This window comes from Platalea leucorodia, assembly GCF_965183815.1.
Source record: "Platalea leucorodia genome assembly, chromosome: 11".
Lineage (NCBI taxonomy): Eukaryota > Metazoa > Chordata > Aves > Pelecaniformes > Threskiornithidae > Platalea > Platalea leucorodia.
Window position 1 is genome coordinate 8637794 of NC_138833.1, and position 70506 is coordinate 8708299.

Genomic DNA, 70506 nt, shown 5'->3' on the forward strand with positions numbered 1-70506 from the left:
AGTGCAAGACCCAGCACTGAGCCTTGTTGAACCTCATACAATTGGCCTCAACCCATTGATCCAGCCTGTCCAGATCACTCTGAAGAGCCTTCCTACTCTCAAGCAGATCAACACTCCTGCCCAATTTGGTGTCATCTGCAAACTTACTGAGGGTGCGCCAGATGCCCTCGTCCAGATCATTGATAAAGATATTAAACAGAACCGGCCCCAGTACTCAGCCCTGGGGAACATCACTTGTGACCAGCCACCAACTGAATTTAACTCCATTCACCACAATTCCTTGGGCCCAGCCATTCAGCCAGTTTTTTACCAGGTGAAGAGGACACCCATCCAAGCCATCCATGAACAGCCAGTTTCTCCAGGAGAATGCTGTGGGAAATGGTATCAAAGGCTTTACTAAAATCCAGGTAGACACATCCACAGGCTTTCCCTCATCCACTAAGCGGGTCATCTTGTAATAGAAGGAGATCAGGTTAGTCAAGCAGGACCTACCTTTCATAAACCCATGCTGACTGGGCCCGATCTCTTGGCTGTCCCGTACGTGACGCGTGATGGCACTCAGGGTGATCTGCTCCATAACCTTCCCCGGCACCGAGGTCAGGCTGACAGGCCTGTAGTTCCCTGCATTGTCCTTCTGGCCCTTCTTGTAGACGGGCATCACATTTGCTAACCTCCACTCAACTGGGACCTCCCCGGTTCGCCAGGACTGCTGATAGATGATGGAAAGTGGCTTGGTGAGCACTTCCCCCAGCTCTCTCTCAGTGCCCTTGGGTGGATCCCATCTGGCCCCATAGACTTGTGTGTGTTGATGTGGAGTAGCAGGTAGCTAACCATTTCCCCCTGGATTATGGGGGCTTCATTCTGCTCCCCATCCCTGCCTTCCAGCTCAGGGGGCTGGGTACCCCGAGAACAGCTGATCTGACTATTAAAGAGTGAGGCAAAGAAGGCATTAAGTACCTCAGCCTTTTCCTCGTCCTTTGTCACTGTGTTTCCTCCCCGCATCCAATAAAGGAGGGAGATTCTCCTTACCCCTCCCCTTGTTGCTAACGTATTTGTAGAAACATTTTTTGTTGTCTTTTAGGGCAGTAGACAGATTAAGTTCCAGCTGGGCTTTGGCCCTTCTAATTTTGTCCCTGCATAACCTCACAACACCCTCGTAGTCCTCCTGAGTTGTCTGCCCCTTCTTCCAAAGGTTGTAAACTCTCCTTCTTTTTCCTGAGTTCAAGCCAAAGCTCTCTGTTCAGCCAGGCTGGTCTTCTCCCCCGCCGGATCGTCTTTCAGCACATGGAGACAGCCTGCTCCTGCGCCTTTAAGATTTCCTTCTTGAAGAATATCCAGCCTTCCTGGACTCCTTTGCCCTTCAGGACTGCCTCCCAAGGGATTCTGCCAACCACGCTCCTAAACAGGCCAAAGGCTGCCCTCCGGAACTCCAAGGTAGCAGTTCTGCTGACCCCCCTCCTTACTTCTCCAAGAATCAAAAACTCTTTATCATTTCGTGATCGCTATGCCCAAGACGGCCTCCAACCATCACATCACCCACCAGGCCTTCTCTGTTCACAAACAAGAGGTCCAGCAGGGTGCCTTCCCTAGTTGGCTCACTCACCAGCTGTCTCAGGAAGTTATCTTCCACACACTCCAGGAACCTCCTAGACGGCTTCCTCTCTGCTGTACTGTATTTCCAGCTGACATCTTGTAAGCTGAAGTCCCCCAGGAGAATGAGGGCTAGCAATCATGAGGCTTCTCCCAGCTGCTTACAGACGCAATCTTTGCAGCAATCTCAGATGGAAACACCACACAGCTGCACATGAGAGTTCTTAAGCATTCTGTCACTAGAGCTGTGACTGCTCAGATCCCACTCCCCACAGATTTCATTCTTTGACAGAACCACACCAAATGCCAAAGCGTAATCACACTCACGTTATCAACTGGCTGGGAGAATTTCTATGATAGAAAAACAGAGTTGGGTTGCTGTGCAGCGTTTGGCGTGCATGTAACCAAATGTGTAAAGCATGACAACAGGACACACCATCTCTACAGAGGCTGACTATTGAAGTGCACAAGTAGGGGAAGTCAAGTTCACAAAGATTACACCCACCTCACCATGGGCACTCAAAAATCCTGCCTGAGGAGGACAAAGGAACCATCATGGCAACACCAATGGCTGTGGAAGCTACCAGAGATGCCCATCACTACGCAGGGACAGCAGATTGAAGCACCACCCTCCCACAACACCTTTCCCAAAACAGGAGCTGTTCATCAGACACTATTCAGCAGACCGCATTTCACCCCCTCTTACCAACATATTGCCTACATCAGGCAGGCAGCAGCACAAGGGAAGTTCCCTGGTGGGAGATATTCATAACCTCAGGAGACATTGTGAACATTTCAATACCACACACTCTCTCAACATCCAGAAGGCCTGCAACTCCAGACACCTTGGGAGCCTGGGAAGGATCCTGCAAAAGAACACTCTCTGCCCATCCTGCCTCATGCTTTCCTCTAGGCATCCTCCATGCCACATTCTGGGACATGTGTTCTCAAGTCAAGCACATCATCTCCCATTCTTCTTTTCTTACGACATGGCCCATGATCTACCCAAGGATTTCCATTTCCCGCAGACAAGTCTTCCTACTGCTCAAGGTCACCCTTCACATCAGGACATGGCCAGGCCCTACTCAGTGCCACTGCCACGTTCACCTCCAGGAACATGCCACTTTTTCCTTTCAGTCCAGCTTTTGTGGATCCTTCCATCAATGAACACACCATAGAAAAGCATACAGATGGTATCGCATACACGGTGTCCAGCAGGCTCTCCACAGCTTACCCTTCATGTCTTGCAACGCTTCATCAATCTCAGATGGAAATCTTACACACCTGGGAGAAATACTATTTCCAAAGATGATCATAGAATCATAGAATCACTTATGCTGGAAAAGCCTCTTGAGACCATCGAGTCCAACCATTATCCTAACACTGCTAAGTCCAGCACTGAACCATGTCCCTAAGCACCACATCTTCTAAATACCTCCTGAGATAGTGACTCAACCACTTCCCCAGGCAGCCAATGCTTGACAACCCTTTGGTGAATAATTTTTTCCTAATATCCAATCTAAACCTCCCCTGGTGCAACTTGAGGCCATTTCCTCTTGTCCTATCCCCTGCTACTTGGGAAAAGAGACCAACACCCACCTCGTTACAACCTCCTTTCAGGTAGTTGTAGGGCTCTCCCCTCAGCCTCCCTTCCTCCAGACCAAACAACCCCAGTTCTCTCATCTGCTCCTTGTAAGTTTTGTTCTCCAGGCCCTTCACCAGCTTCATTGCCCTTCTCTGAGTCTTTCTGAATCTCATACAATTGCCCTCAGCCCATTGATCCAGCCTGTCTCGATCTGTCTGCAGAGCCTTCCTACTCTCAAGTGGATCAACACTCCTGCCCAACTTGGTGTCATCTGCAAACTTACTGAGGGTGCACGAGATGCCCTCGTCCAGATCGTTATTAAAGATATTAAGCAGAACTGGCCCCAGTACTCAGCCCTGGGGAACACCACTTGTGACTGGCCACCAACTGGATTTAACTCCATTCACCACAACTCCTTGGGCCCAGCCATCCAGCCAATTTTTTACCCAGCGAAGACTGCACCCGTCCAAGCCACGAGCAGCCAGTTTCTCCAGGAGAATGCTGTGGGAAACGGTGTCAAAGGCCTTGCTAAAGTCCAGGTAGACAACATCCACAGCCTCTCCCTCATCCACTACGTCCGTCACCTTGTCATAGAAGGAGATCAGGTTAGTCAAGCAGAACCTGCCTTTCACAAACACATGATGTTGGGACAGCTCTAATTGCAATGGGCATTGATTTCACGCTGTGAGAGAGCAACCCAAATGCTGACGAGCACAGCACTGTAATGGATGATATCTAATGTGTAGGGCAATTTGGGGTTGTTTGGTTCGGGGTTTTTTTGGTCGAAAAGAAGGTTTACACGGATTCTTTAAGGATGAGGCTGCTGATCCAAGTATTGAAAAAACACCAACACATGCCAGTGTACATCGTAACACTTCACTGCCCAGGAATGCAGTCCACAACCTGGAGGAAAAGAGGAGCAGGAAAAGAAAATTCCCATTTCTAACACCTGCCTTGGGTCACACTCCTCTCTCTGAACGTTTTATACTCTTAACTACAGTAACAACATACTTGGGAAACAAACAAACAGGAAACGTCTGTATTGCCTTCCCTACTTTCATAATGACTCTGTTGGGAGAACCAAAATGGAGAAATTACACCATGGGGAGAGAGACCCCTGAAGACCCAGTTGTCACCTTCCCTCATGTCTCTTCCAGAGGAGAATCAAAGAGGAGGAGGACAGCATTTTGGACAAGAAACCACATCTGATATAACCACCATCAGCAACAGAAATGGCAGTAAATAGCGCCTGGGGGACTGCCACCACCACAGCCTGCACGTCTCACAGTTGTGCAAGCAACCTCAAGTGGAAATGCTATACACCAGCAAGCAAGAGCATCTGCAAAGCTGGTGATGTCGCACCTCTCATCGCAACCGGCATTGATTTTATTCTATGGGAGAACAACTCACACCTGGAACAGCAAACCTCAGCTGGGAGAATGAAGTACCATCCACCACAGGAAAAGATCATCTAAGGCACCTGAATGTGCACAAGTCCATGGGACCTGATGAGGTGCATCTGAGGGTCCTGAGGGAACTGGCAGATCAAGTTGCTAAGCCACTAGCCCTCATAGTTGAAACGTTGTGGCAAAGTGGTAAAGTTCCCAATGACTGGAAAAGGGGAAACATAGCCCCTATTTTTAAAAAGGAAAAAAAGGAAGACCCGGGGAACTACAAGGCCAGTCAGTCTCACCTCTGCACCCGCCAAGATCATGGAGCAGATCCTCCTGGAAACTATGCTAAGGCACAGGGAAAACAGAGAGGTGATTGGTGACAGCCAACATGGCTTCACTAAGGGCAAATCGTGCCTGACTAATTTGCTGGCCTTCTATGACGGGGTTACAGAGCAATAGATGTCATCTACCTGGACTTGTGCAAAGCATTTGATACTGTCCCGCACAACATCCTTGGCTCTAAAATGCAGAGACAGGGATTTGACGGGTGGACCATTTGGTGCATAAGGAATTGGCTGGATGGTGGCACTCAGAGAGTTGCGGTCAACGGCTCAGTGTCTGGGTGGAGACCAGTGACGAGTGGTGTCCCTCAGGGGCCCATATTGGGACCAGCATTATTTAACATCTTTGTTGGGGACGTGGACACTGGGATTGCGTGAACCCTCAGCAAGTTTGCAGGTGACACCAAGCTGAGTGGAGTGGTTGATGCTCTAGAGGGAAGGGATGCCATCCAGAGGAACCTTGACAGGCTAGAGAGGTGGGTCCCTGCAAACCTCATGAAGCTCAACAAGGCCAAGTGCAAGGCCAAGTGCACAGGGGTCAGGGCAATCCCAAGCATGGATACAGGCCTGGCAATGAGTGGATTGAGAACAGCCCTGTGGAGATGGACTTGGGGGTACTCATAGATGAAAAACTGAATATGACCTGGCCACATGCGCTCACAGCCCAGAAAGCCAATCACGTTCTGGACGGCATCAAAAGATGTGTAGCTAGAAGGTCACAGGAGGTAATTCTGTCCTTCTAGTCTGCTCTGTTGAGACCCCACCTGGACTACCACATCCAGCTCTGGAGTCCTCAGTACAAGAACGACATGGACCTGTTGGGGTACCTCCGCAAAAATGATCAGGAAGATGGAGCACCTACCCTACGAGGACACGCTGAGAGAGTTGAGCTTCTTTAGTCTAAAGAAGAGACAGCTCCAGGGAGACCTTACAGCAGCCTTCCACTATTCAAGGGGGCCTACAGGAAAGATGGGGAGGGACTCTTTATCAGGAAATGTCGTGGTCCCTTCCAACCCAAACCATTCTATGATTCTATGACTCTATGACTCTATGATTCTATGATCATGGCAACATCGACAGCTGTGGAAGATGCTACAGATGCCCACCACTACACGGGGACAGCAGATGGAAGCATTACCCTCCCACAACACCCTTCCCAAAACAGGAGCAAAAAGGTTCATCAGACACTATTCAGCAGTCTGCATCTCACCCCTCTTACCAACACATTGCCTACATCACACAGGCAGCAGCGCAAGGGACTGTCTCTGGTGGGACATATTCATACAACATTGGGGGCATTTCAATACCACATATTATCTCAGCATCAGGAAGGCCTACAACTCCAGACACCTTGGAGCCTAGAAGAGAATCCTGGGCAGGAACACTTCATGCCCATCCTGCCCCATCCTTTCCTCTAGGTCTTCCCAAGGACTTCCACTTCCCTCAGACAAGTCTTCCCACTGCTTATGGTCACCAGGACATGGCCAGGCCCTACTCAGCGCCACTGCCACATTCACCTCTGTGACATGCCACAGCTTCCTTTCCCACCTCAAGGCTCAATCCGACTTTTGCAGACCCTTCCCAACGATGACAGCATCATAAAAAAAACACAGAGGTATCATATACATGCTGTCCGGCAGACCCTCTGCTGCTAACCCTTCAGGTTTTGCAATGCTATCTCAGATGGAAATGTGGCAGACCTGGGAGCAATACTCTTTCTCAAGGTGATGTCAGGACAGCTCTAAATGGCAACGGCGCTGATTTCATGCTCTGAGAGAAAAAACAAAACGTTGATGAGAACACCATAATAAATGGTATCAACTGCGTTGAACAATTTTGTTTGGGCTTTTTGGGGAGGGGCGGTTCTTTGGGTTTAGGCTTTTTTTTGTTTGCTTGTTTGTTTTGTCTTTTCAGAAAAGAAGATTTCAAGGGCTTGGAAAAGATGTGGCTGTTGACACAAACTGTGAAAGAACATCAAAACAGGCCAGTGTATTTCACACTACTTCTCCAGCCAGGAACACAAATCCACCACTGGGAGAGCAAGAAAAGAAAAAGAAAATAAAAAGACAATTCCCATTTCTAACACTCTACCTTGGGTCACACTCCTCTCCCTGAACACTTAACGCTACTAACTAAAGTAACAACACACTTGGAAAAAGAACACAAGAAAAGTCCACAAACAAAATGGAGAATTGTTCTCTCTACAGGGAGAGAAAACCTGGAAATCCCAATTGTCACCTTGCATCACATCGTTTGCAAAGGAGAATCAAAGAGGAGGAGGACAGTTTTTGACAATGCACATACCAGCACGAGCCGCAGTCAGCAAAGGTAACAAGGCAGAAAACAGTGCCTGGGGGGGACTGTCACCACCACAGACTGCGTGTCTTGCACTCCTTCAGCAAGCTCGGGTGGAAACGCTACACACCAGCAAGCAACAGCATCTGCAAAGCCCGCGTTCTGCAACCTCTCGTCGCAATCCGCTGTGATTATATTACACGGGAGAACAACTCACGCCCAACTCAGCAACCCTCAGCTGCGGATGGTAACAGCTGCTGGGGGCGGCAATACCCTCACTTTTTGTCCCCCCCCACAAGCAAGAGCCGAGGGGCTCCGGCAAGGACCCGAAGGCAGATGCAAAGGTCCCAGTAACAGCCTTAAGCACCCGCCAAGCACCCACCGCCCCCAGGCCCCGGGCGCCCAGCCCGGCTCCCACCAGCGCCTCCCCAGGGCGACGGCGAGCAGGGCGAGCAGGGCGAGAACGGAGAGAAGGGGGAGGAGGGGGAGGAGGGGGCGAGAGGCGAGAAAGGGAGGGCCACTGACCGTGTCCAGGAGAGCGGGCGGCTCCGGCTGCGTCTCCTTCGCCGCGGCGCCGGGCGGCGGCGGGAAGTTGGGGCTGAAAACCATCAGGTCGCTCTTGCCCGCGCCGTCCGCCACGCACAGGCTCCGGCTCTGGCGCTGCGAGTACGACCAGCTCCCCACTTCGCTGGCGCACACCAGCGTCGCCGGCCCGGGCCCCGACAGCACGCCCGCCCGCGCCGACCACCGCGACGCCCCGTACAGCACCACCGCCAGCACGAACACGCTCGACACCGCGCAGATGGCCACCACCAGCCACACGTTCGTCGCCGCCGCCGCCGCCGCCGCGCCGCCCTCCGCGCCCGCCGCCGGACGCAGCCCCGCCCCCGGCGACGACGACGACGACGAGCCCGCGGCCGCCAGCGCCGCCTCGGCGCCCTCCACCAGCGACACGCTCAGCGTGGCCGTGGCCGAGCGCGCCGGCTCCCCGTGGTCCCGCACCACGATCACCAGCCTCTGCCGCGGGCCGTCCGCCTCCTCCAGCGCCCGCGCCGTGCTCACCTCGCCGCTGTACAGCCCCACGCGGAACGGGCCCTTCCCCCGCGGCTCCCACAGCTCGTAGCGCAGCCACGCGTTGTAGCCCGAGTCCGCGTCCACCGCGCGGATCTTCGCCACCACCTGCCCCGCCGGCGCCCCCCACGCCGCCCACGCCCACAGCGCCCCCGAGCCCGGCCCCGCCGCCGCCGAGCCCGCCGCCACGGGCCCCGGCCCGCCGCCCGCAGCCGGCAGCAGCGCCGGCGCGTTGTCGTTCTCGTCCACCACGAAGAGCTGCACCGTGGCGTTGCCGCACAGCGCCGGCTCCCCCGCGTCCACCGCACGCACCTCGAACTGCAGCACCTGCACCTCCTCGTAGTCCAGGGGCTGCAGCGCCCACAGCCGCCCGCTCTCCGCGTCCACCGCCACGTAGCTCGACGCCGGCCGCCACCCCCCGCCCGCCGCCGCGCCCCCGCCGCCGCCGCCCTCCGCCACCGAGTAGCTCACGCGCCCGTTGCCCGCCTCGTCCGGGTCCCGCGCCCACAGCCGCGCCAGCTCCGCGCCCGCCGCGTTGTTCTCCCGCGCCAGCACCGTGTACACGGCCTGCGCGAACGCCGGCGCGTTGTCGTTCACGTCCGACACCGGCACCCGCACCCCGCGGCTGGCGCGCAGCGGCGGCGCCCCGCCGTCCTCCGCCCGCACCTCCACCTCGTACTCCGCCACGCGCTCCCGGTCCAGCGCCTCCCGCACCACCAGCGAGTACGAGCCCGCGAACGTCGCCACCAGACCGAACGGCGCCGCCGGCCACACCGCGCACCGCACCCGCCCGTTCGCCCCCGAGTCCCGGTCCGACACGCTCAGCAGCGCCACCACCGTCCCCACCGCCGCGTCCTCCGGCACCGGCACCGACAGCGACGTCACCCACACCTCCGGCGCGTTGTCGTTCACGTCCACCACCTCCACCACCACCTTGCAGTGACCCGACAGCGGTGGGTTTCCCTGATCCGCTGCATCCACTTGCAGGCGATACAGACCAACATCCTCAAAGTCTAAATCACCCCTAAGACGAATCTCTCCGCTGCTTCTGTCGATCCCGAAAACGTCTCTTCCATCCTGAGGCAACAAGACCTGGAGAGAGTACGAGATATTCCCGTTCGTCCCCTCATCCAAATCCGTGGCGTTTACTTTGATCACTAAAGTGCCACGTTCCGTATTTTCCAGCAGTTTCACTTTATACACCGACTGGTTGAACTGGGGCGCGTTGTCGTTCGCGTCCAGCACCGAGATCACCAGCTCCATCGTGCCCGACAGCGACGGCCGCCCACCGTCACTCGCCGACAGCAACAAACGGTGCACAGCATCCGTCTCGCGGTCCAGCGGCTTCCTCAGCACCAGCAATAAGGACTCCCCATCCTCCTCGATTTTTTGCAAATCCAGAGAGAAGTGCTCGCTGGGGCTGAGTGCATAGGAGAGCTGCGCGTTGGCTCCGATATCTGCATCCGACGCGCCCTCCAGCGGGAACCGAGACCCCGGCAGCGACGATTCCGCGATGCTGAGGTTTTTCCGGGCGGCGGGGAAGAGCGGCGCGTTGTCGTTGATGTCGGTGACCTCCAGCTCCACGTGGAAGACGCGCAGCGGCCGCTCCACCAGCACCTCCAGCCGCAGGGCGCACGGCGCGCTCTTCCCGCACAGCTCCTCCCGGTCCAGCCGCGAGCTCACCACCAGCGCCCCGCTCGCCCCGCTCACCTCCACGCTCGCCCGCCGGCCCTGCGACACCAGCCGCAGCCGCCGCGCCTCCGCATCGCCCGCCTCCAGGCCCAGGTCCTGCGCCAGCCGCCCCACCACCGTCCCGGCCTCCGCCTCCTCCGGCACCGAGTACCGCACCTGCCCGCCGCCCAGCGCCCACGCCGCCTGCAGCACCAGCACCCGCACCACGGGCACCCACCGCACGCCCATCGCCGCCGCCGCCGCCCGCCCGGGCCCCGCACGGCTCCCCGCCGCCGCACGGACGCACCGCCTCTCCTGCCCGCCCCGCGCCGCCCCCCCGCGCTCACAGCCGGGCTCTCCGCCGCACCGGGGCGGAGCCGCCTCGCCGCTCCGCCGACGTTTCTGAGCCTGCAGCGACACCGTGTGCTGCTCCGCCGCCGCGCACGCTCCCCACCACCGCCCGCCACTCCGGCCCCGTCACGGTCATCTCCTCTGCCGCCTCTTCCTTACGTTTTCCTCTTTCTTTTTCTTCTTTCTTTTTCCTCCCTCCTTTGCTCTTTCCTTCTCCCTTTCTCTTCCTTCTTTTCTCCTTCTTTCTTCATTCAGTTGCCTCTTTCTATTCGTTTCTATCCTTCTTCCTTTCTTTCCTTCTAGTTTTCTTCTCTTCCTTCTCTTCCATCTCTTCCATCTCCGTTGCCTTCTTGCCCCGCCGTCCCCGAGTCTTTACTCCCCTTTCCCTTCGCTTTCCACCCTTCTCTCTGCTTTACCCCTGCTCCCAGCTCACCACTCGCCTCCAACGCCGCGGCGGAGACCATCACAGACGGAGCCATCAGCGCTAGTTACGGGCCATCAGCGCCGGAGCGCGGTGCTCTGACCGTGGGGGAGGCTGTTAGGGACCAGCTCCGTTCAGCGTCTAGAGGTAAAGTCGGTGCGGGCTCGTCTCTCCTTGCCTTCCTTGCTCTTCTTTCTTGCTCTCTTCCTTCCTTGCTTTTTACCTTCATAAGAGTCCTGCCTTTCTTTTTCCTTGCCTTCTTCATTCCTCTCTGCTATTCTCTTTTTTCTCTTATTTTTCTCTCTAACCTCTTTCTTTCCTCCTTCTCTTTCCTTTTCTCTTCTCTTTCCTTCTCTTCCCTGACGTTTTCTTTCCTCCCCTCCTCTTCTGTTTCCATCCTTGTCTCTCCCGTCCTTTTTTTCCTTTTCCAAACTTTTTTCCAGATGTCCAAACCATGCTCACATTGAAGCATAGACATGCCCTTTGGCAAGACCTCTCCTTCCTCCTCCTCACCACTTTTCATCAAGACTTGCACAGCATCCCTGACTACTGAGGTTGCTGAGGTCCTCAACTCCATTCAGCCTGTTGAGATGAAGTCAGTGCAAAAGATTCCTTCCTTTCCTTCTTTTTTCACTCCTCCTTTCTCTTTCCTTCTTCCTTTCTCTTCTCTCTTCCTTCCTCTCTTCCTTTTCTTTCCTTGCCGCTCTGTGCCTCATCTTTGCCTCCCCTTCTCTTCTGCTTCCATCCTTGTATCTCTGTTCATTTTCTCCTTTACCAAAATGTTTTTAAAAGGTCACCACCATGCTCACCCAGAAGCATGCACGTGCCATTTGGCAAGAGCTCTCATTCCTCTTCCCTACCACCTTCCATCTCTCTGGGCAGGAAACAACCTTCCTGCTTTCCTCCCATCCATGCTCCTGCAACTTCCCCTCCCTTCAGGGTGAAAGCCACACTCTTCAGCCCCCAGTCCTCTCAAGGAACCAGCAAATAATACAACAAGGCAATCATATGGCAACAAACATCTCTGCTACATCAGAACAGAATCCACCACCCTCGCAAACACAAGTCCCAACCCCAGGTACTTGGACATCTCTGCAAACAGGCTCCAAAGAGTCCAAACAACACAGGAGAGTGTCTCATTGGGAACTCAGACCCATCACAGCCCAGCACGACAATCCTCTACGAAGGCTGAAAAAGCACAGGGCAACCACAGCTCCTGAGCGCTCTTCATACACCTTGAGGAAGAGCTATTTTCCTGGCTCATTTTCCACCTGCACGCTGAATGGCAAGCACTTGCTTCTCCTTTCAGGCAGGCATGCATGGTCAGAACAACACACCAAGAACCTCGGTACCCAGGGGCATTAGGCCCCATGGAATACCTCTCTCTTTACTATGATCCACCCATCATACAGCCAAACAAAAGCCACCAAGGCAATATCACAGCATTTTCACTGAGGACATATTTACTCCAAGAAACGCATTAGAAAGGCCACCTGTCCTTGCTGCCACCTGCTCACCCTGCGCCTGCAAGCAGCAGGGAAGCAACGACAGCAGGCAGTGGTGCTTTGCTGCTCCAAACCTACAGGCATTACAATCCAGGCAACAGTCGGTCGATCCAACATAAAGATGCCACAATTGAACAGGAACAAAAATGCACATATGTCTCTCTAACACATCCTCGTCAATGTGCGACTTACCTGTAGCATCACTGGTGGTGTCTTCAGAAAAAAGAAAAACTTTCACAACAGGAGAATTGGCTTTAAAGGACATTGCCCCTTAACATGATCAGAGATTTCTGGGGATGCTGGACAGGAAAAAATGACCCATGTTCTGCAAAAGCACTGAAAACGCTGGGCAGTGTGTACTGCTCCCTTAGGCACTTCTACCAAAGGGGAAGCAGAAGGCAGATCTCGAAGCTAAGGACACTCTCTCAACATCAGCCTCAGCTCAGGACACTGGAAAAACCTTCCCACACACTCATGGAAAAGCCCCAGAAACATCTGACACCCAACAGATGCCACGATTTAGCGGTCTACATCATGCACTGTTAACAACACATTGCCAATGTGAGAAGGAGAAAAACAACAAAAGGGTGGGCAGGTTTGGTGAGAGGAGAGAAGAAAACCAAAGGATCCCATCCCACTCTATTGAAACGCAAGCTTTGCCAACATCCTCAATACAGAGACCACTTCTTCCCCTCCCTACCAAGACTGAGAACACAGAGAAGAACTAGGAAGGCTCAGAGAAGGCTCACAGCATGATCCGAATTTCAGAAAGATTCTGGTTGACAAACGACACTCCATATCAGAAACAAGTGACTAAAGACACAAATAGCAGTGATCTTCACAAGCAGTAGTGAAAGACAGAGAAAGAACCTCACAACAGAGAACAAAAGGTCGCGAGGCTACGCAGAACTTCTGGACATCCTGAGAGGATCCCAGGCAAGCAGCCCTGTGCGCCAGGGCTCCTCTCAAGGTTTTCTACTGGCATCCTCTATCCTGTGCCATGGGAAATGGCATCTCCACAGCTAAGCAGACATTCTCCAGTCCTTCCCCAGGGACACAGACCGTGTTCGACATCTCCATTTCCATCAGACAAGACTCTTCCCCAATCAAAGACACCCTCCCCGTGACACACATGCCCAGGCCCTACTCGGTACCACTTGCAGGATCACTGCCACAATACCCAGACAGTCCTCAACCCCAACAACATGCCCCAGCTCTAAACCCTGCAGTGAGCAGGACTCAGGCCTTTGCACATCCTCACCTTCCCTCATCATTTGCACAAAGAACATATGGAAGGCTGCAAAGCCACACAGCATCTGGCAGGCTCTTCCCACTTCTGTGAACTTCACCCTCAATGCTTTGGCCTTTGCAGCAATCTCCGATGGAAACACCACACAGCTGCACATTAGAGTTCGTAAGCATTCTGTCACTAGAGCTGTGACCGCTCGCATCCCACTCCACACAGATTTCCTTCTTCGACAGAACACCACTAAATGCTGAAACGTAAGCACAATCACGACATCAGCTGGGTGAGAGAACTTGTACCATGGAAAACCAGAGCTGGGCTGGGCTGGAGGGTTTGGCGTGTACGTGCACGTAACCAAATGAGTAAAGCATGACAAGCAGGCACACCACCTGTACCGCCGCCAACTGTGCAAGTGCACAAGGAGGGGAAGTCAAGAGCACAAAGATGACACCCACCTCCTCATGGCCCCTTACAAATCCTGCCTGAGGAGGAAGAAGGAACCATCATGGCAACATCAACGGCTGTGGAAGCTGCTACGGATGCCCACCACTACACAGGGACAGCAGATTCAAGAACTACCCTCCCACAACACCCTTCCCAAAGCACGAGCAAAAACGTTCATCAGACACTATTCAGCAGTCTGCATCTCACCCCCTCTTACTAACACATTCCTTACATCAGGCAGGCAGCAGCACAAGGGACTGTCTCTGGTGGGACATATTCAGAACCTCAAAAGACACTGTGGGCATTTCAATACCACACACTATCTCAACAGCCAGAAGGCTTCCAACTCCAGACCCTTGGGAGCCTGAGAAAGATCCTGCAAAAGAACACTCTCTGCCCATCCTGCCTCATGCTTTCCTCTAGGCATCCTCCATTCCACATTCTGGGACATGCGTTCTCAAGACAAGCACATCATCTCCCATTCTTCTTTTCTTACGACATGGCCCATGATCTACCCAAGGATTTCTACCTCCCTCAGACAAGTCTTCCCACTGCTCAAGGTCAACATTCACATCAGGACATGGCCAGGCCCTACTCAGTGCCACTGCCACATTCACCTCTATGATAGGCCACAGTTCCCTTTCCCACCTCAGGGCTCATGCCAGCTGTTGCAGACCATTCCCAGCAATCAGAGCACCATAAAAAAACATACAGACGGTATCATATAGACCATGTCCAGCAGACTCTCTCCTCTTTCTGAAGTTGATGTTGGAATAGCTCTAAATGGCAATGGCATTGATTTCAATGCTGTGAGAGAACAACCCAAACGTTGATAAGCGTCCCAATGTAATGGATGATATCGATTCTGTAACAGATTTCGGGGTTGGGGCTTTGTTATCAGGACTGGGAGGGGTTGTTTCAGGTTTTTTGTTTAATTGATGGCTGGTTTTTTTTTTGTTGTTGTTGAAAAGAAGGTTTCCAGGGCTTTTGTAAGGGTTTGGCTACTGATGCAGACAGAGAAAGAACCTCATAACAGGCCAGCACACAACACACCGCTTCTCTGGCCAGGAATGCAGGTCCACAACCGTTCCCATCAATGAGAGCACCATAAAAACCATACACATGGTATCATACACACTGTGTTGAGCAGACTCTCTGTAGTTGACCCTTCATGTTTTGCAATGCTTCACATCTGCGAGCTCTGTTACACATCTAAAATGTTACACATCTATTTGCAGAGATGGTGTCAGGATAGCTCTAATAGCAATGGCACTGATTTCCTGCTGTGAGAGAACAACCTGAATACTGACGAGCACAGCACTGTAATGGATGATATCTAAAGTGTAGGACAATTGGGTTTTTTTTTAAAAGAAAACTCGAGCGGGTCCAGAGGAGGGCCACGAAGATGATCAGGGAGCTGGAGCATCTGGGTTTCTTTATCCTGGAGAGGAGAAGGCTCCGGGGAGACCTTATAGTGGCCTTCCACTACTTAAAGGGGGGCCTACAGGAAAGATGGGGAGGGACTCTTTATCAGGGAGTGTAGTGATAGGATGAGGGGTAATGCTTTTAAACTGAAAGAGGGTACACTTACATTAGATATGTTAGGAAGAAATTCCCTACTGTGAGGGTGATGAGACACTGGAACAGGTTGCCCAGAGAAGTTCTAGATGCCCCCTCCCTGGAAGCGTTCAAGCACAGTTTAAATGGGGCTTTGACCAACCTGATCTAGTGGAAGATGTGCCTGATCATGGCAGCGGCGTTGGAACTAGATGATTTTAAGGCTCCTTCCAACCCAAACCATTCTATGATTCTATGATCACGGCAACATCGACAGCTGTGGAAGATGCTACAGATGCCCACCACTACACGGGGACAGCAGATGGAAGCATTACCCTCCCACAACACCCTTCCCAAAACAGGAGCAAAAAGGTTCATCAGACACTATTCAGCAGTCTGCATCTCACCCCTCTTACCAACACATTGCATACATCACACAGGCAGCAGCACAAGGGACTGTCTCTGGTGGGACATATTCATACAACATTGGGGGCATTTCAATACCACATATTATCTCAGCATCAGGAAGGCCTACAACTCCAGACACCTTGGAGCCTAGAAGAGAATCCTGGGCAGGAACACTTCGTGCCCATCCTGCCTCATGCTTTCCTCTAAGCATCCGCCATTCCCCACACTGTGACATGAGTTCTCAAGACATGCACACACCTCCCATTCTTGTCTTCTTATGACGTAGCCCATGCTCTTCCCAAGGATTTCCACTTCCCTCAGACAAGTCTTCCCACTGCTCAAGGTCACCCTTCACATGCACCCTTCAAGGACACGCCCAGGCGCTATGCACTACCACTGCCACATTCACCTCTGCAACATGTCACAGCTTCCTTTCCCACCTCAAGGCTCAATCCCACTTTTGCAGACCCTTCCCACCAATGACAGCACCATCAAAAACCCACAGAGGTATTACATACAAGCTCTCCGGCAGACTCTCTGCTGCTGACCCTTCAGGTTTTGCAATGCTTCAGCTATCTCAGATGGAAATGTGGCAGACCTGGGAGCAATACTCTTTCTCAAGGTGATGTCAGGACAGCTCTAAATGGCAATGGCACTGATTTCATACTCTCAGAGAAAAACCAAAACATTGATGAGCACACCACTGTAAGGATGATATTGACTGTGTAGGAGAATTTGACTTGGGTTTTGTTGGGTAGGGCTGGTTCTTTGTTTTGGGGGGATTTTTAGTATGTTTGTTTCTTTATTACAAGGGCTTTTGAACAATGTGGCTGTTGACACAAATTGTGAAAGAACATTGAAACAGGCCAGTGTATTTCACGCTACTTCTCCAGCCAGGAACACAAATCCACCACTGGGAGAGCAAGAAAAGAAAAAGAAAATTCCCATGTGTACCACTTACCTTGGGTCACACTCCTCTCCCTGAACACTTTATGCTACTAACTAGACCAACAACAGAAGAAAAGTCCAACGCAATGCCTTTCCTACTTTCATCATGACCCTGCTGGGAGAACCCAAATGGAGAATTGTTCTCTCTACAGAGAGAGAAAACCTGGAAGTCCCTGTTGTCACCTTGCATCACATCGTTTGCAGAGCAGAGTCGCAGAGGACAGTCACAGAGGAGGAGGACAGAGTTTTCAACAATGCCAATACCAGCACGAGCTGCAGTCAGCAAAGGTAACAAGGCAGAAAACAGTGCCTGGGGGGGACTGTCACCACCACAGACTGCGTGTCTTGCACTCCTTCAGCAAGCTCGGGTGGAAACGCTACACACCAGCAAGCAACAGCATCTGCAAAGCCCGCGTTCTGCAACCTCTCGTCGCAATCCGCTGTGATTTTATTCAACTCACACCCAGAACAGCAACCCTCAGCTGCGGACGGTAACTGCTGCTGGGGGCGGCAATCCCCTCACTTTTTGTCCCCCCCCACAAGCAAGAGCCGAGGGGCTCCGGCAAGGACCCGAAGGCAGATGCAAAGGTCCCAGCAACAGCCTTAAGCACCCGCCAAGCACCCACCGCCCCCAGGCCCCGGGCGCCCAGCCCGGCTCCCACCAGCGCCTCCCCAGGGCGACGGCGAGCAGGGCGAGCAGGGCGAGAACGGAGAGAAGGGGGAGGAGGGGGAGGAGGGGGCGAGAGGCGAGAAAGGGAGGGCCACTGACCGTGTCCAGGAGAGCGGGCGGCTCCGGCTGCGTCTCCTTCGCCGCGGCGCCGGGCGGCGGCGGGAAGTTGGGGCTGAAAACCATCAGGTCGCTCTTGCCCGCGCCGTCCGCCACGCACAGGCTCCGGCTCTGGCGCTGCGAGTACGACCAGCTCCCCACTTCGCTGGCGCACACCAGCGTCGCCGGCCCGGGCCCCGACAGCACGCCCGCCCGCGCCGACCACCGCGACGCCCCGTACAGCACCACCGCCAGCACGAACACGCTCGACACCGCGCAGATGGCCACCACCAGCCACACGTTCGTCGCCGCCGCGCCGCCCTCCGCGCCCGCCGCCGGACGCAGCCCCGCCCCCGGCGACGACGACGACGACGACGACGACGAGCCCGCGGCCGCCAGCGCCGCCTCGGCGCCCTCCACCAGCGACACGCTCAGCGTGGCCGTGGCCGAGCGCGCCGGCTCCCCGTGGTCCCGCACCACGATCACCAGCCTCTGCCGCGGGCCGTCCGCCTCCTCCAGCGCCCGCGCCGTGCTCACCTCGCCGCTGTACAGCCCCACGCGGAACGGGCCCTTCCCCCGCGGCTCCCACAGCTCGTAGCGCAGCCACGCGTTGTAGCCCGAGTCCGCGTCCACCGCGCGGATCTTCGCCACCACCTGCCCCGCCGGCGCCCCCCACGCCGCCCACGCCCACAGCGCCCCCGAGCCCGGCCCCGCCGCCGCCGAGCCCGCCGCCACGGGCCCCGGCCCGCCGCCCGCAGCCGGCAGCAGCGCCGGCGCGTTGTCGTTCTCGTCCACCACGAAGAGCTGCACCGTGGCGTTGCCGCACAGCGCCGGCTCCCCCGCGTCCACCGCACGCACCTCGAACTGCAGCACCTGCACCTCCTCGTAGTCCAGGGGCTGCAGCGCCCACAGCCGCCCGCTCTCCGCGTCCACCGCCACGTAGCTCGACGCCGGCCGCCACCCCCCGCCCGCCGCCGCGCCCCCGCCGCCGCCGCCCTCCGCCACCGAGTAGCTCACGCGCCCGTTGCCCGCCTCGTCCGGGTCCCGCGCCCACAGCCGCGCCAGCTCCGCGCCCGCCGCGTTGTTCTCCCGCGCCAGCACCGTGTACACGGCCTGCGCGAACGCCGGCGCGTTGTCGTTCACGTCCGACACCGGCACCCGCACCCCGCGGCTGGCGCGCAGCGGCGGCGCCCCGCCGTCCTCCGCCCGCACCTCCACCTCGTACTCCGCCACGCGCTCCCGGTCCAGCGCCTCCCGCACCACCAGCGAGTACGAGCCCGCGAACGTCGCCACCAGACCGAACGGCGCCGCCGGCCACACCGCGCACCGCACCCGCCCGTTCGCCCCCGAGTCCCGGTCCGACACGCTCAGCAGCGCCACCACCGTCCCCACCGCCGCGTCCTCCGGCACCGGCACCGACAGCGACGTCACCCACACCTCCGGCGCGTTGTCGTTCACGTCCACCACCTCCACCACCACCTTGCAGTGACCCGACAGCGGGGGCGTCCCTTTGTCTCTCGCTTCGATACGAAAATCAAATATACTGACTTCCTCGAAGTCCAGGGAGCCCGTGAGACGGATCTCCCCCGTCTTCCGATTGACGCTAATCACGTCTCTTCCACTCTGGGGAAAAAAGTTGGTCGCCGTGTAGGTCACCTCGCTGTTAATTCCTTCGTCCGGATCCGTGGCGTTCACCCGCGCCACCAGCGTCCCCTCTGCAGCGCTCTCCGGCAGCTGCACTTTATACACAGACTGGTTGAACTGGGGCGCGTTGTCGTTCGCGTCCAGCACCGAGATCACCAGCTCCATCGTGCCCGACAGCGACGGCCGCCCACCGTCACTCGCCGACAGCAACAAACGGTGCACAGCATCCGTCTCGCGGTCCAGAGGTTTCGTTAAAACAAGATCGGGTACAGTATTTCGCTCATCTGATTTTTCAAACTCCAAAGCGAAATGTTCGCTGGGAGTGAGTGCGTAGGAGAGCTGCGCGTTGGCTCCGATATCTGCATCCGACGCGCCCTCCAGCGGGAACCGAGACCCCGGCAGCGACAGTTCCGCGATGCTGAGGTTTTTCCGGGCGGCGGGGAAGAGCGGGGCGTTGTCGTTGATGTCGGTGACCTCCAGCTCCACGTGGAAGACGCGCAGCGGCCGCTCCACCAGCACCTCCAGCCGCAGGGCGCACGGCGCGCTCTTCCCGCACAGCTCCTCCCGGTCCAGCCGCGAGCTCACCACCAGCGCCCCGCTCGCCCCGCTCACCTCCACGCTCGCCCGCCGGCCCTGCGACACCAGCCGCAGCCGCCGCGCCTCCGCATCGCCCGCCTCCAGGCCCAGGTCCTGCGCCAGCCGCCCCACCACCGTCCCGGCCTCCGCCTCCTCCGGCACCGAGTACCGCACCTGCCCGCCGCCCAGCGCCCACGCCGCCTGCAGCACCAGCACCCGCACCACGGGCACCCACCGCACGCCCATCGCCGCCACCGCCCGCCCGGGCCCCGCACGGCTCCCCGCCGCCGCACGGACGCACCGCCTCTCCTGCCCGCCCCGCGCCGCCCCCCCGCGCTCACAGCCGGGCTCTCCGCCGCACCGGGGCGGAGCCGCCTCGCCGCTCCGCCGACGTTTCTGAGCCTGCAGCGACACCGTGTGCTGCTCCGCCGCCGCGCACGCTCCCCACCACCGCCCGCCACTCCGGCCCCGTCACGGTCATCTCCTCTGCCGCCTCTTCCTTACGTTTTCCTCTTTCTTTTTCTTCTTTCTTTTTCCTCCCTCCTTTGCTCTTTCCTTCTCCCTTTCTCTTCCTTCTTTTCTCCTTCTTTCTTCATTCAGTTGCCTCTTTCTATTCGTTTCTATCCTTCTTCCTTTCTTTCCTTCTAGTTTTCTTCTCTTCCTTCTCTTCCATCTCTTCCATCTCCGTTGCCTTCTTGCCCCGCCGTCCCCGAGTCTTTACTCCCCTTTCCCTTCGCTTTCCACCCTTCTCTCTGCTTTACCCCCGCTCCCAGCTCACCACTCGCCTCCAACGCCGCGGCGGAGACCATCACAGACGGAGCCATCAGCGCTAATTACGGGCCATCAGCGCCGGAGCGCGGTGCTCTGACCGTGGGGGAGGATGTTAGGGACCAGCTCCGTTCAGTGTCTAGAGGTAAAGTCGGTGCGGGCTCGTCATCTTCTCTATCGTCTCTCCTTGCCTTCCTTGCTCTTCTTTCTTGCTCTCTTCCTTCCTTGCTTTTTACCTTCATAAGAGTCCTGCCTTTCTTTTTCCTTGCCTTCTTCATTCCTCTCTGCTATTCTCTTTTTTCTCTTATTTTTCTCTCTAACCTCTTTCTTTCCTCCTTCTCTTTCCTTTTCTCTTCTCTTTCCTTCTCTTCCCCATCCTATTTTTTCCTCCCCTCCTCTTCTGTTTCCATCCTTGTCTCTCCCGTCCTTTCTTTCCTTTTCCAAACTGTTTTCCAGATGTCCAAACCATGCTCGCATTGAAGCATAGACATGCCCTTTGGCAAGACCTCTCCTTCCTCCTCCTCACCCCTTTTCATCAAGACTTCCACAGCATCCCTGACTACTGAGGTTGCTGAGGTCCTCAACTCCATTCAGCCTGTTGAGATCAAGTCAGTGCATCCTGGTAACAGTCTCAAACATCTCTTCCTTCCTGCTTGCTTGCTTCCTTGCTTCCTATTTCTTACTTGCAAAGATTCCTTCCTTTCCTTCTTTTTTCACTCCTCCTTTCTCTTTCCTTCTTCCTTTCTCTTCTCTCTTCCTTTTCTTTCCTTGCCACACCGTGTCTCATCTTTGCTTCCCCTTCTCTTCTGCTTCCATCCTGTATCTTCTGTTCATTTCTTCCTTTACCAAAATGTTTTTAAAAGGTCACCACCATGCTCGCCAAGAAGCACGGACGTGCCATTTGGCAAGAGCTCTCATTCCTCTTCCCTACCACCTTCCATCTCTCTGGGCAGGGAACAACCTTCCTGCTTTCCTCCCATCCATGCACCTGCAACTTCCACTCCCATCAAGGTGAAGGCCACACTCTTCAGCCTCTAGTCCTCTTGAGGACCCAGCAAGGCAATCATAAGCCACCAAGGTAACACCGTGGCATTTTCAATGAGAACATATTTACTCCAAGAAACGCATTAGAAAGGCCACCTGTCCTTGCTGCCACCTGCTCACCCTGCGCCTGCAAGCAGCAGGGAAGCAACGACAGCAGGCAGTGGTGCTTTGCTGCTCCACACCTACAGGCATTACAATCCAGGCAACAGTCAGTCGATTCAACATAAAGATGCCACAATTGAACAGGAACAAAAGTTCATCAGCCTCTCAAACACATCCTCTTTAATGTGTGACTTACCTGTAACATCACTGGTGTCGTCTTCTGAAAAAGAATCATTTCCAGAACAGGAGAATTGGTTTTAAGGAACATTGTCTCTTAACATTATGACAGATTTCGGGGGATACTAGATAGAAAAACATTACTCATGATCCGCAAAAGCCTTGAAAACCCTGGACAGAGTGTAGTGCTCCCTTAGGCACTTCTACCAAAGGGGAAGCAGAAGGCAGATCTCAAAGCTAAGGACACTCTCTCAACATCAGCCTCAGCTCAGGACACTGGAAAAACCTTCCCACACACTCATGGAAAAGCCCCAGAAACATCTGACACCCAACAGATGCCACGATTTAGCGGTCTACATCATGCACTGTTAACAACACATTGCCAATGTGAGAAGGAGAAAAACAACAAAAGGGTGGGCAGGTTTGGTGAGAGGAGAGAAGAAAACCAAAGGATCCCATCCCACTCTATTGAAACACAAGCTTTGCCAACATCCTGAATACGGAGACCACTTCTTCCCCTCCCTACCAAGACTGGGACCACAGAGAAGAACAAGGAAGGCTCAGAGAAGGCTAACAGCGTGATCCAAATTTCAAAAACCTTCTCCTTAACCAACAACATTCCACATCAAGAACAAGTGACTAAAGGCGCATATGGCAGTCATCTTCACAAGCAGTAGTACCATGGAGAACAAAAGGTCGCGAGGCTACGCAGAACTTCTGGACATCCTGAGAGGATCCCAGGCAAGCAGCCCTGTGTGCCAGGGCTCTTCTCAAGGTTTTCTACTGGCATCCTCTATCCTGTGCCATGGGAAATGGCATCTCCACAGCTAAGCAGACATTCTCCAGTCCTTCCCCAGGGACACAGACCGTGTTCGACACAGCATCTCCATTTCCATCAGAGAAGACTCTTCCCCAGTCAAACTCACCCTTCCCATAACACACATGCCCAAGCCCTACTCGGGACCACAAGCAGGATCACTGCCACAATACCCAGGCAGTCCTCAACCCCAACAACATGCCCCAGCAATAAAACCCATACTGAGCAGGACCCAGGCCTTTGCACATCCTCACCTTCCCTCATCATTTGCACAAAGAACATACGGAGTCCTGCAAAGTGACACAGCGTCTGGCAGGCTCTTCCTACCTGTGTGAACTTCAACCTTAAAGCTTTTGCCTTTCAGAGTCATAGAACAGAATCATAGAATCATTTAGGTTCTAAAAGACCTTTAAGATCATCAAGTCCAACCTAGCGTTGGACTTGATCATCAAGTTAACCTAGCGCTGCCAAGTCCACCACTAAAACATGTCTCTAAGCACCACATCTACACATCTTTCAAATACCTCCACACATGGGGACTCAACCACCTCCCTGGGCAGCCTCTTCCAGGGCCTGACTACCCTTTCAGTGAAGAAATTTTTCCTAATATTCAACCTAAACCCTCCCTGGCACTACTTGAGGCCAGTTCCTCTGGTCCTATCACTTGTTACTTCAGAGAAGAGACCAACACCCACATTGACACAACCTCCTTTCAGGTAGTTGTAGAGAGCGATAAGGTCTCCCCTCAGCCTCCTTTTATCCAGGCTAAACAACCCCACTTCCCTCAACCGCTCCTCATAAGACTTGTGCTCTAGACCCTTCACCAGCTTCATTGCTCTTCTCTGGACACACTCCAGCACCTCAATGTCCTTCTTGTAGTGACGGGCCCAAAACTGAACACAGGATTCAAGGTGCCACCTCACCAGTGCCAAGAACATGTGGACAATCACTTCCCTAGTACTGCTGGCCATACTGTTTCTGATATAAGCCAGGATGCTATTGGCCACCTGGGCACATTGCTCGCTCACATTCAGCCAGCTGTCGACCAGCACCCCCAGGCCCTTTTCCACCAGGCAGCTCTCCAGCCACTCTTCCCCAAGCCTGTAGAATTGCATGGGGTTGTTGTGACCCAAGTGCAAGACCCAGCACTGAGCCTTGTTGAACCTCATACAATTGGCCTCAACCCATTGATCCAGCCTGTCCAGATCACTCTGAAGAGCCTTCCTACTCTCAAGCAGATCAACACTCCTGCCCAACTTGGTGTCATCTGCAAACTTACTGAGGGTGCGCCAGATGCCCTCGTCCAGATCATTGATAAAGATATTAAACAGAACCGGCCCCAGTACTCAGCCCTGGGGAACATCACTTGTGACCAGCCACCAACTGAATTTAACTCCATTCACCACAACTCCTTGGGCCCAGCCATTCAGCCAGTTTTTTACCAGGTGAAGAGGACACCCATCCAAGCTGTCCTGGTTTCAGCTGGGATAGAGTTAATTTTCTTCTTAGTAGCTGGTAGAGTGCTGTGTTTTGGATTTAGGATGAGAATAATGTTGATAAGACACTGATGTTTTGGTTCTTGCTGAGTAGAGTTTACACTAGTCAAGGACTTTTTAGCTTCTTGTGCTCTGCCAGGTGCATAAGAAGCTGGGAGGGAGCATAGCTAGGACAGCTGACCCAGACTGGCCAAAGGGCTATTCCATACCATATGACATCATGCTCAGTATATAAGCTGGGGGAAGAAGAAGGAAGGGGGGGACATTGGGTGTGATGGCGTTTGTCTTCCCAAGTAACTGTTACGCGTGATGGAGCCCTGCTTTCCTGGAGATGGCTGAACACCTGCCTGCCGATGGGAAGTAGTGAATGAATTCCTTGCTTTGCTTTGCTTGTGCGTGTGGCTTTTGCTTTACCTATTAAACTGTCTTTATCTCAACCCATGAGTTTTCTCACTTTTACTCTTCCGATTCTCTCCCCCATCCCACCGGGGGGGAGTGAGCGAGCGGCTGTGTGGTGCTTAGTTGCTGGCTGGGGTTAAACCACGACAAAGCCATCCATGAACAGCCAGTTTCTCCAGGAGAATGCTGTGGGAAATGGTATCAAAGGCTTTACTAAAATCCAGGTAGACACATCCACAGGCTTTCCTTCATCCACTAAGCGGGTCATCTTGTAATAGAAGGAGATCAGGTTAGTCAAGCAGGACCTACCTTTCATAAACCCATGCTGACTGGGCCCAATCTCTTGGCTGTCCCGTACGTGCTGCGTGATGGCACTCAGGGTGATCTGCTCCATAACCTTCCCCGGCACCGAGGTCAGGCTGACAGGCCTGTAGTTCCCTGCATTGTCCTTCTGGCCCTTCTTGTAGACGGGCATCACATTTGCTAACCTCCACTCAACTGGGACCTCCCCGGTTCGCCAGGACTGCTGATAGATGATGGAAAGTGGCTTGGTGAGCACTTCCCCCAGCTCTCTCTCAGTACCCTTGGGTGTATCCCATCTGGCCCCATAGACTTGTGTGTGTTGATGTGGAGTAGCAGGTAGCTAACCATTTCCCCCTGGATTATGGGGGCTTCATTCTGCTCCCCATCCCTGTCTTCCAGCTCAGGGGGCTGGGTACCCCGAGAACAGCTGATCTGACTATTAAAGAGTGAGGCAAAGAAGGCATTAAGTACCTCAGCCTTTTCCTCGTCCTTTGTCACTGTGTTTCCTCCCCGCATCCAATAAAGGAGGGAGATTCTCCTTACCCCTCCCCTTGTTGCTAACGTATTTGTAGAAACATTTTTTGTTGTCTTTTAGGGCAGTAGACAGATTAAGTTCCAGCTGGGCTTTGGCCCTTCTAATTTTGTCCCTGCATAACCTCACAACACCCTCGTAGTCCTCCTGAGTTGTCTGCCCCTTCTTCCAAAGGTTGTAAACTCTCCTTCTTTTTCCTGAGTTCAAGCCAAAGCTCTCTGTTCAGCCAGGCTGGTCTTCTCCCCCGCCGGATCGTCTTTCAGCACATGGAGACAGCCTGCTCCTGCGCCTTTAAGATTTCCTTCTTGAAGAATATCCAGCCTTCCTGGACTCCTTTGCCCTTCAGGACTGCCTCCCAAGGGATTCTGCCAACCACGCTCCTAAACAGGCCAAAGGCTGCCCTCCGGAACTCCAAGGTAGCAGTTCTGCTGACCCCCCTCCTTACTTCTCCAAGAATCAAAAACTCTTTATCATTTCGTGATTGCTATGCCCAAGATGGCCTCCAACCATCACATCACCCACCAGGCCTTCTCTGTTCACAAACAAGAGGTCCAGCAGGGTGCCTTCCCTAGTTGGCTCACTCACCAGCTGTCTCAGGAAGTTATCTTCCACACACTCCAGGAACCTCCTAGACGGCTTCCTCTCTGCTGTACTGTATTTCCAGCTGACATCTTGTAAGCTGAAGTCCCCCAGGAGAATGAGGGCTAGCAATCATGAGGCTTCTCCCAGCTGCTTACAGACGCAATCTTTGCGGCAATCTCAGATGGAAACACCACACAGCTGCACATGAGAGTTCTTAAGCATTCTGTCACTAGAGCTGTGACTGCTCAGATCCCACTCCCCACAGATTTCATTCTTTGACAGAACCACACCAAATGCCAAAGCGTAATCACACTCACGTTATCAACTGGCTGGGAGAATTTCTATGATAGAAAAACAGAGTTGGGTTGCTGTGCAGCGTTTGGCGTGCATGTAACCAAATGTGTAAAGCATGACAACAGGACACACCATCTCTACAGAGGCTGACTATTGAAGTGCACAAGTAGGGGAAGTCGAGTTCACAAAGATTACACCCACCTCACCATGGGCACTCAAAAATCCTGCCTGAGGAGGACAAAGGAACCATCATGGCAACACCAATGGCTGTGGAAGCTACCAGAGATGCCCATCACTACGCAGGGACAGCAGATTGAAGCACCACCCTCCCACAACACCTTTCCCAAAACAGGAGCTGTTCATCAGACACTATTCAGCAGACCGCATTTCACCCCCTCTTACCAACATATTGCCTACATCAGGCAGGCAGCAGCACAAGGGAAGTTCCCTGGTGGGAGATATTCATAACCTCAGGAGACATTGTGAACATTTCAATACCACACACTCTCTCAACATCCAGAAGGCCTGCAACTCCAGACACCTTGGGAGCCTGAGAAAGATCCTGCAAAAGAACACTCTCTGCCCATCCTGCCTCATGCTTTCCTCTAGGCACCCGCCATTCCCCACTCTGCAACATGCATTCTCAAGTCAAGCACATCATCTCCCATTCTTCTTTTCTTACAACATGGCCCATGGTATTCCCAATGACACCCAATTCCCTCAGAGAAGTCTTCCCACTGCTCAAGGTCACCCTTCACATCAGGACATGGCCAGGCTCTACTCAGTGCCACTGCCACGTTCACCTCCAGGAACATGCCACTTTTTCCTTTCAGTCCAGCTTTTGTGGATCCTTCCATCAATGAACGCACCATAGAAAAGCATACAGATGGTATTGCATACACGGTGTCCAGCAGGCTCTCCACAGCTTACCCTTCATGTCTTGCAACGCTTCATCAATCTCAGATGGAAATCTTACACACCTGGGAGAAATACTATTTCCAAAGATGATCATAGAATCATAGAATCACTTATGCTGGAAAAGCCTCTTGAGACCATCGAGTCCAACCATTATCCTAACACTGCTAAGTCCAGCACCGAACCATGTCCCTAAGCACCACATCTTCTAAATACCTCCTGAGATAGTGACTCAACCACTTCCCCAGGCAGCCAATGCTTGACAACCCTTTGGTGAATAATTTTTTCCTAATATCCAATCTAAACCTCCCCTGGTGCAACTTGAGGCCATTTCCTCTTGTCCTATCCCCTGCTACTTGGGAAAAGAGACCAACACCCACCTCGTTACAACCTCCTTTCAGGTAGTTGTAGAGCTCTCCCCTCAGCCTCCCTTCCTCCAGACCAAACAACCCCAGTTCTCTCATCTGCTCCTTGTAAGTTTTGTTCTCCAGGCCCTTCACCAGCTTCATTGCCCTTCTCTGAGTCTTTCTGAATCTCATACAATTGCCCTCAGCCCATTGATCCAGCCTGTTTAGATCACTCTGAAGAGCCTTCCTACTCTCAAGTGGATCAACACTCCTGCCCAACTTGGTGTCATCTGCAAACTTACTGAGGGTGCACGAGATGCCCTCGTCCAGATCGTTATTAAAGATATTAAGCAGAACTGGCCCCAGTACTCAGCCCTGGGGAACACCACTTGTGACTGGCCACCAACTGGATTTAACTCCATTCACCACAACTCCTTGGGCCCAGCCATCCAGCCAATTTTTTACCCAGCGAAGACTGCACCCGTCCAAGCCACGAGCAGCCAGTTTCTCCAGGAGAATGCTGTGGGAAACGGTGTCAAAGGCCTTGCTAAAGTCCAGGTAGACAACATCCACAGCCTCTCCCTCATCCACTACGTCCGTCACCTTGTCATAGAAGGAGATCAGGTTAGTCAAGCAGAACCTGCCTTTCACAAACACATGATGTTGGGACAGCTCTAATCGCAATGGGCATTGATTTCACGCTGTGAGAGAGCAACCCAAATGCTGACGAGCACAGCACTGTAATGGATGATATCTAATGTGTAGGGCAATTTGGGGTTGTTTGGTTCGGGGTTTTTTTTGGTCGAAAAGAAGGTTTACACGGATTCTTTAAGGATGAGGCTGCTGATCCAAGTATTGAAAAAACACCAACACATGCCAGTGTACATCGTAACACTTCACTGCCCAGGAATGCAGTCCACAACCTGGAGGAAAAGAGGAGCAGGAAAAGAAAATTCCCATTTCTAACACCTGCCTTGGGTCACACTCCTCTCTCTGAACGTTTTATACTCTTAACTACAGTAACAACATACTTGGGAAACAAACAAACAGGAAACGTCTGTATTGCCTTCCCTACTTTCATAATGACTCTGTTGGGAGAACCAAAATGGAGAAATTACACCATGGGGAGAGAGACCCCTGAAGACCCAGTTGTCACCTTCCCTCATGTCTCTTCCAGAGGAGAATCAAAGAGGAGGAGGACAGCATTTTGGACAAGAAACCACATCTGATATAACCACCATCAGCAACAGAAATGGCAGTAAATAGCGCCTGGGGGACTGCCACCACCACAGCCTGCACGTCTCACAGTTGTGCAAGCAACCTCAAGTGGAAATGCTATACACCAGCAAGCAAGAGCATCTGCAAAGCTGGTGATGTCGCACCTCTCATCGCAACCGGCATTGATTTTATTCTATGGGAGAACAACTCACACCTGGAACAGCAAACCTCAGCTGGGAGAATGAAGTACCATCCACCACAGGAAAAGATCATCTAAGGCACCTGAATGTGCACAAGTCCATGGGACCTGATGAGGTGCATCTGAGGGTCCTGAGGGAACTGGCAGATCAAGTTGCTAAGCCACTAGCCCTCATAGTTGAAACGTTGTGGCAAAGTGGTAAAGTTCCCAATGACTGGAAAAGGGGAAACATAGCCCCTATTTTTAAAAAGGAAAAAAAGGAAGACCCGGGGAACTACAAGGCCAGTCAGTCTCACCTCTGCACCCGCCAAGATCATGGAGCAGATCCTCCTGGAAACTATGCTAAGGCACAGGGAAAACAGAGAGGTGATTGGTGACAGCCAACATGGCTTCACTAAGGGCAAATCGTGCCTGACTAATTTGCTGGCCTTCTATGACGGGGTTACAGAGCAATAGATGTCATCTACCTGGACTTGTGCAAAGCATTTGATACTGTCCCGCACAACATCCTTGGCTCTAAAATGCAGAGACAGGGATTTGACGGGTGGACCATTTGGTGCATAAGGAATTGGCTGGATGGTGGCACTCAGAGAGTTGCGGTCAACGGCTCAGTGTCTGGGTGGAGACCAGTGACGAGTGGTGTCCCTCAGGGGCCCATATTGGGACCAGCATTATTTAACATCTTTGTTGGGGACGTGGACACTGGGATTGCGTGAACCCTCAGCAAGTTTGCAGGTGACACCAAGCTGAGTGGAGTGGTTGATGCTCTAGAGGGAAGGGATGCCATCCAGAGGAACCTTGACAGGCTAGAGAGGTGGGTCCCTGCAAACCTCATGAAGCTCAACAAGGCCAAGTGCAAGGCCAAGTGCACAGGGGTCAGGGCAATCCCAAGCATGGATACAGGCCTGGCAATGAGTGGATTGAGAACAGCCCTGTGGAGATGGACTTGGGGGTACTCATAGATGAAAAACTGAATATGACCTGGCCACATGCGCTCACAGCCCAGAAAGCCAATCACGTTCTGGACGGCATCAAAAGATGTGTAGCTAGAAGGTCACAGGAGGTAATTCTGTCCTTCTAGTCTGCTCTGTTGAGACCCCACCTGGACTACCACATCCAGCTCTGGAGTCCTCAGTACAAGAACGACATGGACCTGTTGGGGTACCTCCGCAAAAATGATCAGGAAGATGGAGCACCTACCCTACGAGGACACGCTGAGAGAGTTGAGCTTCTTTAGTCTAAAGAAGAGACAGCTCCAGGGAGACCTTACAGCAGCCTTCCACTATTCAAGGGGGCCTACAGGAAAGATGGGGAGGGACTCTTTATCAGGAAATGTCGTGGTCCCTTCCAACCCAAACCATTCTATGATTCTATGACTCTATGACTCTATGATTCTATGATCATGGCAACATCGACAGCTGTGGAAGATGCTACAGATGCCCACCACTACACGGGGACAGCAGATGGAAGCATTACCCTCCCACAACACCCTTCCCAAAACAGGAGCAAAAAGGTTCATCAGACACTATTCAGCAGTCTGCATCTCACCCCTCTTACCAACACATTGCCTACATCACACAGGCAGCAGCGCAAGGGACTGTCTCTGGTGGGACATATTCATACAACATTGGGGGCATTTCAATACCACATATTATCTCAGCATCAGGAAGGCCTACAACTCCAGACACCTTGGAGCCTAGAAGAGAATCCTGGGCAGGAACACTTCATGCCCATCCTGCCTCATCCTTTCCTCTAGGTCTTCCCAAGGACTTCCACTTCCCTCAGACAAGTCTTCCCACTGCTTATGGTCACCAGGACATGGCCAGGCCCTACTCAGCGCCACTGCCACATTCACCTCTGTGACATGCCACAGCTTCCTTTCCCACCTCAAGGCTCAATCCGACTTTTGCAGACCCTTCCCAACGATGACAGCATCATAAAAAAAACACAGAGGTATCATATACATGCTGTCCGGCAGACCCTCTGCTGCTAACCCTTCAGGTTTTGCAATGCTATCTCAGATGGAAATGTGGCAGACCTGGGAGCAATACTCTTTCTCAAGGTGATGTCAGGACAGCTCTAAATGGCAACGGCGCTGATTTCATGCTCTGAGAGAAAAAACAAAACGTTGATGAGAACACCATAATAAATGGTATCAACTGCGTTGAACAATTTTGTTTGGGCTTTTTGGGGAGGGGCGGTTCTTTGGGTTTAGGCTTTTTTTTGTTTGCTTGTTTGTTTTGTCTTTTCAGAAAAGAAGATTTCAAGGGCTTGGAAAAGATGTGGCTGTTGACACAAACTGTGAAAGAACATCAAAACAGGCCAGTGTATTTCACACTACTTCTCCAGCCAGGAACACAAATCCACCACTGGGAGAGCAAGAAAAGAAAAAGAAAATAAAAAGACAATTCCCATTTCTAACACTCTACCTTGGGTCACACTCCTCTCCCTGAACACTTAACGCTACTAACTAAAGTAACAACACACTTGGAAAAAGAACACAAGAAAAGTCCACAAACAAAATGGAGAATTGTTCTCTCTACAGGGAGAGAAAACCTGGAAATCCCAATTGTCACCTTGCATCACATCGTTTGCAAAGGAGAATCAAAGAGGAGGAGGACAGTTTTTGACAATGCACATACCAGCACGAGCCGCAGTCAGCAAAGGTAACAAGGCAGAAAACAGTGCCTGGGGGGGACTGTCACCACCACAGACTGCGTGTCTTGCACTCCTTCAGCAAGCTCGGGTGGAAACGCTACACACCAGCAAGCAACAGCATCTGCAAAGCATTTCTGCAACCTCTCATCGCAATCCGCTGTGATTTTATTCAACTCACACCCAGAACAGCAACCCTCAGCTGCGGACGGTAACTGCTGCTGGGGGCGGCAATCCCCTCACTTTTTGTTCCCCCCCACAAGCAAGAGCCGAGGGGCTCCGGCAAGGACCCGAAGGCAGATGCAAAGGTCCCAGCAACAGCCTTAAGCACCCGCCAAGCACCCACCGCCCCCAGGCCCCGGGCGCCCAGCCCGGCTCCCACCAGCGCCTCCCCAGGGCGACGGCGAGCAGGGCGAGCAGGGCGAGAACGGAGAGAAGGGGGAGGAGGGGGAGAAGGGGGCGAGAGGCGAGAAAGGGAGGGCCACTGACCGTGTCCAGGAGAGCGGGCGGCTCCGGCTGCGTCTCCTTCGCCGCGGCGCCGGGCGGCGGCGGGAAGTTGGGGCTGAAAACCATCAGGTCGCTCTTGCCCGCGCCGTCCGCCACGCACAGGCTCCGGCTCTGGCGCTGCGAGTACGACCAGCTCCCCACTTCGCTGGCGCACACCAGCGTCGCCGGCCCGGGCCCCGGCAGCACGCCCGCCCGCGCCGACCACCGCGACGCCCCGTACAGCACCACCGCCAGCACGAACACGCTCGACACCGCGCAGATGGCCACCACCAGCCACACGTTCGTCGCCGCCGCCGCCGCCGCCGCGCCGCCCTCCGCGCCCGCCGCCGGACGCAGCCCCGCCCCCGGCGACGACGACGACGACGAGCCCGCGGCCGCCAGCGCCGCCTCGGCGCCCTCCACCAGCGACACGCTCAGCGTGGCCGTGGCCGAGCGCGCCGGCTCCCCGTGGTCCCGCACCACGATCACCAGCCTCTGCCGCGGGCCGTCCGCCTCCTCCAGCGCCCGCGCCGTGCTCACCTCGCCGCTGTACAGCCCCACGCGGAACGGGCCCTTCCCCCGCGGCTCCCACAGCTCGTAGCGCAGCCACGCGTTGTAGCCCGAGTCCGCGTCCACCGCGCGGATCTTCGCCACCACCTGCCCCGCCGGCGCCCCCCACGCCGCCCACGCCCACAGCGCCCCCGAGCCCGGCCCCGCCGCCGCCGAGCCCGCCGCCACGGGCCCCGGCCCGCCGCCCGCAGGCGGCAGCAGCGCCGGCGCGTTGTCGTTCTCGTCCACCACGAAGAGCTGCACCGTGGCGTTGCCGCACAGCGCCGGCTCCCCCGCGTCCACCGCACGCACCTCGAACTGCAGCACCTGCACCTCCTCGTAGTCCAGGGGCTGCAGCGCCCACAGCCGCCCGCTCTCCGCGTCCACCGCCACGTAGCTCGACGCCGGCCGCCACCCCCCGCCCGCCGCCGCGCCCCCGCCGCCGCCGCCGCCGCCCTCCGCCACCGAGTAGCTCACGCGCCCGTTGCCCGCCTCGTCCGGGTCCCGCGCCCACAGCCGCGCCAGCTCCGCGCCCGCCGCGTTGTTCTCCCGCGCCAGCACCGTGTACACGGCCTGCGCGAACGCCGGCGCGTTGTCGTTCACGTCCGACACCGGCACCCGCACCCCGCGGCTGGCGCGCAGCGGCGGCGCCCCGCCGTCCTCCGCCCGCACCTCCACCTCGTACTCCGCCACGCGCTCCCGGTCCAGCGCCTCCCGCACCACCAGCGAGTACGAGCCCGCGAACGTCGCCACCAGACCGAACGGCGCCGCCGGCCACACCGCGCACCGCACCCGCCCGTTCGCCCCCGAGTCCCGGTCCGACACGCTCAGCAGCGCCACCACCGTCCCCACCGCCGCGTCCTCCGGCACCGGCACCGACAGCGACGTCACCCACACCTCCGGCGCGTTGTCGTTCACGTCCACCACCTCCACCACCACCTTGCAGTGACCCGACAGCGGTGGGTTTCCCTGATCCGCTGCATCCACTTGCAGGCGATACAGACCAACATCCTCAAAGTCTAAATCACCCCTAAGACGAATCTCTCCGCTGCTTCTGTCGATCCCGAAAACGTCTCTTCCATCCTGAGGCAACAAGACCTGGAGAGAGTACGAGATATTCCCGTTCGTCCCCTCATCCAAATCCGTGGCGTTTACTTTGATCACTAAAGTGCCACGTTCCGTATTTTCCAGCAGTTTCACTTTATACACCGACTGGTTGAACTGGGGCGCGTTGTCGTTCGCGTCCAGCACCGAGATCACCAGCTCCATCGTGCCCGACAGCGACGGCCGCCCACCGTCACTCGCCGACAGCAACAAACGGTGCACAGCATCCGTCTCGCGGTCCAGCGGCTTCCTCAGCACCAGCAATAAGGACTCCCCATCCTCCTCGATTTTTTGCAAATCCAGAGAGAAGTGCTCGCTGGGGCTGAGTGCATAGGAGAGCTGCGCGTTGGCTCCGATATCTGCATCCGACGCGCCCTCCAGAGGGAACCGAGACCCCGGCATCGTAGATAATTCCGCGATGCTGAGGTTTTTCCGGGCGGCGGGGAAGAGCGGGGCGTTGTCGTTGATGTCGGTGACCTCCAGCTCCACGTGGAAGACGCGCAGCGGCCGCTCCACCAGCACCTCCAGCCGCAGGGCGCACGGCGCGCTCTTCCCGCACAGCTCCTCCCGGTCCAGCCGCGAGCTCACCACCAGCGCCCCGCTCGCCCCGCTCACCTCCACGCTCGCCCGCCGGCCCTGCGACACCAGCCGCAGCCGCCGCGCCTCCGCATCGCCCGCCTCCAGGCCCAGGTCCTGCGCCAGCCGCCCCACCACCGTCCCGGCCTCCGCCTCCTCCGGCACCGAGTACCGCACCTGCCCGCCGCCCAGCGCCCACGCCGCCTGCAGCACCAGCACCCGCACCACGGGCACCCACCGCACGCCCATCGCCGCCGCCGCCGCCCGCCCGGGCCCCGCACGGCTCCCCGCCGCCGCACGGACGCACCGCCTCTCCTGCCCGCCCCGCGCCGCCCCCCCGCGCTCACAGCCGGGCTCTCCGCCGCACCGGGGCGGAGCCGCCTCGCCGCTCCGCCGACGTTTCTGAGCCTGCAGCGACACCGTGTGCTGCTCCGCCGCCGCGCACGCTCCCCACCACCGCCCGCCACTCCGGCCCCGTCACGGTCATCTCCTCTGCCGCCTCTTCCTTACGTTTTCCTCTTTCTTTTTCTTCTTTCTTTTTCCTCCCTCCTTTGCTCTTTCCTTCTCCCTTTCTCTTCCTTCTTTTCTCCTTCTTTCTTCATTCAGTTGCCTCTTTCTATTCGTTTCTATCCTTCTTCCTTTCTTTCCTTCTAGTTTTCTTCTCTTCCTTCTCTTCCTTCTCTTCCATCTCCGTTGCCTTCTTGCCCCGCCGTCCCCGAGTCTTTACTCCCCTTTCCCTTCGCTTTCCACCCTTCTCTCTGCTTTACCCCCGCTCCCAGCTCACCACTCGCCTCCAACGCCGCGGCGGAGACCATCACAGACGGAGCCATCAGCGCTAATTACGGGCCATCAGCGCCGGAGCGCGGTGCTCTGACCGTGGGGGAGGATGTTAGGGACCAGCTCCGTTCAGTGTCTAGAGGTAAAGTCGGTGCGGGCTCGTCATCTTCTCTATCGTCTCTCCTTGCCTTCCTTGCTCTTCTTTCTTGCTCTCTTCCTTCCTTGCTTTTTACCTTCATAAGAGTCCTGCCTTTCTTTTTCCTTGCCTTCTTCATTCCTCTCTGCTATTCTCTTTTTTCTCTTATTTTTCTCTCTAACCTCTTTCTTTCCTCCTTCTCTTTCCTTTTCTCTTCTCTTTCCTTCTCTTCCCCATCCTATTTTTTCCTCCCCTCCTCTTCTGTTTCCATCCTTGTCTCTCCCGTCCTTTCTTTCCTTTTCCAAACTGTTTTCCAGATGTCCAAACCATGCTCACATTGAAGCATAGACATGCCCTTTGGCAAGACCTCTCCTTCCTCCTCCTCACCCCTTTTCATCAAGACTTGCACAGCATCCCTGACTACTGAGGTTGCTGAGGTCCTCAACTCCATTCAGCCTGTTGAGATCAAGTCAGTGCATCCTGGCAACAGTCTCAATCATCTCTTCCTTCCTGCTTGCTTGCTTCCTTGCTTCCTATTTCTTACTTGCAAAGATTCCTTCCTTTCCTTCTTTTTTCACTCCTCCTTTCTCTTTCCTACTTCCTTTCTCTTCTCTCTTCCTTTTCTTTCCTTGCCACACCGTGTCTCATCTTTGCTTCCCCTTCTCTTCTGCTTCCATCCTGTATCTTCTGTTCATTTCTTCCTTTACCAAAATGTTTTTAAAAGGTCACCACCATGCTCGCCAAGAAGCACGGACGTGCCATTTGGCAAGAGCTCTCATTCCTCTTCCCTACCACCTTCCATCTCTCTGGGCAGGGAACAACCTTCCTGCTTTCCTCCCATCCATGCACCTGCAACTTCCACTCCCATCAAGGTGAAGGCCACACTCTTCAGCCTCTAGTCCTCTTGAGGACCCAGCAAGGCAATCATAAGCCACCAAGGTAACACCGTGGCATTTTCAATGAGAACATATTTACTCCAAGAAACGCATTAGAAAGGCCACCTGTCCTTGCTGCCACCTGCTCACCCTGCGCCTGCAAGCAGCAGGGAAGCAACGACAGCAGGCAGTGGTGCTTTGCTGCTCCACACCTACAGGCATTACAATCCAGGCAACAGTCAGTCGATTCAACATAAAGATGCCACAATTGAACAGGAACAAAAGTTCATCAGCCTCTCAAACACATCCTCTTTAATGTGTGACTTACCTGTAACATCACTGGTGTCGTCTTCTGAAAAAGAATCATTTCCAGAACAGGAGAATTGGTTTTAAGGAACATTGTCTCTTAACATTATGACAGATTTCGGGGGATACTAGATAGAAAAACATTACTCATGATCCGCAAAAGCCTTGAAAACCCTGGACAGCGTGTAGTGCTCCCTTAGGCACTTCTACCAAAGGGGAAGCAGAAGGCAGATCTCGAAGCTAAGGACACTCTCTCAACATCAGCCTCAGCTCAGGACACTGGAAAAACCTTCCCACACACTCATGGAAAAGCCCCAGAAACATCTGACACCCAACAGATGCCACGATTTAGCGGTCTACATCATGCACTGTTAACAACACATTGCCAATGTGAGAAGGAGAAAAACAACAAAAGGGTGGGCAGGTTTGGTGAGAGGAGAGAAGAAAACCAAAGGATCCCATCCCACTCTATTGAAACACAAGCTTTGCCAACATCCTGAATACGGAGGCCACTTCTTCCCCTCCCTACCAAGACTGGGACCACAGAGAAGAACAAGGAAGGCTCAGAGAAGGCTAACAGCGTGATCCAAATTTCAAAAACCTTCTCCTTAACCAACAACATTCCACATCAAGAACAAGTGACTAAAGGCGCATATGGCAGTCATCTTCACACGCAGTAGTACCATGGAGAATAAAAGGTCGCGAGACTACGCAGAACTTCTGGACGTCCTGAGAGGATCAGACTGACAGGCCTGTAGTTCCCCAAATCCTCCTTCCAGCCCTTCTTGTAGATGGGTGTCACATTTGCTAGCCCTAGTCAACCAGGTCCTCCCTGGTTAGCCAGGACTGCTTGTAAATGACAGAAAGCGGCTTGGTGAGCACTTCCACCAGCTCCCTCAGTACCCTTGCGTGGATCCCATCCGGCCCCATAGAGGCGTGTGTGTGTGTGTGTGTCTTCCCTGCATACAGTCCTTCTTTTCCAGCTTCCATTCTCTTTCATTCCTTCCTCTTTTTATTTCCTGCTTCCTTTCTTGTTCCTTTTCTCCTCCTTTTTCTTCCACATCTTCCTTTCTCTTCCTGTCATCTTTTTTCTCCTTCCTACTTCTTTTCCTTCACTTCCTTTTTCTTTGTTGCCCCGCACTCACCTACCCTTGACTTCCCTTCTCTTCTGCTTCCATCCTTGTCGCTTCTTTGCTTTTTATCCTTTACCAAAAGACTTTCTACGTATCACTGCTAGAACAACACAGAGGCCATTGGTCTCCACAGAATACCTCTCACTCATTTGCATGATCCACCTGTCACACAGCCAAACAAAAGCCATGAGAGTAACACCACGGCATTTTCACTCAGAACACCCCCTTGACTCCCAACACACCCATCCCGTGAAACAGATTGTGCTCCCTCCTCCACCTGTCCTTGCTGCCACCCGATCACGCTGCGCCTGGAAGCAGCAGGAAAGCAACGACAGCAGGCAGTGGTGCGTTGATGGTCCAGTCCTACAGGCATTACAATCCAGGCAACAGTCGGTCAATCCAGCGTGAAGGTACGATGACTAAACAGGAACAAAAGTACATCTGTCTCTCAAACACATCCACTTGAGGTACGAGCAACTTACCTGTAGCACCACTAGTTGCTTCTTCAGAAAAGACACATTTTCAGGACAGGAGAATTGGTTTTAGAGGACATTTTCCCTTAACACGATCAGAAATTTCTGGGGTTGCTGGATAGTAAAAAAATGGCTCATGTTCTGCCAAAATTTTGAAACCGTTTTGCAGTCCGCTCCTTCAGCTCTGACAGGCTTGGTGCTGTGACCACTGCCATGGGGTGCCCGGTCCAGTGACTGACCACCCTCTCAGTGAACAACTTCTTCCTACCGTCCTAGCTGAACTGCCCCTGACGCAGCTTCATTCCATTTCCTCATGTCCTATCACTGGTCACCAGAGACAGGAGATCAGCACCTCCCCTTCTGCGGCTCCTCTTGACAAAGTTGTAGACGGCGATGAGGTCATCCCTCAGCCTTCTCTTCTCCAAGCTGAACACACCAAGTCACCTCAGCCGCTCCTCATGAGTCTTCTCCTCAAGACCTTTCACCATCTTGCTCACCCGACTCTGGACACACTCTAATAGTTTGATGTCATTCAACTCCCGCATCCAAATAATTTATAAAGACATTCAAGAGCTCTGGCCCTAAAATCGAGCCCTGCAGCAGCCCACTGGTGACTGGCCGCCAGCCTGATGTAACCCCATTTACTGTAACTCTTTGACCCCAACCTGTCACCCATTGGTCTCCCAACATATTATGGACACGTCCTACGACAAGTAGTATGACAGATGTATGCTGGACATTTCATCCAGAAGGATGCTGTCAGAGACAGTACCAAAAGCTTTGCTAAAATTCAAAAAAACCCCACATCTATTGCCTTCCCTTGCTCAACTACATGGGTGACCTTGTCATAAAGGGAAGTTAAGTCAGTTAAAGAAGACTTTACCCTCGTGAACGCGTGCTGGCTATAACCAAGGACTGCAGTCTCTCTCAAGTGCTTTTCAGGAACTCCCAGAATAACCTTCCCCATAATGTTACCAGGCACTGAAGCGAGACTGACACGCCTCTAGTTACAAGGGGTTTCCTTCTCACCCTTCCTGAAAATTGCAACAACAGTTGCCAGCTTCCAGTTGACTGGCACCTCTCCAGGCTCCCAAGACCATTGAAAAAGAATGGAGAGAGGTCCCGCAATAACATCCGCCAGCTCTTTCAGTACCCTGGGATGAATCCCATTGGGCTCCATAGACTCAAGTCTCTCCAGCTGGAGCAGCAAGTCTCAAACGAGTTCAGGGTTGGCAGGGAGTTCAGCATCCCCCCAGTCACGCTCTTCCAACACAGGGCTCCGGCGGTCCCAGGGCCCATCATCGGTGTTAAAGGCAGAGGCAAAGAAGGCACTAAACATCTCTGCTTTGTCTACATCCCTCTTTGCGAGGTGGCCAACCTCATCAAGTAACGGACTAATGTTCTCTCTGACCCTCCTATTGCTGTTAACATATTTAGAAGTGCCCCTTTTGGTTGTCCTTCACGGTGCTGGCCAGCTTGAAGTGAAACACAAGCCCAAGCCCCAGGTACTTGGACATCTCTGCAAACAGGCTCCAAAGAATCCAAACAACACAGGGGACTCTCTCATTCAGGAGCTCAAACCCATCACAGACCAGCACAACAATCCTCCATGAAGGCTGAAAAAGCAGGGGGCAGCCACAGCTCCTGAGCACTCTTCATACACCTTGAGGAAGAGCTATTCTTCCTCAGTTTCACCTGCACGCTGAATGGCAAGCACAAACAGTGCTGCAAGAACCCTGTTACCCAAGGGATTTAGTCCCCATGGAATACCTCTCCTTCGTTAGTGTGATCCACGCATCACACAGCCAAACAAAAGCCATCAAGGTAACACCATGACATTTTCACTGAGAACATCTCCTCAATGCCCAACACACCCACTCAAAAAAGTGTACTGAGCTCCCTCCTCCCTCCATGCTTGCTGCCACCTGCTCACCCTGTGCCTGGAAGGAAAGGAACAACAGCAGGCAGCAGTGGTTTCCTGCTCCAAACCTACAGGCACTACAATCCAGGCAACAGTCGGTCGATCCAACATGAAGATGCCACAACTGAACAGGAACAAAAATGTACATCTGTCTCTCAAACACATCCACCTCCAGTCTCAGCAACTTACCTGTAGCATCACTCGTTGCTTCTTCAAAAAGCAAATGTTTTCACAACAGGAGAATTGGGTTTAAGGGACACTGTCCCATAACATGATCAGAGATTTCTGGGGATGCTGGACAGGAAAAAATAACTCATGTTCTGCAAAACCTGCACAGTCCTTAGTGCCCCTTATGCACTTCTATCACAGGGGAAGTAGGAAGGAGACCTGAAAGCTAAGGACATTCTCTCAACATCAACCTCAGCTCAGGACACTGGAAAAACCTTCCCACACACTCATGAAAAATGACCCAAATGTCTGCCACCTGACAGATGCCACAATTCAGCAGTCTGCATCTCATCCACTGTTAACAACACGTTGCCAAGGTGAGAAAAAACAACAAAAGGGTGGGCAGGTTTGGTGAGAGGAGAGAAGAAAACCAAAGGATCCCATCCCACTCTACTGAAACGCAAGCTTTGCCAACATCCTGAATATGGAGAACACTTCTTCCCCTCCCTACCAAGACCGAGAACACAGAGAAGAACAAGGAAGGCTCAGAGAAGGCTCACAGCATGATCCAAATTTCAAAAAGCTTCTGGCTGACCAACAACATTCCACATCAAAAACAAGTCATTAAATGCGCATATGGCAGTTATGTTCAGATATTCTCCAGTCCTTCCTCAATGACACAGACCGTGTTTGACACAGCATCTCCATTTCCATCAGACAAGACTCCTCCCCAATCAAAGACACCCTCCCCGTGACACACATGCCCAGGCCCTACTCGGTACCACTTGCAGGATCACTGCCACAATACCCAGACAGTCCTCAACCCCAACAACATGCCCCAGCTCTAAACCCTGCAGTGAGCAGGACTCAGGCCTTTGCACATCCTCACCTTCCCTCATCATTTGCACAAAGAACATATGGAAGGCTGCAAAGCCACACAGCATCTGGCAGGCTCTTCCCACTTCTGTGAACTTCACCCTCAATGCTTTGGCCTTTGCAGCAATCTCCGATGGAAACACCACACAGCTGCACATCAGAGTTCGTAAGCATTCTGTCACTAGAGCTGTGACCGCTCGCATCCCACTCCACACAGATTTCCTTCTTTGACAGAACAACACTAAATGCTGAAACGTAAGCACAATCACGACATCAGCTGGGTGAGAGAACTTGTACCATGGAAAACCAGAGCTGGGCTGGGCTGGAGGATTTGGAGTGTACGTGCACGTAACCAAATGAGTAAAGCATGACAAGCAGGCACACCACCTGTACCGCCGCCAACTGTGCAAGTGCACAAGGAGGGGAAGTCAAGAGCACAAAGATGACACCCACCTCCTCATGGCCCCTTACAAATCCTGCCTGAGGAGGAAGAAGGAACCATCATGGCAACATCAACGGCTGTGGAAGCTGCTACGGATGCCCACCACTACACAGGGACAGCAGATTCAAGAACTACCCTCCCACAACACCCTTCCCAAAGCACAAGCAAAAACGTTCATCAGACACTATTCAGCAGTCTGCATCTCACCCCCTCTTACTAACACATTCCTTACATCAGGCAGGCAGCAGCACAAGGGACTGTCTCTGGTGGGACATATTCAGAACCTCAAAAGACACTGTGGGCATTTCAATACCACACACTATCTCAACAGCCAGAAGGCCTCCAACTCCAGACCCTTGGGAGCCTGGGAAGGATCCTGCAAAAGAACACTCTCTGCCCATCCTGCCTCATGCTTTCCTCTAGGCATCCTCCATTCCACATTCTGGGACATGCGTTCTCAAGTCAAGCACATCATCTCCCATTCTTCTTTTCTTACGACATCGCCCATGACCTACCCAAGGATTTCTACCTCCCTCAGACAAGTCTTCCCACTGCTCAAGGTCAACATTCACATCAGGACATGGCCAGGCCCTACTCAGTGCCACTGCCACATTCACCTCTATGATAGGCCACAGTTCCCTTTCCCACCTCAGGGCTCATGCCAGCTGTTGCAGACCCTTCCCAGCAATGAGAGCACCATAAAAACCATACAGATGGTATCATATGCACTGTGTTGAGCAGACTCTCCGTAGTTGACCCTTCATGTTTTGCAATGCTTCAGCTATCTCAGATGGAAATGTTACACAGCTGGCAGCTCCGTTACTCACCTGAAATGTTACACACCTATTGGTAGAGATGGTGTCAGGACAGCTCTAATGGCAATGGGCATTGATTTCCTTCTGTGAGAGAACAACCCAAATGTTGATGACCACAGCAACTGTCATGGATGAGATCTAAAGTGTAGGACAATTTCGGGTTTTTTAAAAAGAAGGTTTCCGGGGCTGCCATAAGGCTGTCAATGCTGATACAACTACTGAAAGACTATCAAAACAGGCCCAGCATACATCACATCAAATCACGTCATTTCTCCAGCCAGGAATGGAAGCCTAGAACATGGTTTGGGGGGGAAGGGGGGGGTCGGGGGGGAGAAAATCCCCATTTCTGACACCTACTTTGGGTCACACTCCTCTCCCTGACCACTTGATACTACAAACTACAGTAACAACATACTCGGAAAAGAAGATGGGAAAATTCTGTGTTGTCTTCTCTGCTTTCATAATGACTCTCGTGGGTGAATTAGAATGGAGAAATGAGACCACGGGGAGAGAAATCCCTGGCGTCCCAATTGTCACCTTCCACCACATCTCTTGCAGAGGAGAATCAAAGAGGACGACAGAGTTTTCCACAAGAAACCACATCTGATACCAGCACAGTCAGCAGTCAGAAACGGTAATATGGCAGGAAATAATTCCTGTCACCACCACAGACTGCGTGTCCTGCACTCCTTCAGCAAGCTCGGGTGGAAACGCTACACACCAGCAAGCAACAGCATCTGCAAAGCCCGTGTTCTGCAACCTCTCGTCGCAATCCGCTGTGATTTTATTCAACTCACACCCAGAACAGCAACCCTCAGCTGCGGACGGTAACTGCTGCTGGGGGCGGCAATCCCCTCACTTTTTGTCCCCCCCCACAAGCAAGAGCCGAGGGGCTGCGGCAAGGACCCGAAGGCAGATGCAAAGGTCCCAGCAACAGCCTTAAGCACCCGCCAAGCACCCACCGCCCCCAGGCCCGGGGCGCCCAGCCCGGCTCCCACCAGCGCCTCCCCAGGGCGACGGCGAGCAGGGCGAGCAGGGCGAGAACGGAGAGAAGGGGGAGGAGGGGGAGGAGGGGGCGAGAGGCGAGAAAGGGAGGGCCACTGACCGTGTCCAGGAGAGCGGGCGGCTCCGGCTGCGTCTCCTTCGCCGCGGCGCCGGGCGGCGGCGGGAAGTTGGGGCTGAAAACCATCAGGTCGCTCTTGCCCGCGCCGTCCGCCACGCACAGGCTCCGGCTCTGGCGCTGCGAGTACGACCAGCTCCCCACTTCGCTGGCGCACACCAGCGTCGCCGGCCCGGGCCCCGACAGCACGCCCGCCCGCGCCGACCACCGCGACGCCCCGTACAGCACCACCGCCAGCACGAACACGCTCGACACCGCGCAGATGGCCACCACCAGCCACACGTTCGTCGCCGCCGCCGCCGCGCCGCCCTCCGCGCCCGCCGCCGGACGCAGCCCCGCCCCCGGCGACGACGACGACGACGACGACGAGCCCGCGGCCGCCAGCGCCGCCTCGGCGCCCTCCACCAGCGACACGCTCAGCGTGGCCGTGGCCGAGCGCGCCGGCTCCCCGTGGTCCCGCACCACGATCACCAGCCTCTGCCGCGGGCCGTCCGCCTCCTCCAGCGCCCGCGCCGTGCTCACCTCGCCGCTGTACAGCCCCACGCGGAACGGGCCCTTCCCCCGCGGCTCCCACAGCTCGTAGCGCAGCCACGCGTTGTAGCCCGAGTCCGCGTCCACCGCGCGGATCTTCGCCACCACCTGCCCCGCCGGCGCCCCCCACGCCGCCCACGCCCACAGCGCCCCCGAGCCCGGCCCCGCCGCCGCCGAGCCCGCCGCCACGGGCCCCGGCCCGCCGCCCGCAGGCGGCAGCAGCGCCGGCGCGTTGTCGTTCTCGTCCACCACGAAGAGCTGCACCGTGGCGTTGCCGCACAGCGCCGGCTCCCCCGCGTCCACCGCACGCACCTCGAACTGCAGCACCTGCACCTCCTCGTAGTCCAGGGGCTGCAGCGCCCACAGCCGCCCGCTCTCCGCGTCCACCGCCACGTAGCTCGACGCCGGCCGCCACCCCCCGCCCGCCGCCGCGCCCCCGCCGCCGCCGCCCTCCGCCACCGAGTAGCTCACGCGCCCGTTGCCCGCCTCGTCCGGGTCCCGCGCCCACAGCCGCGCCAGCTCCGCGCCCGCCGCGTTGTTCTCCCGCGCCAGCACCGTGTACACGGCCTGCGCGAACGCCGGCGCGTTGTCGTTCACGTCCGACACCGGCACCCGCACCCCGCGGCTGGCGCGCAGCGGCGGCGCCCCGCCGTCCTCCGCCCGCACCTCCACCTCGTACTCCGCCACGCGCTCCCGGTCCAGCGCCTCCCGCACCACCAGCGAGTACGAGCCCGCGAACGTCGCCACCAGACCGAACGGCGCCGCCGGCCACACCGCGCACCGCACCCGCCCGTTCGCCCCCGAGTCCCGGTCCGACACGCTCAGCAGCGCCACCACCGTCCCCACCGCCGCGTCCTCCGGCACCGGCACCGACAGCGACGTCACCCACACCTCCGGCGCGTTGTCGTTCACGTCCACCACCTCCAGCTCCACGCTGCAGTGACCCGACAGCGGGGGCCAACCTTTGTCTCTCGCTTCGATCTCCAAGTCATACGACTGAACGGCCTCGAAATCCAGTTCCCCGGCAGTGCGTATCTCCCCGGAATTTCTATCAATTAAAAACAATTCCTGAAGATTAGCTGAAATCAAGTCGCTAAAAGAGTACTGTATCTCCCGATTATTTCCCTCATCTTTGTCTGTCGCTGTTAGCTGGAGAAACACAGTTCCGGGGACAGCGCTCTCCGGCAGCTGCACTTTATACACCGACTGGTTGAACTGGGGCGCGTTGTCGTTCGCGTCCAGCACCGAGATCACCAGCTCCATCGTGCCCGACAGCGACGGCCGCCCACCGTCACTCGCCGACAGCAACAAACGGTGCACAGCATCCGTCTCGCGGTCCAGCGGTTTCTTTAACACGAGGACTAGTGACATTTTGTTTTCGTGTTTGGATTTTACTTCCAAACCGAAGTGCTCGCTGGGGCTGAGTGCATAGGAGAGCTGCGCGTTGGCTCCGATATCTGCATCCGACGCGCCCTCCAGCGGGAACCGAGACCCCGGCAGCGACAGTTCCGCGATGCTGAGGTTTTTCCGGGCGGCGGGGAAGAGCGGGGCGTTGTCGTTGATGTCGGTGACCTCCAGCTCCACGTGGAAGACGCGCAGCGGCCGCTCCACCAGCACCTCCAGCCGCAGGGCGCACGGCGCGCTCTTCCCGCACAGCTCCTCCCGGTCCAGCCGCGAGCTCACCACCAGCGCCCCGCTCGCCCCGCTCACCTCCACGCTCGCCCGCCGGCCCTGCGACACCAGCCGCAGCCGCCGCGCCTCCGCATCGCCCGCCTCCAGGCCCAGGTCCTGCGCCAGCCGCCCCACCACCGTCCCGGCCTCCGCCTCCTCCGGCACCGAGTACCGCACCTGCCCGCCGCCCAGCGCCCACGCCGCCTGCAGCACCAGCACCCGCACCACGGGCACCCACCGCACGCCCATCGCCGCCGCCGCCGCCCGCCCGGGCCCCGCACGGCTCCCCGCCGCCGCACGGACGCACCGCCTCTCCTGCCCGCCCCGCGCCGCCCCCCCGCGCTCACAGCCGGGCTCTCCGCCGCACCGGGGCGGAGCCGCCTCGCCGCTCCGCCGACGTTTCTGAGCCTGCAGCGACACCGTGTGCTGCTCCGCCGCCGCGCACGCTCCCCACCACCGCCCGCCACTCCGGCCCCGTCACGGTCATCTCCTCTGCCGCCTCTTCCTTACGTTTTCCTCTTTCTTTTTTCTCCCTCCTTTGCTCTTTCCTTCTTCGTTCTCTTCCTTCTTTTCTCCTTCTTTCTTCATTCAACTACCTCTTTTTATTCGTTTCTATCCTTCCATTTTTCTATCCTTCCATTTTTCTATCCTTCTATTTTTCTTCCCTTCCTTCTTCCTTCTTTCTTCTCTTCCTTCTCTTTCTGCTCTTTCATCTCCGTTGCCTTCTTGCCCTGCCATCCCCGAGTCTTTACTCCCCTTTCCCTTCGCTTTCCACCCTTCTCTCTGCTTTACCCCCGCTCCCAGCTCACCACTCGCCTCCAACGCCGCGGCGGAGACCATCACAGACGGAGCCATCAGCGCTAATTACGGGCCATCAGCGCCGGAGCGCGGTGCTCTGACCGCGGGGGAGGCTGTTAGGGACCAACTCCGTTCAGCGTCTAGAGGTAAGGTTGGTGCGTTCTCGTAATCTTGTCTATCGTCCGTTCATTCGTTCCGTTCATTTTTTCCTTCCTTCGTTCTTTTCTTCCTTTGTTCCTTCCTTCTTTCCTACTCTTTCTTCTTTTCTACCTTTCTTCCTTTCTTTCTTACTTTCTCACCCTCAACACCTCTCTGTGAACAGTCATAGCGTCCGTGCATGCTAGGAAAGTCATTTATCGTTTCTTATTTTCTTTATCTCCTTCCTCTCTATTGCTTGCTTCGTTCTTGCTAGCTTTTCTTTCTCACTGTTGTTTTTCCTCCCTTCCTTCTCTGCTTTCTTCTCTTCCTCCTTCTCCTTTCTTCCCGTCCTTCCCTCCCCTTCTCTTCTTCCACCCTCTTTGCCTCTTCCTTGTCTCCTTTACCAACATCTTTTCTATATCACTACATCACTCTCGTCACGGCGCACAGACACGCCCTCAGGCAAGACCTCTCATTCCTCTTCCTCACTACTTTTCATCAAGCCTCGCACAGCGGCCCTCAGCACCGAGGATGCCGAAATCCTCAACTCCATTCAGCGTGTACAGATAACATCAGGGCATCCTGGTAATCTCCTCTATGGTCTCTTCCTTCTTTTCTCATCCTTCTTTATTCCCTCCTTCCTTGCTTTTTCATAGAATCATAGAATATTGAATCGTTTAGGTTGGAAAAGACCTTTAAGATCATCAAGCCCAACCGTTAACCTAGCACTGCCAAGTCCACCACTAAAACATGTCCCTAAGCACCACATCTACACATCTTTTAAATACCTCCACACATGGGGACTCCACCACTTCCCTGGGCAGCCTCTTCCAGGGCCTGACTACCCTTTCAGTGAAGAAATTTTTTCTAATATCCAATATAAACCTCCCCTGGCGCAGCTTTACGCCAGTTCCTCTTGTCCTTTTGCTTCTTACTTAGGAAAAGAGACCAACACCCACCTCACTACAACCTCCTTTTCAGCTCAGTTGTAGAGAGTGATAAGGTCCCCCCTGAGCCTCCTTTTCTCCAGACCAAACAACCCCACTTCCCTCAGCTGCTCCCCATAAGACGTGTGCTCTAGACCCTTCACCAGCTTCATTGCTCTTCTCTGGACACACTCCAGCACCTCAATGTCCTTTTTGTAGTGACGGGCCCAAAACTGAACACAGGATTCAAGGTGTGGCCTCACCAGTGCCGAGTACAAAGCCACGATCACTTCCCTCGTCCTGCTGACCACACTATTTCTGGTATAGGCCAGGATGCTATTGGCCCTCTTGGCCACCTGGGCACATTGCTGGCTCAAGATCAGCTGGCTGTTGACCAACACCCCCAGACACTTTTCCACCAGGCAGCTCTCCAGCCACTCTTCCCCAAGCCATGGGGTTGTTGTGACCCAAGTGCAGGACCTGGCACTTGGCGTTGTTGAATCTCATACAATTGGCCTTAGCCCATGGATCCAGCCTGTCCAGATCCCTCTGTAGTGACTTCCTACTCTCAAGCAGATCAACATGCCTGCCCAACCTGGTGTCGTCTTCAAACTTACTGAGGGTGCACCCGATCCCCTCATCCAGATCATTGATAAAGATATTAAACAGAACTGGCCCCAGTACTCAGCCCTGGGGAACACCACTTGTGACCAGTCACCAACTGGATTTAACTCCATTCACAACTCTTTGGGCCCAGCCATCCAGCCAGTTTTTTACCCAGAGAAGACTATGCCCATCCAAGCCACGAGCAGCCAGTTTCTCCAGGAGAATGCTGTGGGAAACAGGGGCAAAGGCCTTAATAAAGTTCAGGTAGACAACATCCACAGCCTTTCCCTCATCCACTAAGCGGGTCACCTTGTCCTAGAAGGAGATCAGGTTAGTGAAGCAGGACCTGCCTTTCATAAACCCATGCTGACTGGGCTCGATCACTTGGCTGTCCCACATGTGCCGCGTGATGGCATTCAGGATGATCTGCTCCATAACCTTCCCTGGCACCAAGGTCAGACTGACAGGCCTGTAGTTCCCCAAATCCTCCTTCCAGCCCTTCTTGTAGATGGGTGTCACATTTGCTAGCCTCCAGTCAACCAGGTCCTCCCTGGTTAGCCAGGACTGCTTGTAAATGACAGAAAGCGGCTTGGTGAGCACTTCCACCAGCTCCCTCAGTACCCTTGCGTGGATCCTATCCAGCCCCATAGATGCGTGTGTGTGTGTCTTCCTTGCATACAGTCCTTCTTTTCCAGCTTCCATTCTCTTTCATTCCTTCCTCTTTTTATTTCCTGCTTCCTTTCTCATTCCTTTTCTCCTCCTTTTTCTTCCACATCTTCCTTTCTCTTCCTGTCATCTTTTTTCTCCTTCCTACTTCTTTTCCTTCACTTCCTTTTTCTTTGTTGCCCCGCACTCACCTACCCTTGACTTCCCTTCTCTTCTGCTTCCATCCTTGTCGCTTCTTTGCTTTTTATCCTTTACCAAAAGACTTTCTACGTATCACTGCTAGAACAACACAGGGGCCATTGGTCCCCACAGAATACCTCTCACTCATTTGCATGATCCACCTGTCACACAGCCAAACAAAAGCCATGAGAGTAACACCACGGCATTTTCACTCAGAACACCCCCTTGACTCCCAACACACCCATCCCGTGAAACAGATTGTGTTCCCTCCTCCATCTGTCCTTGCTGCCACCCGATCACGCTGCGCCTGGAAGCAGCAGGAAAAGAACAACAGCAGGCAGTCGTGCTTTGATGGTCCAGTCCTACAGGCAGTACAATCCAGGCAACAGTCGGTCGATCCAGCGTGAAGGTACCATGACTAAACAGGAACAAAAGTACATCTGTCTCTCAAACACATCCACTTGAGGTACGAGCAACTTACCTGTAGCACCACTAGTTGCTTCTTCAGAAAAGACACATTTTCAGGACAGGAGAATTGATTTTAGAGGACATTTTCCCTTAACACGATCAGAAATTTCTGGGGTTGCTGGATAGTAAAAAAATGGCTCATGTTCTGCCAAAATTTTGAAACCGTTTTGCAGTCCACTCCTTCAGCTCTGACAGGCTTGGTGCTGTGACCACTGCCATGGGGTGCCCGGTCCAGTGACTGACCACCCTCTCAGTGAACAACTTCTTCCTACCGTCCTAGCTGAACTGCCCCTGACGCAGCTTCATTCCATTTCCTCATGTCCTATCACTGGTCACCAGAGACAGGAGATCAGCACCTCCCCCTCCACGGCCCCTCTTGACAAATTTGTAGACCCCAACCTGTCACCCATTGCTCTCCCAACGTATTTATGGACTTGTCTTACGACAAGTAGCATGACGGATGTATGCTGGACATTTCATCCAGAAGGATGCTGTCAGAGACAGTACCAAAAGCTTTGCTAAAATTCAAAAAAACCCCACATCTATTGCCTTCCCTTGCTCAACTACATGGGTGACCTTGTCATAAAGGGAAGTTAAGTCAGTTAAAGAAGACTTTACCCTCGTGAACGCGTGCTGGCTATAACCAAGGACTGCAGTCTCTCTCAAGTGCTTTTCAGGAACTCCCAGAATAACCTTCCCCATAATGTTACCAGGCACTGAAGCGAGACTGACACGCCTCTAGTTACAAGGGGTTTCCTTCTCACCCTTCCTGAAAATTGCAACAACAGTTGCCAGCTTCCAGTTGACTGGCACCTCTCCAGGCTCCCAAGACCATTGAAAAAGAATGGAGAGAGGTCCCGCAATAACATCCGCCAGCTCTTTCAGTACCCTGGGATGAATCCCATTGGGCTCCATAGACTCAAGTCTCTCCAGCTGGAGCAGCAAGTCTCAAACGAGTTCAGGGTTGGCAGGGAGTTCAGCATCCCCCCAGTCACGCTCTTCCATCACAGGGCTCCGGTGGTCCCAGGGCCCATCATCGGTGTTAAAGGCAGAGGCAAAGAAGGCACTAAACATCTCTGCTTTGTCTACATCCCTCTTTGCGAGGTGGCCAACCTCATCAAGTAACGGACTAACGTTCTCTCTGACCCTCCTTTTGCTGTTAACATATTTAGAAGTGCCCCTTTTGGTTGTCCTTCACAGTGCTGGCCAGCTTGAAGCGAAACACAAGCCCAAGCCCCAGGTACTTGGACATCTCTGCAAACAGGCTCCAAAGAGTTCAAACAACACAGGGGACTCTCTCATTCGGGAGCTCAAACCCATCACAGACCAGCACAACAACCCTCCATGAAGGCTGAAAAAGCAGGGGGCAGCCACAGCTCCTGAGCACTCTTCATACACCTTGAGGAAGAGCTATTCTTCCTGACTCACTTTCACCTGCACGCTGAATGGCAAGCACAAACAGTGCTGCAAGAACCCTGTTACCCAAGGGATTTAGTCCCCATGGAATACCTCTCCTTCGTTAGTGTGATCCACGCATCACACAGCCAAACAAAAGCCATCAAGGTAACATCATGACATTTTCACTGAGAACATCCCCTCAATGCCCAACACACCCACTCAAAAAAGTGTACTGCGGTCCCTCCTCCCTCCATCCTTGCTGCCACCTGCTCACCCTGTGCCTGGAAGGAAAGGAACAACAGCAGGCAGTGGTGCTTTGCTGCTCCAAACCTACAGGCATTACAATCCAGGCAACAGTCGGTCGATCCAACATGAAGATGACACAATTGAACAGGAACAAATGTTCATCAGCCTCTCAAACACATCCTCTTTAACGTATGACTTACCTGCACCATCACTGGTGGTGTCTTCAGAAAAAGAAAAACTTTCAGAATAGGAGAATTGGGTTTAAGGGACAGTGTCCCTTAACATGATCAGAGATTTCTGGGGATGCTGGACAGGAAAAAATGATCCATGTTCTGCAAAAACACTGAAAACGCTGGGCAGTGTGTACTGCTCCCTTAGGCACTTCTACCAAAGGGGAAGCAGAAGGCAGATCTCAAAGCTAAGGACACTCTCTCAACATCAGCCTCAGCTCAGGACACTGGAAAAACCTTCCCACACAATCATGGAAAAGCCCCAGAAAGGTCTGACACCCAACAGATGCCACGATTCAGCAGTCTACATCATGCACTGTTAACAACACATTGCCAAAGTGAGAAGGAGAAAAACAACAAAAGGGTGGGCAGGTTTGGTGAGAGGAGAGAAGAAAACCAAAGGATCCCATCCCACTCTATTGAAACACAAGCTTTGCCAACATCCTCAATACAGAGACCACTTCTTCCCCTCCCTACCAAGACTGAGACCACAGAGAAGAACAAGGAAGGCTCAGAGAAGGCTCACAGCATGATCCAAATTTCAAAAACCTTCTCCTTAACCAACAACATTCCACATCCAAAACAAGTCATTAAAGGCGCATATGGCAGTTATCTTCACAAGCAGTAATACCACGGAGAACAACAGGGCGCGATGATACGCAGAACTTCTGGACATCCTGAGAGGATCCCAGGCAAGCAGCCCTGTGTGCCAGGGCTCTTCTCAAGGTTTTCTACTGGCATCCTCTATCCTGTGCCATGGGAAATGGCATCTCCACAGCTAAGCAGACATTCTCCAGTCCCTCCCCAGTGACACAGACCGTGTTCGACATCTCCATTTCCATCAGACTCTTCCCCAATCAAAGACACCCTCCCCATGACACACATGCCCAGGCCCTACTCGGTACCACTTGCAGGATCACTGCCACAATACCCAGACAGTCCTCAACCCCAACAACATGCCCCAGCAATAAAACCCTGCAGTGAGCAGGACTCAGGCCTTTGCACATCCTCACCTTCCCTCATCATTTGCACAAAGAACATATGGAAGGCTGCAAAGCCACACAGCATCTGGCAGGCTCTTCCCACCTCTGTGAACTTCACCCTCAATGCTTTGGCCTTTGCAGCAATCTCCGATGGAAACACCACACAGCTGCACATCAGAGTTCATAAGCATTCTGTCACTAGAGCTGTGACCGCTCGCATCCCACTCCATACAGATTTCCTTCTTCGACAGAACAACACTAAATGCTGAAACGTAAGCACAATCACGACATCAGCTGGGTGAGAGAACTTGTACCATGGAAAACCAGAGCTGGGCTGGGCTGGAGGATTTGGAGTGTACGTGCACGTAACCAGATGAGTAAAGCATGACAAGCAGGCACACCACCTGTACCGCCACCAACTGTGCAAGTGCACAAGGAGGGGAAGTCAAGAGCACAAAGATGACACCCACCTCCTCATGGCCCCTTACAAATCCTGCCTGAGGAGGAAGAAGGAACCATCATGGCAACATCAACGGCTGTGGAAGCTGCTACGGATGCCCACCACTACACAGGGACAGCAGATTCAAGAACTACCCTCCCACAACACCCTTCCCAAAGCACGAGCAAAAACGTTCATCAGACACTATTCAGCAGTCTGCATCTCACCCCCTCTTACCAACACATCAGGCAGGCAGCAGCACAAGGGACTGTCTCTGGTGGGACATATTCAGAACCTCAAAAGACACTGTGGGCATTTCAATACCACACACTATCTCAACAGCCAGAAGGCCTCCAACTCCAGACCCTTGGGAGCCTGGGAAGGATCCTGCAAAAGAACACTCTCTGTCCATCCTGCCTCATGCTTTCCTCTAGGCATCCTCCATTCCACATTCTGGGACATGCGTTCTCAAGTCAAGCACATCATCTCCCATTCTTCTTTTCTTACGACATCGCCCATGACCTACCCAAGGATTTCTACCTCCCTCAGACAAGTCTTCCCACTGCTCAAGGTCAACATTCACATCAGGACATGGCCAGGCCCTACTCAGTGCCACTGCCACATTCACCTCTGTGACAGGCCACAGTTCCCTTTCCCACCTCAGGGCTCATGCCAGCTGTTGCAGACCCTTCCCAGCAATGAGAGCACCATAAAAACCATACAGATGGTATCATATGCACTGTGTTGAGCAGACTCTCCGTAGTTGACCCTTCATGTTTTGCAATGCTTCAGCTATCTCAGATGGAAATGTTACACAGCTGGCAGCTCCGTTACTCACCTGAAATGTTACACACCTATTGGTAGAGATGGTGTCAGGACAGCTCTAATGGCAATGGGCATTGATTTCCTTCTGTGAGAGAACAACCCAAATGTTGATGACCACAGCAACTGTCATGGATGAGATCTAAAGTGTAGGACAATTTCGGGTTTTTTAAAAAGAAGGTTTCCGGGGCTGCCATAAGGCTGTCAATGCTGATACAACTACTGAAAGACTATCAAAACAGGCCCAGCATACATCACATCACGTCATTTCTCCAGCCAGGAATGGAAGCCTAGAACATGGTTTGGGCGGGATTGGGGGGGTGGGGGGGGAGAAAAATCCCCATTTCTGACACCTACTTTGGGTCAAACTCCTCTCCCTGACCACTTGACACTACAAACTACAGTAACAACATACTTGGAAAAGAAGATGGGAAAATTCTGTGTTGTCTTCTCTGCTTTCATAATGAATTAGAATTAGAATGAATAAGAATGGAGAAATGAGACCACGGGGAGAGAAATCCCTGGAGTCCCAATTGTCACCTTCCATCACGTCTCTTGCAGAGGAGAATCAAAGAGGACAACAGAGTTTTCCACAAGAAACCACATCTGATACCAGCACAGTCAGCAGTCAGAAACGGTAATATGGCAGGAAATAATTCCTGTCACCACCACAGACTGCGTGTCTTGCACTCCTTCAGCAAGCTCGGGTGGAAACGCTACACACCAGCAAGCAACAGCATCTGCAAAGCCCGCATTCTGCAACCTCTCGTCGCAATCCGCTGTGATTTTATTCAACTCACACCCAGAACAGCAACCCTCAGCTGCGGACGGTAACTGCTGCTGGGGGCGGCAATCCCCTCACTTTTTGTCCCCCCCCACAAGCAAGAGCCGAGGGGCTCCGGCAAGGACCCGAAGGCAGATGCAAAGGTCCCAGCAACAGCTTTAAGCACCCGCCAAGCACCCACCGCCCCCAGGCCCCGGGCGCCCAGCCCGGCTCCCACCAGCGCCTCCCCAGGGCGACGGCGAGCAGGGCGAGCAGGGCGAGAACGGAGAGAAGGGGGAGGAGGGGGAGGAGGGGGCGAGAGGCGAGAAAGGGAGGGCCACTGACCGTGTCCAGGAGAGCGGGCGGCTCCGGCTGCGTCTCCTTCGCCGCGGCGCCGGGCGGCGGCGGGAAGTTGGGGCTGAAAACCATCAGGTCGCTCTTGCCCGCGCCGTCCGCCACGCACAGGCTCCGGCTCTGGCGCTGCGAGTACGACCAGCTCCCCACTTCGCTGGCGCACACCAGCGTCGCCGGCCCGGGCCCCGACAGCACGCCCGCCCGCGCCGACCACCGCGACGCCCCGTACAGCACCACCGCCAGCACGAACACGCTCGACACCGCGCAGATGGCCACCACCAGCCACACGTTCGTCGCCGCCGCCGCCGCGCCGCCCTCCGCGCCCGCCGCCGGACGCAGCCCCGCCCCCGGCGACGACGACGACGACGACGACGAGCCCGCGGCCGCCAGCGCCGCCTCGGCGCCCTCCACCAGCGACACGCTCAGCGTGGCCGTGGCCGAGCGCGCCGGCTCCCCGTGGTCCCGCACCACGATCACCAGCCTCTGCCGCGGGCCGTCCGCCTCCTCCAGCGCCCGCGCCGTGCTCACCTCGCCGCTGTACAGCCCCACGCGGAACGGGCCCTTCCCCCGCGGCTCCCACAGCTCGTAGCGCAGCCACGCGTTGTAGCCCGAGTCCGCGTCCACCGCGCGGATCTTCGCCACCACCTGCCCCGCCGGCGCCCCCCACGCCGCCCACGCCCACAGCGCCCCCGAGCCCGGCCCCGCCGCCGCCGAGCCCGCCGCCACGGGCCCCGGCCCGCCGCCCGCAGGCGGCAGCAGCGCCGGCGCGTTGTCGTTCTCGTCCACCACGAAGAGCTGCACCGTGGCGTTGCCGCACAGCGCCGGCTCCCCCGCGTCCACCGCACGCACCTCGAACTGCAGCACCTGCACCTCCTCGTAGTCCAGGGGCTGCAGCGCCCACAGCCGCCCGCTCTCCGCGTCCACCGCCACGTAGCTCGACGCCGGCCGCCACCCCCCGCCCGCCGCCGCGCCCCCGCCGCCGCCGCCCTCCGCCACCGAGTAGCTCACGCGCCCGTTGCCCGCCTCGTCCGGGTCCCGCGCCCACAGCCGCGCCAGCTCCGCGCCCGCCGCATTGTTCTCCCGCGCCAGCACCGTGTACACGGCCTGCGCGAACGCCGGCGCGTTGTCGTTCACGTCCGACACCGGCACCCGCACCCCGCGGCTGGCGCGCAGCGGCGGCGCCCCGCCGTCCTCCGCCCGCACCTCCACCTCGTACTCCGCCACGCGCTCCCGGTCCAGCGCCTCCCGCACCACCAGCGAGTACGAGCCCGCGAACGTCGCCACCAGACCGAACGGCGCCGCCGGCCACACCGCGCACCGCACCCGCCCGTTCGCCCCCGAGTCCCGGTCCGACACGCTCAGCAGCGCCACCACCGTCCCCACCGCCGCGTCCTCCGGCACCGGCACCGACAGCGACGTCACCCACACCTCCGGCGCGTTGTCGTTCACGTCCACCACCTCCAGCTCCACGCTGCAGTGACCCGACAGCGGGGGCCAACCTTTGTCTCTCGCTTCAATACGAAAATCAAATATACTGACTTCCTCGAAGTCCAGGGAGCCCGTGAGACGGATCTCCCCCGTCTTCCGATTGACGCTAATCACGTCTCTTCCACTCTGGGGAAAAAAGTTGGTCGCCGTGTAGGTCACCTCGCTGTTAATTCCTTCGTCCGGATCCGTGGCGTTCACCCGCGCCACCAGCGTCCCCTCTGCAGCGCTCTCCGGCAGCTGCACTTTATACACCGACTGGTTGAACTGGGGCGCGTTGTCGTTCGCATCCAGCACCGAGATCACCAGCTCCATCGTGCCCGACAGCGACGGCCGCCCACCGTCACTCGCCGACAGCAACAAACGGTGCACAGCATCCGTCTCGCGGTCCAGCGGTTTCGTTAAAACAAGATCGGGTACAGTATTTCGCTCATTCGATTTTTGTATATCCAGACGGAAATACTCCGTGGGGCTGAGGGTGTAAGACAGCTGCGCGTTGGCTCCGATATCTGCATCCGACGCGCCCTCCAGCGGGAACCGAGACCCAGGAGGGGAGTTCTCCGATAAACTCAGGTTTTTCCGGGCGGCGGGGAAGAGCGGGGCGTTGTCGTTGATGTCGGTGACCTCCAGCTCCACGTGGAAGACGCGCAGCGGCCGCTCCACCAGCACCTCCAGCCGCAGGGCGCACGGCGCGCTCTTCCCGCACAGCTCCTCCCGGTCCAGCCGCGAGCTCACCACCAGCGCCCCGCTCGCCCCGCTCACCTCCACGCTCGCCCGCCGGCCCTGCGACACCAGCCGCAGCCGCCGCGCCTCCGCATCGCCCGCCTCCAGGCCCAGGTCCTGCGCCAGCCGCCCCACCACCGTCCCGGCCTCCGCCTCCTCCGGCACCGAGTACCGCACCTGCCCGCCGCCCAGCGCCCACGCCGCCTGCAGCACCAGCACCCGCACCACGGGCACCCACCGCACGCCCATCGCCGCCGCCGCCCGCCCGGGCCCCGCACGGCTCCCCGCCGCCGCACGGACGCACCGCCTCTCCTGCCCGCCCCGCGCCGCCCCCCCGCGCTCACAGCCGGGCTCTCCGCCGCACCGGGGCGGAGCCGCCTCGCCGCTCCGCCGACGTTTCTGAGCCTGCAGCGACACCGTGTGCTGCTCCGCCGCCGCGCACGCTCCCCACCACCGCCCGCCACTCCGGCCCCGTCACGGTCATCTCCTCTGCCGCCTCTTCCTTACGTTTTCCTCTTTCTTTTTCTTCTTTCTTTTTCCTCCTTCCTTTGCTCTTTCCTTCTCCCTTTCTCTTCCTTCTTTTCTCCTTCTTTCTTCATTCAGTCGCCTCTTTCTATTCGTTTCTATCCTTCTTCCTTTCTTTCCTTCTAGTTTTCTTCCCTTCCTTCTTTCTTCTCTTCCTTCTCTTTCTTCTCTTCCATCTCCGTTGCCTTCTTGCCCCGCCGTCCCCGAGTCTTTACTCCCCTTTCCCTTCGCTTTCCACCCTTCTCTCTGCTTTACCCCTGCTCCCAGCTCACCACTCGCCTCCAACGCCGCGGCGGAGACCATCACAGACGGAGCCATCAGCGCTAATTACGGGCCATCAGCGCCGGAGCGCGGTGCTCTGACCGTGGGGGAGGCTGTTAGGGACCAGCTCCGTTCAGCGTCTAGAGGTAAAGTCGGTGCGGGCTCGTCATCTTCTCTATCGTCTCTCCTTGCCTTCCTTGCTCTTCTTTCTTGCTCTCTTCCTTCCTTGCTTTTTACCTTCATAAGAGTCCTGCCTTTCTTTTTCCTTGCCTTCTTCATTCCTCTCTGCTATTCTCTTTTTTCTCTTATTTTTCTCTCTAACCTCTTTCTTTCCTCCTTCTCTTTCCTTTTCTCTTCTCTTTCCTTCTCTTCCCCATCCTATTTTTTCCTCCCCTCCTCTTCTGTTTCCATCCTTGTCTCTCCCGTCCTTTCTTTCCTTTTCCAAACTGTTTTCCAGATGTCCAAACCATGCTCGCATTGAAGCATAGACATGCCCTTTGGCAAGACCTCTCCTTCCTCCTCCTCACTGCTTTTCATCAAGACTTGCACAGCATCCCTGTCTACTGAGGTTGCTGAGGTCCTCAACTCCATTCAGCCTGTTGAGATCAAGTCAGTGCATCCTGGCAACAGTCTCAAACATCTCTTCCTTCCTGCTTGCTTGCTTCCTTGCTTCCTATTTCTTACTTGCAAAGATTCCTTCCTTTCCTTCTTTTTTCACTCCTCCTTTCTCTTTCCTTCTTCCTTTCTCTTCTCTCTTCCTTTTCTTTCCTTGCCACACCGTGTCTCATCTTTGCTTCCCCTTCTCTTCTGCTTCCATCCTGTATCTTCTGTTCATTTCTTCCTTTACCAAAATGTTTTTAAAAGGTCACCACCATGCTCGCCAAGAAGCACGGACGTGCCATTTGGCAAGAGCTCTCATTCCTCTTCCCTACCACCTTCCATCTCTCTGGGCAGGGAACAACCTTCCTGCTTTCCTCCCATCCATGCACCTGCAACTTCCCCTCCCATCAAGGTGAAGGCCACACTCTTCAGCCTCTAGTCCTCTTGAGGACCCAGCAAGGCAATCATAAGCCACCAAGGTAACACCGTGGCATTTTCAATGAGAACATATTTACTCCAAGAAACGCATTAGAAAGGCCACCTGTCCTTGCTGCCACCTGCTCACCCTGCGCCTGCAAGCAGCAGGGAAGCAACGACAGCAGGCAGTGGTGCTTTGCTGCTCCACACCTACAGGCATTACAATCCAGGCAACAGTCAGTCGATTCAACATAAAGATGCCACAATTGAACAGGAACAAAAGTTCATCAGCCTCTCAAACACATCCTCTTTAATGTGTGACTTACCTGTAACATCACTGGTGTCGTCTTCTGAAAAAGAATCATTTCCAGAACAGGAGAATTGGTTTTAAGGAACATTGTCTCTTAACATTATGACAGATTTCGGGGGATACTAGATAGAAAAACATTACTCATGATCCGCAAAAGCCTTGAAAACCCTGGACAGCATGTAGTGCTCCCTTAGGCACTTCTACCAAAGGGGAAGCAGAAGGCAGATCTCAAAGCTAAGGACACTCTCTCAACATCAGCCTCAGCTCAGGACACTGGAAAAACCTTCCCACACAATCATGGAAAAGCCCCAGAAACATCTGACACCCAACAGATGCCACGATTTAGCGGTCTACATCATGCACTGTTAACAACACATTGCCAATGTGAGAAGGAGAAAAACAACAAAAGGGTGGGCAGGTTTGGTGAGAGGAGAGAAGAAAACCAAAGGATCCCATCCCACTCTATTGAAACACAAGCTTTGCCAACATCCTGAATACGGAGACCACTTCTTCCCCTCCCTACCAAGACTGGGACCACAGAGAAGAACAAGGAAGGCTCAGAGAAGGCTAACAGCGTGATCCAAATTTCAAAAACCTTCTCCTTAACCAACAACATTCCACATCAAGAACAAGTGACTAAAGGCGCATATGGCAGTCATCTTCACAAGCAGTAGTACCATGGAGAACAAAAGGTCGCGAGGCTACGCAGAACTTCTGGACATCCTGAGAGGATCCCAGGCAAGCAGCCCTGTGTGCCAGGGCTCTTCTCAAGGTTTTCTACTGGCATCCTCTATCCTGTGCCATGGGAAATGGCATCTCCACAGCTAAGCAGACATTCTCCAGTCCCTCCTCAGTGACACAGACCGTGTTCGACACAGCATCTCCATTTCCATCAGACAAGACTCTTCCCCAGTCAAACTCACCCTTCCCATAACACACATGCCCAAGCCCTACTCGGGACCACAAGCAGGATCACTGCCACAATACCCAGGCAGTCCTCAACCCCAACAACATGCCCCAGCAATAAAACCCATACTGAGCAGGACCCAGGCCTTTGCACATCCTCACCTTCCCTCATCATTTGCACAAAGAACATACGGAGTCCTGCAAAGTTACACAGCGTCTGGCAGGCTCTTCCTACCTGTGTGAACTTCAACCTTAAAGCTTTTGCCTTTCAGAGTCATAGAACAGAATCACAGAATCATTTAGGTTCTAAAAGACCTTTAAAATCATCAAGCCCAACCGTTAACCTAGCGCTGCCAAGTCCACCACTAAAACATGTCTTTAAGCACCACATCTACACATCTTTCAAATACCTCCACACATGGGGACTCCACCACTTCCCTGGGCAGCCTCTTCCAGGGCCTGACTACCCTTTCAGTGAAGAAATTTCTCCTAATATCCAACCTAAACCTCCCCTGGCACTACTTGAGGCCAGTTCCTCTGGTCCTATCGCTTGTTACTTCAGAGAAGAGACCAACACCCACATTGACACAACCTCCTTTCAGGTAGTTGTAGAGAGCGATAAGGTCTCCCCTCAGCCTCCTTTTATCCAGGCTAAACAACCCCACTTCCCTCAACCGCTCCTCATAAGACTTGTGCTCTAGACCCTTCACCAGCTTCATTGCTCTTCTCTGGACACACTCCAGCACCTCAATGTCCTTCTTGTAGTGACGGGCCCAAAACTGAACACAGGATTCAAGGTGCCGCCTCACCAGTGCCGAGAACATGTGGACAATCACTTCCCTAGTACTGCTGGCCATACTGTTTCTGATATAAGCCAGGATGCTATTGGTCCCCTGGGCACATTGCTCGCTCACATTCAGCCAGCTGTCGACCAGCACCCCCAGGCCCTTTTCCACCAGGCAGCTCTCCAGCCACTCTTCCCCAAGCCTGTAGAATTGCATGGGGTTGTTGTGACCCAAGTGCAAGACCCGGCACTGAGCCTTGTTGAACCTCATACAATTGGCCTCAACCCATCGATCCAGCCTGTCCAGATCACTCTGAAGAGCCTTCCTACTCTCAAGCAGATCAACACTCCTGCCCAATTTGGTGTCATCTGCAAACTTACTGAGGGTGCGCCAGATGCCCTCGTCCAGATCATTGATAAAGATATTAAACAGAACCGGCCCCAGTACTCAGCCCTGGGGAACATCACTTGTGACCGGCCACCAACTGGATTTAACTCCATTCACCACAACTCCTTGGGCCCAGCCATTCAGCCAGTTTTTTACCAGGTGAAGAGGACACCCATCCAAGCCATCCATGAACAGCCAGTTTCTCCAGGAGAATGCTGTGGGAAATGGTATCAAAGGCTTTACTAAAATCCAGGTAGACACATCCACAGGCTTTCCCTCATCCACTAAGCGGGTCATCTTGTAATAGAAGGAGATCAGGTTAGTCAAGCAGGACCTACCTTTCATAAACCCATGCTGACTGGGCCCAATCTCTTGGCTGTCCCGTACGTGCCGCGTGATGGCACTCAGGGTGATCTGCTCCATAACCTTCCCCGGCACCGAGGTCAGGCTGACAGGCCTGTAGTTCCCTGCATTGTCCTTCTGGCCCTTCTTGTAGACGGGCATCACATTTGCTAACCTCCACTCAACTGGGACCTCCCCGGTTCGCCAGGACTGCTGATAGATGATGGAAAGTGGCTTGGTGAGCACTTCCCCCAGCTCTCTCTCAGTGCCCTTGGGTGGATCCCATCTGGCCCCATAGACTTGTGTGTGTTGATGTGGAGTAGCAGGTAGCTAACCATTTCCCCCTGGATTATGGGGGCTTCATTCTGCTCCCCATCCCTGCCTTCCAGCTCAGGGGGCTGGGTACCCCGGGAACAGCTGATCTGACTATTAAAGAGTGAGGCAAAGAAGGCATTAAGTACCTCAGCCTTTTCCTCGTCCTTTGTCACTGTGTTTCCTCCCCGCATCCAATAAAGGAGGGAGATTCTCCTTACCCCTCCTCTTGTTGCTAATGTATTTGTAGAAACATTTTTTGTTGTCTTTTATGGCAGTAGCCACATTAAGTTCCAGCTGGGCTTTGGCCCTTCTAATTTTGTCCCTGCATAACCTCACAACACCCTCGTAGTCCTCCTGAGTTGCCTGCCCCGTCTTCCAAAGGTCATAAACTCTCCTTTTTTTCCTTAGTTCAAGCCAAAGCTCTCTGTTCAGCCAGGCTGGTCTTCTCCCCCGCCGGATCGTCTTTCAGCACATGGAGACAGCCTGCTCCTGCGCCTTTAAGATTTCCTTCTTGAAGAATATCCAGCCTTCCTGGACTCCTTTGCCCTTCAGGACTGCCTCCCAAGGGATTCTGCCAACCACGCTCCTAAACAGGCCAAAGGCTGCCCTCCGGAACTCCAAGGTAGCAGTTCTGCTGACCCCCCTCCTTACTTCTCCAAGAATCAAAAACTCTTTATCATTTCATGATCGCTATGCCCAAGACGGCCTCCAACCATCACATCACCCACCAGGCCTTCTCTGTTCACAAACAAGAGGTCCAGCAGGGTGCCTTCCCTAGTTGGCTCACTCACCAGCTGTCTCAGGAAGTTATCTTCCACACACTCCAGGAACCTCCTAGACGGCTTCCTCTCTGCTGTACTGTATTTCCAGCTGACATCTTGTAAGCTGAAGTCCCCCAGGAGAATGAGGGCTAGCAATCATGAGGCTTCTCCCAGCTGCTTACAGACGCAATCTTTGCAGCAATCTCAGATGGAAACACCACACAGCTGCACATGAGAGTTCTTAAGCATTCTGTCACTAGAGCTGTGACTGCTCAGATCCCACTCCCCACAGATTTCATTCTTTGACAGAACCACACCAAATGCCAATATGTAATCACACTCACGTTATCAACTGGGTGGGAGAATTTCTATGATAGAAAAACAGAGTTGGGCTGCTGTGCAGCGTTTGGCGTGCATGTGCATGTAACCAAATGTGTAAAGCATGACAACAGGACACGCCATCTCTACAGAGGCTGACTATTGAAGTGCACAAGTAGGGGAAGTCGAGTTCACAAAGATTACACCCACCTCACCATGGGCACTCAAAAATCCTGCCTGAGGAGGACAAAGGAACCATCATGGCAACACCAATGGCTGTGGAAGCTACCAGAGATGCCCATCACTACGCAGGGACAGCAGATTGAAGCACCACCCTCCCACAACACCTTTCCCAAAACAGGAGCTGTTCATCAGACACTATTCAGCAGACCGCATTTCACCCCCTCTTACCAACATATTGCCTACATCAGGCAGGCAGCAGCACAAGGGAAGTTCCCTGGTGGGAGATATTCATAACCTCAGGAGACATTGTGAACATTTCAATACCACACACTCTCTCAACATCCAGAAGGCCTGCAACTCCAGACACCTTGGGAGCCTGGGAAAGATCCTGCAAAAGAACACTCTCTGCCCATCCTGCCTCATGCTTTCCTCTAGGCATCCTCCATTCCACATTCTGGGACATGCGTTCTCAAGTCAAGCACGTCATCTCCCATTCTTCTTTTCTTACGACATGGCCCATGATCTACCCAAGGATTTCCATTTCCCGCAGACAAGTCTTCCTACTGCTCAAGGTCACCCTTCACATCAGGACATGGCCAGGCCCTACTCAGTGCCACTGCCACGTTCACCTCCAGGAACATGCCACTTTTTCCTTTCAGTCCAGCTTTTGTGGATCCTTCCATCAATGAACGCACCATAGAAAAGCATACAGATGGTATCGCATACACGGTGTCCAGCAGGCTCTCCACAGCTTACCCTTCATGTCTTGCAACGCTTCATCAATCTCAGATGGAAATCTTACACACCTGGGAGAAATACTATTTCCAAAGATGATCATAGAATCATAGAATCACTTATGCTGGAAAAGCCTCTTGAGACCATCGAGTCCAACCATTATCCTAACACTGCTAAGTCCAGCACCGAACCATGTCCCTAAGCACCACATCTTCTAAATACCTCCTGAGATAGTGACTCAACCACTTCCCCAGGCAGCCAATGCTTGACAACCCTTTGGTGAATAATTTTTTCCTAATATCCAATCTAAACCTCCCCTGGTGCAACTTGAGGCCATTTCCTCTTGTCCTATCCCCTGCTACTTGGGAAAAGAGACCAACACCCACCTCGTTACAACCTCCTTTCAGGTAGTTGTAGAGCTCTCCCCTCAGCCTCCCTTCCTCCAGACCAAACAACCCCAGTTCTCTCATCTGCTCCTTGTAAGTTTTGTTCTCCAGGCCCTTCACCAGCTTCATTGCCCTTCTCTGAGTCTTTCTGAATCTCATACAATTGCCCTCAGCCCATTGATCCAGCCTGTTTAGATCACTCTGAAGAGCCTTCCTACTCTCAAGTGGATCAACACTCCTGCCCAACTTGGTGTCATCTGCAAACTTACTGAGGGTGCACGAGATGCCCTCGTCCAGATCGTTATTAAAGATATTAAGCAGAACTGGCCCCAGTACTCAGCCCTGGGGAACACCACTTGTGACTGGCCACCAACTGGATTTAACTCCATTCACCACAACTCCTTGGGCCCAGCCATCCAGCCAATTTTTTACCCAGCGAAGACTGCACCCGTCCAAGCCACGAGCAGCCAGTTTCTCCAGGAGAATGCTGTGGGAAACGGTGTCAAAGGCCTTGCTAAAGTCCAGGTAGACAACATCCACAGCCTCTCCCTCATCCACTACGTCCGTCACCTTGTCATAGAAGGAGATCAGGTTAGTCAAGCAGAACCTGCCTTTCACAAACACATGATGTTGGGACAGCTCTAATCGCAATGGGCATTGATTTCACGCTGTGAGAGAGCAACCCAAATGCTGACGAGCACAGCACTGTAATGGATGATATCTAATGTGTAGGGCAATTTGGGGTTGTTTGGTTCGGGGTTTTTTTTGGTCGAAAAGAAGGTTTACACGGATTCTTTAAGGATGAGGCTGCTGATCCAAGTATTGAAAAAACACCAACACATGCCAGTGTACATCGTAACACTTCACTGCCCAGGAATGCAGTCCACAACCTGGAGGAAAAGAGGAGCAGGAAAAGAAAATTCCCATTTCTAACACCTGCCTTGGGTCACACTCCTCTCTCTGAACGTTTTATACTCTTAACTACAGTAACAACATACTTGGGAAACAAACAAACAGGAAACGTCTGTATTGCCTTCCCTACTTTCATAATGACTCTGTTGGGAGAACCAAAATGGAGAAATTACACCATGGGGAGAGAGACCCCTGAAGACCCAGTTGTCACCTTCCCTCATGTCTCTTCCAGAGGAGAATCAAAGAGGAGGAGGACAGCATTTTGGACAAGAAACCACATCTGATATAACCACCATCAGCAACAGAAATGGCAGTAAATAGCGCCTGGGGGACTGCCACCACCACAGCCTGCACGTCTCACAGTTGTGCAAGCAACCTCAAGTGGAAATGCTATACACCAGCAAGCAAGAGCATCTGCAAAGCTGGTGATGTCGCACCTCTCATCGCAACCGGCATTGATTTTATTCTATGGGAGAACAACTCACACCTGGAACAGCAAACCTCAGCTGGGAGAATGAAGTACCATCCACCACAGGAAAAGATCATCTAAGGCACCTGAATGTGCACAAGTCCATGGGACCTGATGAGGTGCATCTGAGGGTCCTGAGGGAACTGGCAGATCAAGTTGCTAAGCCACTAGCCCTCATAGTTGAAACGTTGTGGCAAAGTGGTAAAGTTCCCAATGACTGGAAAAGGGGAAACATAGCCCCTATTTTTAAAAAGGAAAAAAAGGAAGACCCGGGGAACTACAAGGCCAGTCAGTCTCACCTCTGCACCCGCCAAGATCATGGAGCAGATCCTCCTGGAAACTATGCTAAGGCACAGGGAAAACAGAGAGGTGATTGGTGACAGCCAACATGGCTTCACTAAGGGCAAATCGTGCCTGACTAATTTGCTGGCCTTCTATGACGGGGTTACAGAGCAATAGATGTCATCTACCTGGACTTGTGCAAAGCATTTGATACTGTCCCGCACAACATCCTTGGCTCTAAAATGCAGAGACAGGGATTTGACGGGTGGACCATTTGGTGCATAAGGAATTGGCTGGATGGTGGCACTCAGAGAGTTGCGGTCAACGGCTCAGTGTCTGGGTGGAGACCAGTGACGAGTGGTGTCCCTCAGGGGCCCATATTGGGACCAGCATTATTTAACATCTTTGTTGGGGACGTGGACACTGGGATTGAGTGAACCCTCAGCAAGTTTGCAGGTGACACCAAGCTGAGTGGAGTGGTTGATGCTCTAGAGGGAAGGGATGCCATCCAGAGGAACCTTGACAGGCTAGAGAGGTGGGTCCCTGCAAACCTCATGAAGTTCAACAAGGCCAAGTGCAAGGCCAAGTGCACAGGGGTCAGGGCAATCCCAAGCATGGATACAGGCCTGGCAATGAGTGGATTGAGAACAGCCCTGTGGAGATGGACTTGGGGGTACTCGTAGATGAAAAACTGAATATGACCTGGCAACATGCGCTCACAGCCCAGAAAGCCAATCACGTTCTGGACCGCATCAAAAGATGTGTAGCTAGAAGGTCACAGGAGGTAATTCTGTCCTTCTAGTCTGCTCTGTTGAGACCCCACCTGGACTACCACATCCAGCTCTGGAGTCCTCAGTACAAGAACGACATGGACCTGTTGGGGTACCTCCGCAAAAATGATCAGGAAGATGGAGCACCTACCCTACGAGGACATGCTGAGAGAGTTGAGCTTCTTTAGTCTAAAGAAGAGGCAGCTCCAGGGAGACCTTACAGCAGCCTCCCACTATTAAAGAGGGCCTACAGGAAAGATGGGGAGGGACTCTTTATCAGGAAATGTCGTGGTCCCTTCCAACCCAAACCATTCTATGATTCTATGACTCTATGACTCTATGATTCTGTGATTCTATGATCATGGCAACATCAACAGCTGTGGAAGATGCTACAGATGCCCACCACTACACGGGGACAGCAGATGGAAGCATTACCCTCCCACAACACCCTTCCCAAAACAGGAGCAAAAAGGTTCATCAGACACTATTCAGCAGTCTGCATCTCACCCCTCTTACCAACACATTGCATACATCACACAGGCAGCAGCACAAGGGACTGTCTCTGGTGGGACATATTCATACAACATTGGGGGCATCTCAGTATCACATATTATCTCAGCATCAGGAAGGCCTACAACTCCAGACACCTTGGAGCCTAGAAGAGAATCCTGGGCAGGAACACTTCATGCTCATCCTGCCTCATCCTTTCCTCTAGGTCTTCCCAAGGACTTCCACTTCCCTCAGACAAGTCTTCCCACTGCTTATGGTCACCAGGACATGGCCAGGCCCTACTCAGCGCCACTGCCACATTCACCTCTGTGACATGCCACAGCTTCCTTTCCCACCTCAAGGCTCAATCCGACTTTTGCAGACCCTTCCCAACGATGACAGCATCATAAAAAAAACACAGAGGTATCATATACATGCTGTCCGGCAGACCCTCTGCTGCTAACCCTTCAGCTTTTGCAATGCTATCTCGGATGGAAATGTGGCAGACCTGGGAACAATACTCTTTCTCAAGGTGATGTCAGGACAGCTCTAAATGGCAACGGCGCTGATTTCATGCTCTGAGAGAAAAAACAAAACGTTGATGAGCACACCATAATAAATGATATCAACCCATTTTGTTTGGGCTTTTTGGGGAGGGGCGGTTCTTTGGGTTTAGGCTTTTTTTTGTTTGCTTGTTTGTTTTGTCTTTTCAGAAAAGAAGATTTCAAGGGCTTGGAAAAGATGTGGCTGTTGACACAAACTGTGAAAGAACGTCAAAACAGGCCAGTGTATTTCACACTACTTCTCCAGCCAGGAACACAAATCCACCACTGGGAGAGCAAGAAAAGAAAAAGAAAATAAAAAGACAATTCCCATTTCTAACACTCTACCTTGGGTCACGCTCCTCTCCCTGAACACTTAACGCTACTAACTAAAGTAACAACACACTTGGAAAAAGAACACAAGAAAAGTCCACAAACAAAATGGAGAATTGTTCTCTCTACAGGGAGAGAAAACCTGGAAATCCCAATTGTCACCTTGCATCACATCGTTTGCAAAGGAGAATCAAAGAGGAGGAGGACAGTTTTTGACAATGCACATACCAGCACGAGCTGCAGTCAGCAAAGGTAACAAGGCAGAAAACAGTGCCTGGGGGGGACTGTCACCACCACAGACTGCGTGTCTTGCACTCCTTCAGCAAGCTCGGGTGGAAACGCTACACACCAGCAAGCAACAGCATCTGCAAAGCATTTCTGCAACCTCTCATCGCAATCCGCTCTGATTATATTACACGGGAGAACAACTCACGCCCAACTCAGCAACCCTCAGCTGCGGACGGTAACTGCTGCTGGGGGCGGCAATACCCTTACTTTTTGTCCCCCCCACAAGCAAGAGCCGAGGGGCTCCGGCAAGGACCCGAAGGCAGATGCAAAGGTCCCAGCAACAGCCTTAAGCACCCGCCAAGCACCCACCGCCCCCAGGCCCCGGGCGCCCAGCCCGGCTCCCACCAGCGCCTCCCCAGGGCGACGGCGAGCAGGGCGAGCAGGGCGAGAACGGAGAGAAGGGGGAGGAGGGGGAGGAGGGGGCGAGAGGCGAGAAAGGGAGGGCCACTGACCGTGTCCAGGAGAGCGGGCGGCTCCGGCTGCGTCTCCTTCGCCGCGGCGCCGGGCGGCGGCGGGAAGTTGGGGCTGAAAACCATCAGGTCGCTCTTGCCCGCGCCGTCCGCCACGCACAGGCTCCGGCTCTGGCGCTGCGAGTACGACCAGCTCCCCACTTCGCTGGCGCACACCAGCGTCGCCGGCCCGGGCCCCGACAGCACGCCCGCCCGCGCCGACCACCGCGACGCCCCGTACAGCACCACCGCCAGCACGAACACGCTCGACACCGCGCAGATGGCCACCACTAGCCACACGTTCGTCGCCGCCGCCGCCGCGCCGCCCTCCGCGCCCGCCGCCGGACGCAGCCCCGCCCCCGGCGACGACGACGACGACGACGACGAGCCCGCGGCCGCCAGCGCCGCCTCGGCGCCCTCCACCAGCGACACGCTCAGCGTGGCCGTGGCCGAGCGCGCCGGCTCCCCGTGGTCCCGCACCACGATCACCAGCCTCTGCCGCGGGCCGTCCGCCTCCTCCAGCGCCCGCGCCGTGCTCACCTCGCCGCTGTACAGCCCCACGCGGAACGGGCCCTTCCCCCGCGGCTCCCACAGCTCGTAGCGCAGCCACGCGTTGTAGCCCGAGTCCGCGTCCACCGCGCGGATCTTCGCCACCACCTGCCCCGCCGGCGCCCCCCACGCCGCCCACGCCCACAGCGCCCCCGAGCCCGGCCCCGCCGCCGCCGAGCCCGCCGCCACGGGCCCCGGCCCGCCGCCCGCAGGCGGCAGCAGCGCCGGCGCGTTGTCGTTCTCGTCCACCACGAAGAGCTGCACCGTGGCGTTGCCGCACAGCGCCGGCTCCCCCGCGTCCACCGCACGCACCTCGAACTGCAGCACCTGCACCTCCTCGTAGTCCAGGGGCTGCAGCGCCCACAGCCGCCCGCTCTCCGCGTCCACCGCCACGTAGCTCGACGCCGGCCGCCACCCCCCGCCCGCCGCCGCGCCCCCGCCGCCGCCGCCGCCGCCCTCCGCCACCGAGTAGCTCACGCGCCCGTTGCCCGCCTCGTCCGGGTCCCGCGCCCACAGCCGCGCCAGCTCCGCGCCCGCCGCGTTGTTCTCCCGCGCCAGCACCGTGTACACGGCCTGCGCGAACGCCGGCGCGTTGTCGTTCACGTCCGACACCGGCACCCGCACCCCGCGGCTGGCGCGCAGCGGCGGCGCCCCGCCGTCCTCCGCCCGCACCTCCACCTCGTACTCCGCCACGCGCTCCCGGTCCAGCGCCTCCCGCACCACCAGCGAGTACGAGCCCGCGAACGTCGCCACCAGACCGAACGGCGCCGCCGGCCACACCGCGCACCGCACCCGCCCGTTCGCCCCCGAGTCCCGGTCCGACACGCTCAGCAGCGCCACCACCGTCCCCACCGCCGCGTCCTCCGGCACCGGCACCGACAGCGACGTCACCCACACCTCCGGCGCGTTGTCGTTCACGTCCACCACCTCCAGCTCCACGCTGCAGTGACCCGACAGCGGGGGCCAACCTTTGTCTCTCGCTTCGATCTCCAAGTCATACGACTGAACGGCCTCGAAATCCAGTTCCCCGGCAGTGCGTATCTCCCCGGAATTTCTATCAATTAAAAACAATTCCTGAAGATTAGCTGAAATCAAGTCGCTAAAAGAGTACTGTATCTCCCGATTATTTCCCTCATCTTTGTCTGTCGCTGTTAGCTGGAGAAACACAGTTCCGGGGACAGCGCTCTCCGGCAGCTGCACTTTATACACCGACTGGTTGAACTGGGGCGCGTTGTCGTTCGCGTCCAGCACCGAGATCACCAGCTCCATCGTGCCCGACAGCGACGGCCGCCCACCGTCACTCGCCGACAGCAACAAACGGTGCACAGCATCCGTCTCGCGGTCCAG

At 54.7% G+C, this 70506-nt stretch overlaps 6 protein-coding genes across 6 annotated transcripts in view; all 6 read right to left on the reverse strand.

Annotated features, from left to right (window-relative positions):
* Positions 1-6904: 6904 nt before the first annotated feature.
* Positions 6905-11829, reverse strand: LOC309596209 (protocadherin alpha-6-like; the record flags this gene model as incomplete). Its single annotated transcript, XM_082324051.1, has 2 exons — positions 7624-11829; positions 6905-6941 (listed from the first exon to the last, which is right to left on the reverse strand). Exons 1-2 carry the CDS (start codon positions 10194-10196, stop codon positions 6905-6907), a joined length of 2610 nt encoding a protein of 869 aa, XP_082180177.1. The 5' UTR covers positions 10197-11829.
* A 2864-nt stretch (positions 11830-14693) lies between these two features.
* LOC309596210 (protocadherin alpha-5-like) lies at positions 14694-22003 on the reverse strand (the record flags this gene model as incomplete). The annotated part of the gene is made up of 2 exons (XM_082324052.1): positions 17490-22003; positions 14694-14721 (listed from the first exon to the last, which is right to left on the reverse strand). The coding sequence occupies exons 1-2, from the start codon at positions 20057-20059 to the stop codon at positions 14694-14696; spliced, it is 2598 nt and encodes an 865-aa protein (XP_082180178.1). The 5' UTR covers positions 20060-22003.
* Positions 22004-31338: 9335 nt separating this feature from the next.
* On the reverse strand, positions 31339-36506 carry LOC309596211 (protocadherin alpha-6-like; the record flags this gene model as incomplete). The annotated part of the gene is made up of 2 exons (XM_082324053.1): positions 32044-36506; positions 31339-31375 (listed from the first exon to the last, which is right to left on the reverse strand). The coding sequence occupies exons 1-2, from the start codon at positions 34623-34625 to the stop codon at positions 31339-31341; spliced, it is 2619 nt and encodes an 872-aa protein (XP_082180179.1). The 5' UTR covers positions 34626-36506.
* Positions 36507-39509: 3003 nt separating this feature from the next.
* Positions 39510-47641, reverse strand: LOC309596212 (protocadherin alpha-2-like; the record flags this gene model as incomplete). Its single annotated transcript, XM_082324054.1, has 3 exons — positions 43297-47641; positions 40070-40121; positions 39510-39692 (listed from the first exon to the last, which is right to left on the reverse strand). Exons 1-3 carry the CDS (start codon positions 45867-45869, stop codon positions 39510-39512), a joined length of 2808 nt encoding a protein of 935 aa, XP_082180180.1. The 5' UTR covers positions 45870-47641.
* A 2929-nt stretch (positions 47642-50570) lies between these two features.
* Positions 50571-57095, reverse strand: LOC309596213 (protocadherin alpha-8-like; the record flags this gene model as incomplete). Its single annotated transcript, XM_082324055.1, has 4 exons — positions 54522-57095; positions 52290-52426; positions 51247-51267; positions 50571-50656 (listed from the first exon to the last, which is right to left on the reverse strand). Exons 1-4 carry the CDS (start codon positions 57092-57094, stop codon positions 50571-50573), a joined length of 2817 nt encoding a protein of 938 aa, XP_082180181.1. The 5' UTR covers position 57095.
* Positions 57096-67791: 10696 nt separating this feature from the next.
* LOC309596214 (protocadherin alpha-2-like) overlaps positions 67792-70506 on the reverse strand; it is a gene marked incomplete at its 3' end in the record, with an annotated part of 4846 nt that continues 2131 nt past the window's right edge. Inside the window, exons 1-2 of the mRNA XM_082324056.1 lie at positions 68507-70506; positions 67792-67828 (exon numbers count right to left, since the gene is read on the reverse strand). The exon at positions 68507-70506 is cut by the window's right edge and continues 2131 nt beyond it. Coding sequence (XP_082180182.1) covers positions 67792-67828; positions 68507-70506 — 2037 coding nt within the window. The remainder of the gene's footprint in view (positions 67829-68506) is intronic.